The sequence below is a fragment of the Sceloporus occidentalis genome, unplaced genomic scaffold (assembly GCF_023333645.1).
Source record: "Sceloporus occidentalis isolate IW3139 unplaced genomic scaffold, rSceOcc1.0.p SCAF_28, whole genome shotgun sequence".
Taxonomy (NCBI): domain Eukaryota; kingdom Metazoa; phylum Chordata; class Lepidosauria; order Squamata; family Phrynosomatidae; genus Sceloporus; species Sceloporus occidentalis.
In genome coordinates, this window is record NW_028317008.1 from 4,380,749 (window position 1) to 4,452,837 (window position 72,089).

Below are 72,089 nucleotides of genomic sequence, written 5' to 3' on the forward strand. Positions count from 1 at the left end.
TTACTGGACACTTGATACAATAAAACGCTCTATTTAAGTGCTGTCATTAGAGCTGTCGGAAAAAATATATTATTGCATCAAGGCCTCATAGTTAGAAACAGTTGCATCTGCATTGTCTTACAATTTGTTCTCAAGGATTCCTGCTACCTAGCAACAGTAAGTGAGGGTTTGCAGGACACCCGGCGATTACACGGACTAACTCAGTTTGTCTCATGGGAGCGAGTATGCCTCCATCATGCATGTCACATGATGATACTTCACTACAGTGTGCACATATACACTCGATTATATTTTTCAACAATGGAAAACAGTAAAAATTCTCCATTTATTGGCTCTGACCCAAACCGCCCGAGCACTGCTCCTTAGGACAGTGTCCAGTGATATATTTACCTGTGGGACCAATCTAAGGGATCACCCGGAGTTGCCTCTGCAGTCGGTGTCTCTGGCACAATAAAAGGCGCTGTACACTTTTAGGAACTGAAGCGCATGCATATATCCCAGCGCCCCAAATCTTAAAGGCACGCAGCATCTTTTAATGAAGTATAGCAGAAATAGGCTGGTATGGGGAGATCAAAGATGTTCTTTCTATTCCTGAGAAAGACTTTGTCTGGATATCAGTTTTAAGCAACACATCTTTAACTGTGGATATGTTGGACCACATAGTCCTGCAAGCTGGAAGACTTAGCCTTGATGTTAGATAAAGCTGAGAGACAGGACAATCTGATTGATATTTTCTCAAAGCTTCCTTATTAGCTTTTAAATTGGTCCTTATCAAAACTATTAGAAGGTAGCAGGCTTATCACCCAAGTCCCAAATCAGGGTCTCACTGTTTTGTTACTGATTTTATTGCCAAGGTTAAGGCACATTACAAGACTATGTCTATGTCTATGTTGTTTTGGAGTAACGGTAAATCTTTATGACCTTATAGAGCCTCCTGAAATACTTACCAAACCTTATGGTTGAGCAGTCCCACCTGCCACACAGGTCCCTTAATAATGGTGTCCAGAGAAGGAGTTAAAATGCATTGCAGTCCCACTGATTCAGCTCCTTGGTAAGCCATGAAAAACTAGATAGGGCTCGACAAACTTGGGGTACTTTGATGTATGGGCTAAGCAATATATGGCCAATAATTATGCCGTAGAGAGATGTTATTTTGAATATTATTCACTGGGTATCCGCTGATTTATTTCTCTGGTTTTCATTATCTTCTGCCAGAGGCATGACCAGCAAACATCCTTTTGGTAAGCATTCCTTCTATACTATACTATACTATACTATACTATACTATTGTTCTATGTTGCACAGAATTGCACAGTGGTAGAATATCACCTCATACCAATGGGCCCTATAGGAAATAAGACTCTTTCTACACTGCTTCAAAATATTCTTTTTCAGCTCACATTCTTTGGGCATAGCAGAATGTACTGGGGTTGCAAACCTGTTAAAAATCTATCATGATTATAATTTCCCTGTTAGCAAATTGGATGGTTCTATTTATCCAGTATTAAATGTATAGGTCTTTCATCAGTCAAAGATTCACATGGAGGAGCTTCAACACCTTCCAACCATGTTTAGCTAGGGTTTTTGGATGGTCAAAACCTCAGGTATACCTTTTGTTCATTGATCTTTTTTTAAGAGACTCAGTTTATGACATAAATGTGGGTTTTCACACCTTCCCTGTCTATTCTTTCCATTCGCCCGTAGGATTTACTTATTCCTGGATTCTTCTCTTATTCCATGGTTCACAAAGGCCTAAAGTTTTTCCTCGGGATATATCTTTCCTGAGGCATGCAGTGGGAGTTAACTTGCTGTGAGCCTGAATTTCTCATTATTATGTACTTTTCTTTAGGCATGGACATGTATAATGATCTGATCATTATGATCGGAGAGCTGTTTGTTTTTGTTTGTTTTTTAGTCTCTTCTCTATGTCTAACCTTAGGGTGATTCATTTGTAACTGAACCTAATACTTATTTCTTATCTCTAAATTGCTCTGACAGTCCTAGGAAAGGGAGGTTCAAGTGTACAGTCTGATGTTCTTCCTTGGTTATTTGTTGCTACATTTTGCTAGCTTTTACATTTTTCCCTACTCTATGAGACAAAACAAAAATGGAGGAAGTAATGTAATAATAACGTGTAGATTTATCATGGTCGCCAGGTTGCCATGTTTGGCAGAGCATACACACACACTGCGAGAGGAACATCATCACTTGACAGGTACCCACTCTCATGAGACAAACTTAATTTTTCTCAGGATACCAAGACCGTTGCCTACTCCCACTATATGTTACTAGTTGGCAGTCATATTTCCTTAAAATAAATGAGGTAAGCAGATCATGGATTCCTACAAACTCTGTTCCTTATCAGTATTTGTACTGCTGTCATTGGTAAATGGTAATACATGTTATTGGTTGGCTACATCAATGATTACGGTTCCCTCTCAATCACCTGACCACAAGTAAAAGTGGAGAGTGCTGCCACCTAGTGTTCTGGTGTAGGAACTTCTATGTAGCCAACCAGAAGCCTTGAATTTATTCTTATCAAGCCTTTAACACAGGACCAAATAAGCTGTGTTTTGTTACATATAACTGCCCCCTCAATATATGTGTTTTTATATATATACAGATAACAGGCGCAGTAAATGACGTAATATAAGAAGTACATTAATATCCTGAGTTTATGATTGTTATATTCACGGAAGTACCCTTGACTGAGTTTCTTATTCTTATCTCCCCACCCCAGTCCAATACCTCTTTTATCGTCTTTACTTTACCTTCTTGTAAAACAATAGCAGACTGTGATAAACTCCAGTTACCTGTTTCCTGGTGCTGCATACAATAGGCTATAGTTCTTAAAATCTAAAAAGCAATCCTAGCAATCTAAACATGGAGGAATTGGCATGAACATTCCACTGGAATTTAAAAATGTATCCCAAAATGTATGTATAAACATGGCTCAGTAATGTGTTGTCTTACTGCTCTCCGTGTCTGCACTTTACAGACAGCTTTAAAACATACCACAAATACTACAACAGAATAAAAACTATTGTACTTTGCTCTATATTAAAAAAAAAAAAAGTCTGTTACTGTTTTCTATGAACCATTGCCCTTAAATATCTGGAGAATTACAGTCCTTCTGGAGCACTTTTTTATGCCTGTCAGTTTGCCATTCCCACCACAGTTCCATTGAATTCCATGAATCTGCAGTGTTCTCCTTCTGCATTTTTTTCCAGGTGAAAAAGAGTGAACAAGGTTGAGTGAAAGAGAAACAGCCTGTACAATTACCATGTGCATCCAGCTAAATATTTTCGCTGACCCGGAAAGTTTTCTGTAGGAAAATTGGGTTAACTGAGAAATAGAACATGATGGTGGCCCTCAGAGGTAGTTCGGGAATTTAGATGTTCTAGGCAAAATGTTATTTTCACTACCCCATTTCCCCCCCATTTTTAGGACAAGACGTTTGATATAAGACGTTACAACATTTATATAAAATGTTACATACGTTACTTTTTTTTTAACTATTGACATAATCATCCACCTTCTTTGGAAAAATTACAAGATGGGAAATTGGTACCAATATTTATAAATGGCTTTAATAATCCTACCAGTAAAACATCAGCTGGTGATTATGAAAACTGAAGCAGGTTGGCTCATTTTAAGCAAAGCTGGTCCTGATTCATTTCATTCAGAATGTGCTTTCACTTTGTTTCGATTTCAAACCACCGCCTTGTAAGTTTGCTAAATATTGTTATTACCTGCTGTGAGCAAGTCCTGTTAACTGACTTGATATGTGGTGAAAAATACTCTTTTTTTTAAACTGTAGTAAATATCCACTCCAATTCCTTTACTGAAAAATTATTATTGTTATTTCTCAAATTGATCCATAGTCATTGTGGCCTTCACATTGATTTCTTTCTGTTTGTTTCCATGGTAACATCACCACATAAATCAGCACAAAAGTGGCAACCCCTGTCTTCGTGAAGCTTTATTGTCTGTGTGGAAATACATGTTCTACGCAGATTTCTGTATGTTTGATGGCTCTTACAGCTCACATAACCGCTAGAAACAAATCTCATAAGAAAAGCTTCTCAATCTGTGGCTAATTACAGACTGTAGAAGGAAACATTCAAGGTGATACATTGTTGAAATGGACAGAGTAACAGCAAGAAGGTGTATGATTTGCAGACATTATGGTTCAAACCCATGTAAACCAACTATGTAGAACGTTCTGAAGCATGAATGGCTCACTCTCCTGAAGGCAAAGTGGCCAATGTGGTGCTGTCTTCATGAAACAAGTGTAACATCCCTGCTGATTGTTTCCCAATCTGTAGCAAGATTTTTTCCTATGCACAACGCAAGTACACATTCAACATACTGGGGTGATGTTATGGCGGATGTCAAAAATGACCATTCAATAGAATATATGCCTTGGATCAGGGTGCACAACTTCAGGGGGTGCAAAAAAGGCCACAAATTCTGTATATTCCTTTTCAGTTATGTGTTTTAAGAAAAGGACAACCAATGAAGAATGGATATTAAAGTTCTTTGTAGGCATTGTTTAACCTGTAGAGGGAAAAGTACTTACCATTAGGAGAAGTTGCAGTGCCCCTTCCATGGTCTTGTAAAATATACATTTGCTGAGACTACAATGCACACAATGACTTTTTTTGAACTCACCACCAAAACTGGGTGGGAATAGCATTTTTTCCTGCAAAGCTTTTTGCAGGGCAGAGATTGGCAATTTCAGACATTTTTAGCATATAGGTAAAAGTTTACTCCTTTACTCCCATTTCCAATCCAGCAGTTTCTTTTTGTTGTATTTAACTGTATTTAACGATAAACAAGATTTAAGTGGAAAAAAGCCACAAACATTTTGCCATTTAAGAAATTAAATCCTATTAAATCACACCAGAATGCACTTTAATGTACTTGATGGGAAACCAACAGAAATAATCCAGTAGCAAAGGAAACTGTGCTTGTATGCCTGTATGTATACTATGCTACATGCGAAATGTAAAATAATACATTTCACTTAATATATTCTTCTTGGTCATGGCTTGCTGTAAAATTATTTTACAATTTAGAAACAATTGCCAATCGTGTTAACAACTGTTGATTACAAGCCCAGTAGACTGTCAAATTGAAAAATAATAGGACCATGGGAACATTGCTCAGTACCGACTGGTATTGCAGGTATAATTTTGTGCTGCAGACCACTCAATAAACCTGTGTAGTAGTGATTACGGTCTTCCTACTTCTCCAAAACAATAACAGTGACTGGCAAACAAAAAGCAAAAGCTTTATATAGTAATATATATATTATATTACTATATATTAATATATATCTTAATGGATGGAAAGTAAAGGTTGGAGAAGTGAATGTGAAAAGAGGGCAAAGGTAAAGAAAGGGATAGGGGAGCTTAATAAACCCTGGTTTAACCACTGACACAAATGTGAACATCGCTCCACATCAATGTTTTATTACCCCACATAGCTTTTCATCTGTACATTTCATACCACAAGTGGACTGAGACTTCACAAAGGCCGCTGCCAAGTTCTTACAGGCTGTATGACATGCATGGGATCGATTCGCTTTTGGGAAAACAGCGTTGGTCCCAACGATAACATAATTTTCAACTCCTTATTGGTTGAGGATGCACTGGCCCAGTTTTAAAATTCAGGATGCAAAGAACAATTTGGATATTGCTTTTGTAACATTTTTATTGATTCAAAATATTCACATTTTCTTCAATAAAAAAAAAATAGTGCATAGGTAAGGATTCACATTTGATTTGATTCAGGCTGGTCAAGCAAATATTTTTGCCTCTCATACGAACGACTAACCTGCTTCTATGGAAACAGAGTATAATTGTATCAACAAAGGGCAAGCATAACGTCTTGTGCTTGCAAGGAAGATAATTCATGGCGTCGCTACTGAAAATTACCTTCAATCTGTGCTTTGTGTTGTATTTAGTCAGTATAAAGGCATTTTACACATAGTATTAGCATAAAAGAATTCACTGTTTCCGGCGCAAAGCAATAGAAGGTGAACTCACAATTCATTCACAGTACTGCCATCTGCCTAGAGATCTAGCACTGTATGGACAAACTGTACAGGAGGATTCATAATATATATGGACTTTATTTACCAAATCAGGAGGTTCTGGTGAGTTTACATTTCAACTCACCAGCTTTACTATGTATTATTAAGGGCCAAACCAGTGAGCTTCTCTGACAAGGAGCGCTTAGCTGGACTACAGTTCTTTCTGGAGGAGGTCACAGTGGTCAGTCCTTCATAATCCTCTTCAGTAAACTCCTACCATCATGCCTAAATAATCCAAAAATGTTTTCATTATTTAGGCCTAGTACTGGGAATGTATGACGGTGTACTACCCAAAATGTTCATCATAGTTTGCGATTTTGGAGATTGAAAATCTATGTACTGGTGATTTCACATTTAATGTAGTGCTCTTGATCCTGATTACTGATTGTTCAAGACAGAGGTAAAAAGATTAAACCATTCTGCATTAAAAAATGGAAGTGCGGGCAGTTAAGAGAAAATTGACTTGCTGTTTTTGAAATTTCAGCCAAATCAACATAAATTATTTATGAAAGCCTAAGTAGTCCATTTGAATGAAAATCAGATAGTGACTATTGCTCTGGGTTGCATGAATGCTGGTATGTGATGTGTATTGAGGGAATATTTTAGGATTGGATTCCATGTAATAATAACTAGATGAAAGTTCTTCCCGAATATGTTGACATAAAAAAGGTGGGCAAATGCTGTCTCACGTGACTAAACAAATATATCCGAATCTATATCTATCTATATATAGATAGATACACACACGCGCATACATACACTACTAGTTTGGGGTCACTTAGCTGTTTTTAGTGAAAATAAGGACATTTCTAGCTGTGCTAACATAATTGCAAAAGGTTTTACTGATCAATTATCATTTTAAACTTAAACTTGGACTAGAGAAAAGTAAGTGAAGATTAAACTACTGGGTAACGTCAGCTCTGTGAATATTCGGGGTTGACTAGAAATTAAATATGTTTGGGATCAGAGGTGGCATGCCAGGGAATATTCTGTGGATATTATTCATTAACTAAACATTTTTTTTTCCTGCTGTAAAATTGTCATCCACAGCCTTAAACTCATTCATTCATCAAATGTCCGGATCAAATCAGCAAAATCTCTTCAAGTCTCCTCACCCATTGAATTATATATTACATGGCTTCACCCTTCCTTTAGTGGATAAACCCTTTTGTGGGAAACACAATTACAAAGTGATATGTTAGACTCGCTTGTTTTACATTAATACCTTACCATACAAGTTCCAAAGTTTTGCTTTTTTGTAATCAGCGATGATAGCAGGCATGCTTCCCTAGAAAAGAAATACGGCTGCTCCCACAAATCTGATTTCAATGATACTTAAAGGAAAATATTGCAGTTGCCTAGATGAAGTGTAATTTTCTGGAAACCAGCTTGTTGAAGTATTTTACTATTTTTTATTTTTTTTTACCATATACAAAACATGCGTCTGTATTACACATGTAAGTATTGGTACATAAGGACAGCACCAGGTATAAAAATGGCTGCTATTTATGTTACATGCATACATTGTGTTCCCTTTTATCGCACTGCTATTTAAGATGCTGTATTTGGATTTTTGATTAGGAGAGACGTTCAATCATACTCTGCTCCACCTACCACGAAGTAGCAATTAAAAAACCCAGCATGCCGTATTTAAGAGCTGCTCGAAACGAGATCGGAGCAAGATCCCTGTAGGTTTACACACAGTTTGCTTCCTGTCATACACAGTAGATTATGAAAGAACCTAATGGCATGACATATTTAATGCACACTGCGTGTCATTGTCACTCTACCAGCTGAAGCACATACAGAATTCCAAGATTGTCGATGGTTACAAAAGTTCTAAAAGTAGAACACAAATGTATTGACTTGAGATTTGTCCCATTTGTGTAGAACGTCTGTTTGCAGGCTCCGGTGTCTACATCCCACCACTGCAAAAGAAAATCACATTAACCAAATATACATACACTATATACATGACATAAGCCAAACATCTAAAGAAGAACAACCGTTGCTATTTGTTCTTTGCATGCTACTACCTTGATAATGTAATTGCTCAACTGCTTTGAATAAACACAAGGCCCCAGTACTGGATTTTGGCCAAAGCACATAAGCTCACCTATCACATCAAGGCACCACATAGCGAGTCCTAACTCAAATACAATTCTAAAAGGAACAGTCTAATGACTCTACCCTACCGCATAATACATATTAAATGACTCCCAAGTCAAAAAATTAAAAGGATGTACTTACCTGACACAGAATGTGCAGCCAATCAGTGGCAAGAACGAGCTCCCATTTAAATCAATGGGAAGACTATACACATGCGCACTGGGGTCTCAAACAGACCCCTGCATGTAGCGTCCAACAGAGCCACTGCTGCAGCTGACCGGAAGCGAGTGCGTCATATGCAGAGAGATGCATTCGCCTGAATGAATCTACTGCAGGGCATGTAGCTGGGGAAATCCTCATGCATTTGCAAGACACAGCTATGGTATACATTAATGTGCATAAGTTGGCTAGAGTGTCCTTTTAATTAAAATGGCTGGGTTTCAACCATAGTGTCTATGAAAAGAATGCCTCACCAAGAGTATTAAAGCCTCGTGTTTACAATGTATATATTTAGATGTGCATGTTTAAAAGCTGATATTACAATACACAACACGCTGGTCACAATCCAAAATTGTTACAGAGATAAAAAAAACTATTTGTAAGTCTTCAAAGCTTTACTCGTCTAGTCATTTAGTTTATTAGAGGCAGTTCATCTGTAGTAAGATTAGGGAGGTGGAATGGATGTGAAATACTGAGCATAACCACTGTAGTTATAATGTTATTTGGCAGATCAAGCTTTAAATAGACAGGCAAGAAGTTTGCCATGTGATTTTCACATTTTGGGTGGTGAAGTCTACATTTGTTGACATGTGTGACTGCTACCATTCTAATACGGAAAGCTGTGGATCTAACCGGTGACCAGTCATTTGCATGGCTTATTTATACATGGCCCAAAACTGACCCACTGCAGTACTTTTGCACGTTCCATAATCACACTTCTGTGTACTAAAGTAGCAGTGACTCCAAAATTACGGGGGGTAAATTGCCCAACAGAACAAACACAAAGTTACCAGAATTTTTAGTTTACTTGGAAAAGGGAGAGACGTAGAAGATCTAAGGGGAAATGACTGCTGGGAAGGTGCCTTGTGTTTCTGGAGAATAAGTAAGTTTCCTTTTTCGGCAGTCGTTATAGAGCTTTCATACAATATATACAGAATTCTGTCGGCCATCCATGATGCCCCTGAGCAATGATACCCAGAGATTACTTACTTTGACGTATGCTCCAGTGGACACAATCAGTTTACAATCAGGAGAGAAGTGAATATCAGTCACCCATCCGTCATCATTTTGCATGGAGATTTCACAACACTGTCGGAGGAGCTCCCCACTTTGTACGCTCCAAATCTGTCAAATAGATGAAAACCAACGTGAGTACGTTACCATAGAAAGCAGTAAATTAAGGACATACTTGTTTCCACCAATCCAGTTTGTTGTGCTTAATAATATTTTCCACTAATATACTTATATACTTTGGTCTTCTACATCATTCAAGAGACGTGAGTTGTTCACAGACAATACCAGTTGATAGTCCCTCTCTAAATTACAGTCTATACACACACACACTACAAAGACACATTTTAATAAAAGAGCTCAATAACATTGCCATGATCAATAAATGGTTTACTACCGATCTGTTGGTGATTACTAAAATTTATTACAGTTATCTTCAATTTACAGAATATACTAAAATTGCTTTATTTCTCACAACAATTATGGGCTAGTAGATCATGGCATAACTTCAGCCTACCCTCACAAGCACAGTCATATAGGAATATATATTTGCAATACTTAAACATCATATAGGAAACAGTTTGCTAGGTGATTGGAGATTGCCGGTTTATGGCATTGTCTCGCAATTTACTGGGAATATTTAATAGCTGGAAATCGTACATATTTTTGGGGTTTTTGTAAGATGTGTCAACAGATCACACATACGAAATCAGAATACATTATATGTCATTCTGTTCCAGTAACACTCAAACGTGTATCTAACATAATTAGGACATGTTTATGGGGACCTTTAATTATTGCATGGAAATTTGATTTAATAGAAAGTGGGTTGCAAAAATGTAAGTCTTTAGATAAGGATAATATCTTTTATGTAGAACCACATAGGTTTAGGTACCATAAAATAGGTCTCTTCTGCAAGTAGAAGGAGAGGATCTCATCTGAAGAAGAGATCTTTAAGCTCTCAAAGAATTATGAGATGCTACATCTTCCGTGCTGCCCAAACAAAAGGTATCTGATGATGAATAGGAGGTATGTGATATTTCTAATGGGTGCAGGTGTGGTCTCCCCTGTTTTCAAACTGCATGTTGTTTAGGTTACAAGATCCACAATAATATCACAACATAAGCAAGAGGAAAATGATGTAATCATCTTATAGGACCTGGGTTCATGTATTTACTTATATACATAGAGTAGAGGTTGAAGCCGTATTAGTCCAGTGGTGTCAATATCAAATAACAGATGGAATAAGTATCTTGTGATAATACCTTTTTTATTGGACTAACAGAATTTTGGAATGACAAGCTTTCGGGAGCTCTCAAGTCTAAAACATTTCTGAGCAAAACGACACATAGAATTTAATGTTGTGTGGCGGGGAGGGGGGCTTACTACCCCTATACATATAGAGATGTGGGGGAGTTGAGTGAGCGCTTATTAATTCTAAAAAAAATAAAAATAATAATAATTCCTAGCATAATTTCATAGGACTGGTTAAAAAAAATAATATATATATATATATACTTTAAACTGTATTGTTAAGAAGTAATTAATTTGCAGGATGTTTTCGACATATGTCTTACATATTGATAATGCATGTAAAGCATTTTGTCCTCATACATAGTATTCATATACGGACACATGGACAGATAGCAACTATTAAAGTGAGCTCCCCGTTGTTCAATGAAGTTGACAATGCACTGTGCCTGCAGAAACAATGACCTTTTATAGTGCATATCTGCTATACCAAAGCCAGTGCTGTATATGGAGTAGGTAAATGGCCCCAACAATGACAACATTTATTTGGTAATTTCCTCTTTCTTAACACGTTTTACCCACGTATATGAGTTTAAGAAGAAATCATACCATAATTTCACCATGATCATCCCCAGTGGCTAAATATTTGTTATCCGGTGAGAAACTGCAGCATCTTACACAGGTTTTGTGTCCGTTCAGTACATGGAGAGGAGATGATTCGGTAAAACTCCATATCTAAAGAGACATGTATGGTTACGGTTCTTTGTGTGCATATACTGGCTAAAGAATACCTATAAGGTTAGCGTTAGATTTAGGTTTACTTCAATTACATATATATATATATATATATATACAATAAACTATTGTTGTTCGGTTTCTACTAACATACTTTTATCAAAAGGTATCAATTCTACTGCCAGTCTTACCTTCCTCTGGAGCTCAGATATTTCTGTATTTATTTAATTAAATATATATGAGACAGGTTTATTATCACTTGCAATTGTAATACAGTAATAAAGTCTAGAGCTCTGTAAGCATTGGTACCAAATGAACTGAATATTTTTTCTAAACCATGGTACTTGTGTTAGCTAGCATTCTGTCTGCTCACTAGATATATGTTAAACATTCTGAAACATAGACTTTATTTTTCGCCCAGTGTGTGATGAATGCCTAAACAAGTTCTACATGTTGTACCTTTGCATCGCTGTTGACAGATGTAGATGAAAACTTGGTATTGTCTGGAGAAATATCACAAGAGAGAATTGTCCCGGTGTGGCAATGAAAATCTTGCTCCTTGTGCCCAGTAGCCAGATCCCATATCTGAAACAGTAACGTGTTTTTTTTTAATTTTTAGTTAGAAATCCAAGTACATCCATCACTGTATGTACCAACTTGATATTTAAATATCGTGAAGATTTATATACGCAGACGCTTCTGTCATTGTTCTCTCTCCACTTTTGGGATTTTTTTGAAATTTTTTTAATTTTTTTTACTATTTCACACAGCAAAATAAATAAAAATAAATATCAGGTAACTCAGATAATTCTGAAAGTCTCTAAAAAGGTCTTGTTTACCTTCACTGTCCCATCAAAAGACCAGGAAAACAGCTTGGAATCCTTTAGAATTCTAAAACACTTCACAGCTTCTTTGTGTCCTTCTAAAAGAGCGCTGTGTCCTGACATCAGGTCCCAGACCTGCATCACAATAAAGTAATTTTATTAACGCAAACTGCAGGAGAGGATGACGTAAGCAATGCCATGAAAGTCGCACGGAAACTGTTTTCCATAGGGTGTTTTCTTTAGTGCCTCAAGAGATAGCTGGTTGGTAGCTGCAATCAAAGTAATTGACTTCTGTCTCATTTCATATGCCAAAAACCAAAGCTCAGTGCAGCACCCTTGTATTTTCCAGAAAGATCCTTGTAGAATATTTTAAAAAGGTGGTCTTATCACCATGGCAACCAAACAAGACACCCAAACCACCAAGAACAATCTATTGGTTGGACAACAACAGTGTATTTCAATACTTGTAGGACAGTTGCTGTTTAGACACAAACTGTATTGTGTCTACGTAACGAGAGCCAGGCACTGCCGTGAGGCCAGAGTAGTCAAGGTCTAGAATCTGACAGAATCGGTGGTCAGGCATTTATTAACTGAGGCTAGGGCCTTAATCCCCCTGCATTGGGGTAAGCCCCCGCCTCCTTCCTTTAGGGAAGGGGTCGCAAGGGTGGAGAACGTTCGGGTTCTTGAGGAGCTGGTGGCCAGAGCTAAGGGTCACGAGGCAAGATAAAGGGTCGTTTTCCAGAAGAAGACATACAAATAAAACAACTCTTGCTTTGCAATGTCACAAATCCATTAAAGAGAGAGGAAATTAAACAGTCACCCTGATAGTAGAATCATCTGAGCAAGAAACGAGGTGTTTTCCATCTACGGTGAACTGGCAGTGCTGTACGGTAAGACTGTGACCCTCAAGGTGGTGAAGGACTTTGCCACCGGACAATTCCAAAACCTATGTCAAGGAAGACATGAGAAAGACAATCCACTCAATGGCTTTAGTGCAGTATGTATAGAGTTGTCCCATATACGGGACGACTGCTAGTTGAAGAGAAACGTTACAGGCTGTATTTGTTCATAGGGCGTGTAGGGATACATAACCGAGCAAGAGAAACCACAGAATAAAAGGCACCTTTAAAGTTATATAGCTACGTGTATAAAAGCTGACGGATCATGGAGGTTAGCAGACTGGTGTATGTAAATGTAACAAGATAGCCCTGTTTGCATACATGATTATTATGACTTTTAGCAAAGAAGTTTTGAATCAGCGGGATGAGAATAAGGTGGCTACTGGATTACCTCTAACTCTTGCTGGGCTACAGCTACCATTTTCTACTGTGGAAACATATCTAGCAGGATAAGCATAATGGGAGTTGTAGTCCAGCAACTCCTGGAGTCCTGGTGGACACTTTATGCCCATTGCTTTTCTAGATTGTTTAAAAAATCACATTATTTTCCCTTTCTGGACTTACAAACATAAGTAGACATTCACTGCTAAATTGAAATCATTTATGGCTACATATTTCTGGCATCACAGGCAGGGATGGAGCAGTTACTAAGACTATTAAAACTATTAGAAAAAGAAAAGATTATACAAACAGACCTTCAAAAATCCATTTTCAATCACTATGTAACATGTCATAGTCTTCAACCGTGTTTTTCTGTTTCCTAGAAATAGCTTAGCTACCTGCTCCGGTAAAATTATCCTTTAAATACACATTCTTTTATTCAAGCAGAATGAGCAAATTTGTTATTGAAAATGAAAGATTACGGCAGGGCAAATGGTCCCCTGCTGGATCATAAAACCAGAGCTTTAAATGGAATTAAAATCCATTGCAAGAAAGGAACACTTATTCGCAAAGCGGGTGGCTATTGTCCTGTCTCGAGTTTCCATTCCACTGACATTATTCAAATTTTACCAGATGTTCAGAAATAAAATGAAGCCCTGTGACACTTTGACACCTGCTTGTTTGAAAGGGATTAATCCAGCAGAGGTCTTCTAAGTCTTTTAACTGGGATGATTTTAGAACGTATAACAGCTCAGCAGCAAACAAACCCTTTCTCTTGGCATGGGTTTAAAGGAGTGTCGTAAAGAAGTCCTTTCTCTTACTGTTAGAAGAGAGCTAGCTGTCAGTTAATTAGGTTCACATATCAAGATTCTACACTCAATATTTGTAGATACAGGCTGGAGAATTGGCAATTTAAAAATAATATATAAACATGTGGCACTGCCCACGTTTACACTGCCTTGCGGACAAAAGAACAGATGTTCTCTAAACTAGGTACTACGGATCATGATCCTAAAGGAGTTTTAGGAGTCCTCTAACCGTTGGGCTGTATTCATTAGATATAAAATACTAGGTAATCTGCAGCAAGATGAAAGCTATGCATTCTGCCAACTTTTTATTAAGAGGGACAGTTGTTTCTGCAGGCATAAGGTAAATTTGAATCTTGGCAAATTTGAATTGTGTCCCCCGCCCCGGACCTTTAAAAGGTCAACTACACCTGCTAAATTACATTTTTTTTGCAACTAAATCCAGCATTACAAACATCATTCCTAGTACTGCTGGATGCCCAAGCCCTCTTTAATAAAATTACCGTATTGGCTTGAATTTAGGCCGCACAAAGTCTTTAAAGTGGGGGTGCGGCTTATATTCGGGGACATGCAGTTCCGGGCGCCGGGCAGGCAGCGGGGATAGGATACAGATCCCCCGCAGCGGTGAAGGGGACCCGTATCCTACTCTCGGATGTGCTCAGACAGCCTCCCCTGCCGGCACTTTCAATGGGGGGAGTGCCGGCATGAGAGGTTGTCTAAGCGCATCGCGCAGATATTCACCGGCAAGCGGTGATGCGCGCAAACAGCCCCCTCATGGGGGGAGTCCCGGCAAGCATATCTCAGGGGGGGATAGAGTGGCAGCATATCTCGGGGGGGGGGGGCACATCTTGGGGGCAGAGTGGCAGCATGTAAGGGGAGGGCAGAGTGGCAGCATATCTCGCGGGGGAAGAGTGGCAGCATATCTGTTCCACTAAGTGTTTTTTTTTTTTTTTACTAAGAAATTTTTTTCTTTAAAGAAGCACCTAAATTTTAGGGTGCGGCCTATATCCGAGCCAATACGGTAGATGTTGCAGGGGGTCTTATCTGTCATATGATACAAAACCTGAAAATGCTATAGTTTCTGTTTTTTTGCTTGTGATTAAACTTTTAGAATAGAAAGGAAAGAATACACTGACAGATTAGCTAAGATGTATATATTAGCACACTAGATAGTGGAATTAATGTACCTTTCCTACTTAAAAGCAAGCTGTCCCCTGGGCAAATTGTTTAGGGGATCTAACCTTTGTTTCTGACTACTCCCCCCTATTTAGAGTGTGTAATACAAGTGGTGGGTACTATATACAGAAGGAGCTGAGTCATTTGACTATGCCACCAACTAGCGCCATTATTTCTATTGAATAATTTCCACGGCTCCATTAGTGCGATACAGATCTTCTGCTGTATTATAGTTAGCACATTTATGTACCTTCACGGCTCCATTAGTGTGATATAGATGTTCTCCTGTATTATAGTTGGCACATTTATGTACCTTCACGGCTCCATTAGTGTGATATAGATGTTCTCCTGTATTATAGTTGGCACATGTATGTCCCTTCACGGCTCCATTAGTGTGATAGAGATGTTCTCCTGTATTATAGTTGGCACATGTATGTACCTTCACGGCTCCATTAGTGTGATATAGATGTTCTCCTGTATTATAGTTAGCACATGTATGTACCTTCACGGCTCCATTAGTGTGATAGAGATGTTCTCCTGTATTATAGTTGGCACATGTATGTACCTTCACGGCTCCATTAGTGTGATATAGATGTTCTCCTGTATTATAGTTAGCACATGTATGTACCTTCACGGCTCCATTAGTGTGATATAGATGTTCTCCTGTATTATAGTTGGCACATGTATGTCCCTTCACGGCTCCATTAGTGTGATAGAGATGTTCTCCTGTATTATAGTTGGCACATGTATGTACCTTCACGGCTCCACTAGTGTGATATAGATGTTCTCCTGTATTATAGTTGGCACATGTATGTACCTTCACGGCTCCATTAGTGTGATAGAGATGTTCTCCTGTATTATAGTTGGCACATGTATGTACCTTCACGGCTCCATTAGTGTGATATAGATGTTCTCCTGTATTATAGTTAGCACATGTATGTACCTTCACGGCTCCATTAGTGTGATATAGATGTTCTCCTGTATTATAGTTGGCACATGTATGTACCTTCACGGCTCCATTAGTATGATATAGATGTTCTCCTGTATTATAGTTAGCACATGTACCTTCACGGCTCCATTTTCCTCTCCAAAGGCTGCCAACTGCTGGTCACTACTGAGGCAGCAGCACGTCACACACACCTCCGGGGCACTGCTCTCAAACACAACGTCTCCATTCTTCCCATTTATTAGCTGAGAAAACAATACAATGAAGATATTACTGAATAACAGACATTACCAAAAACAAGTGCATGATAATTCATGGCAATGCTTAAACAGGAATATTATTCAAATGTTATCATTTTTGACAGAACAGAGGCAGCCAAAGGGTTGTCCTACGTGCATATGATTTAAAAAAACAGAGAGATGTCATCTAGTCAACAAAACGCATGTATAGAAACGTATAGAAATTGGTTCACAGTGCACATACACAAGGATAATTAGACAAGCATACAAGAGTCATCTGTAATCAATGTAAAAGGAAACATGGGCAGCTTATTGCCCTGCTACATTCAGTTTGCCAGAGAGCTACTCACAAGTAATATCTGCTCTTTGTCAGGGGCAAGTACCAGGACATCCTGGCCAGTGAATGCCACATCGTATTCTTGCTGCAAGATTGTACTGGACGGCTTGCATACTTTATTTGTTTCCCAGAGCTGTTTACGATAAGATAAAGCAAAGAAACACAGTGACACTATTGAAAGGGAATGCTCGTAATATAGTTAGGCAACATGCTCACAGATCAAGAAAATGATAAAGAAGACTTACTGGAAAGCGAAACTACATAGTACTGCAGAATTGCGCAATTCTCACAAGGGTTTTAGGCAAGAAAATCTTAAAATTTGTTTAGATTAAATGTAGGAGAATACCGACGGTGGTCACTGCCACTTTAACCAAAAATAACCGAAGCTTGTGTGCTTTTAGGTCTGAGAGGGCCTGTAAACTCCTGTAAAAAGTCAGCCTTGGTGTAATAAACATATCTTCATTGTTTTGCATAGTTTTTGAATGCAGTAGTCACTTGGATTAATCATAATTGCTGCAGGACTTATTTAAAATGATTACGCATTACCCACTTGTCATTACTTGGAGAATAAACCAAACAGTATGCAAAAAAAGGAAAAGCTTGTATGTTATACTGTACCTTCACAATCTGGTCATCGGATGATGTCAGGAACGAGGATCCTTCTGGAGAAAAGGCCACACAATGCACCCAGCTGAAATGAGCATTGAAGTCAGCTAGTTTTGTATTGGAGTCTATATCCCATATCTAAGAAGAAAAAATCAGGAATCACTACTCACACACATGTTTTTTCCCAGTAGCTGCAGAACCCACAGAACTCCAATGATGCACCGGAAAGCCTGACATTAATTATAAAATAGTCAGAGCTAATGTATAGTACATTTTCCCCTTGGTTCTCCTAATTCCAGCCCCCATTCCTGCTAGTTCCCTCTCCCTTACTCCTTTTAGAGGATCAGATACCGTCCACTCACTGGAACAAATCTTTCTGCTGGAGTACAACCTGCTGCCACTTGCTTTCAAACGGCTGGCATCCCTCCAAGCTAATATTCCCTAGAGTCTCACAACACTAGTTTACACGGCTCTGTGCCGTTGTTTCACATAGAGCTGACGAAACTTTAAAGTCATTTGCCTACTGCAAGCATGGAAGGATTCACCCCGCATCTAGGAACGGATTTCACCGAACCTTCTGTGCCCCAGAGTGGTGAGCAATGCCTTGCCAACCAACACAATGCTCAAACTTTGGGTTCCCAAAGGGTTAAATTGTTGCTATTCTCATTCCTGGAATTAAAGAATACAAATATCTCCACATAGGCCCAATTGATATTTTGGCACTGTGCCAGCAGATAACACCAGGGACAACCGATAGCAACCTTCCCATTTATTTCAGTTTATAATAGGGATTGTACAGGTGAAGGGCTAGTTTGTAAAAGGGTGATTTATTTCCTTGCCTTAGACTACCATCTGGTGGTGGTTTTTTGATGTTACTACAGTAACACTGTTCGCTTTTGGTTATTCATGTTATAGGACCTTCCATAGTGCTTCATATAACATGAAAACACCTGTGAACATTTCCTTGTGTCTATAACCCAAGGGATAGATCAGCATATGCTATATCCTTCAGGATACACATGCTTCTGTTAAAAATAATCTAATTCCTAATTCTGGGAATGGTTGTACATTTCCAGCACAGCCATCCATGAAACAGTCTCTACATACAAAGCTTTACACAATTTAGGTTTTCTTTTGACCAAACACATATACTGGGTATAATTTGGATAGCAAAGAAACAAAGTCTTACCTGGATGACATAGTGTGATAAAGCTATTGCTACATATGGCTCTGTTTTAGAAAAGTCACAGTACAGGATTATGTTTTGATGATATGTTTCCACTTTAGACAGAAGGTCACTTGTGTCCACATTAAATATCTAAGACAGATAAACAACAATGGAGCATGGTTACACTGTGAACTGCAAGAACATAATAACGTAATGACATAATACATGGCTGGATAAAAATCATTAACTCTTTATGTGTTGTATGTGAATAGTTGATCTATGTACAATCAAACACAATTTGAAGGATAACTGAGCTGTTCTTTGAAATGACTAAATGCCTGATTGTTGTGTAATGAGCAACCTAAATTGTCTATTTGGAATTCCATCGCTGATTTCTCCTCAACTCCCACAGCTCCCTCATTTCTCCCCACTTTATACCTGCCCTGCTTCCTTTATTCCTCCTCACTCGTGTCATTGTTCATTTCAGCCCTCCTCTGTCCTTAAACTCCACCAGCAACAACCCAAACTGTCCAATTGCTTTCACTGCAAAGGCTGCTGCAGGTGAAGTGTGGCTGTGGGCATTATATATATATATATATATATATACATATACATACACACACACACACACACATACATTTATATATATATGCATGAGTATTTGTATACATGTGTGTATATGTATGTGTGGGTTGGAGCAGACAAGATAGGAGAAAAAAAGATAGTAGAACAAAGTGAGGTAAATATATCAGCAAGTGAGGTGGAAAAAAAGAGATAGGGCAAAAGGGAATTGCCAAAGAGAGGGAAAAAATAGAACTGAAGGAAAAAAAACCCCACAAGAGGCAGAAAGCAGACAAAAAAATGGGAAAAAGAGCTTGCTAAAGGCATGAAATCCAGAGAATGGAGCCTTCCCGTTTAATTGCTTCAGGGCCCACAGCTCATTAATCTGCCATGATAAGGTGCATATGATGGTTAGAGTGTCCCTGTGAGGAAGTTTACAATGACCAACTGTCTGATCTGAGCTGAACCAGCAGTGCCTGGACAGTTGTAATATTGCAATTATACAGTTTATCTGTTAGCGGTTTTACTGAACAGTAAGTAAAAAGACGTCAAATGAATGACTAGCATAAAGTAAATAACGCTGCACTCAACACAGGCCCTCTCAGGAAGACTGTAGTTAGGAAACAACCATAGACAAACCTTTTTATGTCATTGGTAGGTAGGATAAGTCTTAATAAATACATATTTTGTGTTTATTGTTTGAGTGCTCGCTTAAATCAATTACACTCCTGTATTAGATCTCCTTAACGCCAGGCACAAAGGCGACTTTAAAAAAGGTCTGCCATTTCCCCTGACGGCTCAATTGTTTAACATATAAAGTGGTTTGTGGAGTCATTACTGTTCATTCTGAAGATAGAAGAATCTGGCTGAGTTATTATTGGAATTGGCGCTAAAAGGAGCCTGCTGTGATTTCTGCCGTGTTAACCATTGTAATCTCAATTCTTTTCATATAATAGCTAATGTAAAAGCCGAACAGGAACTTTTGTCACAGCAGATGTATTCTAAGCCGCAGCTGTACATTTGCCTCTGAATATTTTATTTAAAAACAAAAAGAAAATCAATACTTACATACAGAAAATTTCGAACAGTCACCAAAACTTTCCTGCAATCATTCGACCAACAGCAACATTGGAGCAGCAACTGCGATTCATCATTAGTATGGTGATATGTTTTAACATCGATGGTCTGGTGCTCGTTAGCAGAGGATACATCCCAAATCTGGGGAGGTATTCATAAAAAGTTAGAATTATGATTTCCTTTCTTTCCTTGAGCATTATCTATATATATTATTTCACAATGCCACATTCTAGTTATACAAGAAAAATATGTGATAAAATAAACACAAATAAGTGAAACAAGCAGTAAAAAGGTGTTTTCTGAAGTTTCACAAGAGATTTTTTTGGCAGTATCAACAAACATCATTAAAAAACAGCAAATACCCACGCAAGTGGAAGAAGTGAGAGATGAATGTAATTTTAAACACAGACGATTCCAAAGAGCAGTCAAATGTAGACAAAGCGGTTTTCTCAGACAAAGCAGTTATCTGCTGTATTTTTAAAGCTCAAGCATAGTGTACATACAGAAATGAGGTGAGGTATTTGAGAAACATAATAAAATTTCGCCCATTTACCTTTAGGGTGCCATCCATTGAGCAACTGGCCAAAAACTGATCATCAGGGGAAAATCTGCAATGGTTGACGTAACCCGAATGACCAAAGAGTGTGTTCTGGCAATATATCTTATTAAAATCCCAAAGCTGCATTTCAAAATAGACACATTATGGTTAGATTGGCAGATAAAACATCTAAACTTCTACTTCCTATCATGGACTTTGAGCCTTTTTCGGCCCAGGTAGATGACTACATACTATAATAATATTAATAAATTATGAAAAAGGGCAATTTAAAAAACCCTTATCCATTAGTTCCAAAACACTCAATTAGAACAAGGCGTTTCAGGTTACATTGCTGACAGCAGGCCCGGACTGGGACAAAAAATAGGCCCGGGCATTTAAGCCTGAGCAGCCCATATTTATTTATTTATTTATTGTTAAAGCCCACCCTTCATGTACCATCTTTGCATTTAATCATTCACACAAATCATTAACACATTCATTAATGCAGTCTCACAAATCATTCAAGCAATTCATCCACACATGAATTCATTAATTGTCATACGCATTCACACAATTAATCCACACATTTATTCATTCATTCTCATACGCATTCACACTACCCCCTCTCATCATCTTATCTGCCCCTTCTCACTATGTTCCCCCTTTTCACTATGTAACCCCCTTCCCCACTTCTCAATATGTACCGCCTCTATCTATCCCCTCTCCCCCTTTCTCACTACCTAACCCCCCTCTGCCCCTTCTCACTGCAGCCCCTTCCCTCACCCTATTTACCTTGTTGCCAGAGCAAGCAGCAACTGCGACCGCGCCTGTGGCAGGGCAGGATTGACTTAGGGGCTGATGGAGCTGCAGCTCCAGGCTCCTACCTTAAAATAGGCCCAGTCAGGACCGGACTGACTGGGCCTATATGGCCGCATTAAGGCAGAGCCCCTTAAGCCCGCCGCAACTGCAACCGGGTCCGCCACTCTAAGGCAGAGCCGGCCTTAGGTGTTCTGGCGCCCTGTGCGGACTACTCCTCTGGTGCCCCCCCATCCCAAAAAAAAGAAAGGAATAAAAACTTGTAACAAAACTCCCCTTTCTCACTATCTATCCCCCTGTATCACTATCTACCACCTCTGCCTCTTCTCACTGTTATCATTATATACTGAGGCAGACATTGACGGTGGTACAGCATAATACTTATCACTATATACCAAGGCAGAAATTGACGGTGGTACAGCATAACACCTACCACTATATACTGAGGCAGACAATGACGGTGGTACAGCATAACACCTATCACTATATACTGAGGCACACATTGACAGTGGTACAGCGTAATCCCTATCACTATACATTGAGCCAGACATTGACAATAGTGCAGCATAACCCCAATCACTATATACTACGCCAAACATTGTTGTGGTGTAGGCCTACCACTTCATTGTCTGGCTTAGTAGTAGGGATGCACCGAAACGAATTCTGGACTGAAACCGAAAATGCAGCATTTACCTGTCCGAAACCGAATATGACACCATAAAAAAACCCCTTTTATTTAAAGTAAGTAACACACCAAAATAGGACAAAACAATTAAAAAACAATATTATATGTATATATATATGATTGTTAACAGCAATCACATTCCTATCATGCCCAGGCATACCCAGATTCCAGGATGTACTCGCAGACTTGGCATGATAGGAGTATGATTGCTCTATCTACCCCTTCTCACTCCCTTCTGCCCCATCTACCCCTTCGCACTCCCTTCTCCCCTATCTACCCCCTTTCCCCCTATCTACCCCCTTTCCCCCGTCTCACGCCCTTCTCCCTATCTACCCCCTCCTAACTATCTACCCTCTCCCTCTTTGAAGTTCACTTACCTTTCAGGAGTCCTGCGGTGAGGGTGCAAGGCCTCTGCCTCCCAGCTCTGCCACTGTATGGAACAGTATAGAGTGATGGGAGTTATGATGTACTTTTAGAGCATAATTAGATCATGAAAAAGACATTGGAAATGGTACAGCATAACACCCATCACTCTCACACACTTACCAATCCACACATATATACCAATCCACACGTATATACCAATCCACACGTATATACCAATCCACACGTATATACCAATCCACACATATATACCAATCCACACGTATATACTAATCCACTCTCACTGAATATTTTCCTACCTTTCCTCTTTTCTCCTTACAGCTCCTTTTCCTCCTCTTCGCTCCTCTTCTTCAGTTCTTCTGTCTTCTCTGTCTTCTTCCGGTTCAGAGGGCACGGACAGCGGTGGGCGCGGCTTCAGTGTTGTGCGCCGGGATCTAACAACAAACCCCGGCGCACAGCAGCTGTTGCCGCGCGGATCACAAGGGAGCGGTATCGGAGGTCTTTAGCAGACCTCCGGCTCCCTTGAGTGATTTTAAGCCGGGTTCAACCGCTCCCTTGCGAGCCTGCTCCTCCAGCGGCGGACATTACTGTCCGTCTCTGGAGGGGTGCCGGGTGCCGCAAGTTGGCACCCCCTGATGAGCGGCACCCGGTGCGGACCGCCCCCTAGAGTGTGACGCCCTGTGCGGTCGCACACCCCAAAGGCCGGTCCTGCTCTAAGGGGCCGGGAAGCCCCCACCAGGGCCGGCCTTAGGGGTTTGCGGCCGCACAGGGTTTAAATGAAAACATCGGGGGTTTTTTTCAACTTTATTTAACATCCTCCATGTTAAATAAAGTTAAAAAAAACTTTATTTAACATGGAGGATGTTAAATAAAGTTAAAAAAACCCCGATGTTTTAATTTAAACCCTGTGCGGCCGCAGACCCGTAAGGTCGGCCTTGGTGGGAACTTCCCGGCCCCTTAGAGTGGCGGACCCGGTCGCAGTTGCGGCGGGCTTAAGGGGCAGGTGCCCCTTATGCCCTGCGTTAATGCGGCCGTAGGTAGGGTAGGGGCCTGGAGCTGCAGCTCCATCAGCCCCTAAGTCAATGCGGCCCTGCCGTGGCCCGGCCCACCGGGCAAACGCCCGGTGTGCCCGATGGCCAGTCCGGGCCTGGCTGACAGTATTTAGTGATAAAAACATCACATCCAAGATCCTTGCCTAAGATACAAAAATTAGATTGCCTTGACTTGTATGTTTACACATATGTACATTACATAGTTAACAAGGTACCACAATAGACCTATGACACATACACATCCACGTCCTAAGGCAAAAAAGAATGAACTGTGCTTAACAACTAAGCTAGAGACTCGAGATTTGTGGTTGCGAGCAGAGGCAACAGAGACAAGGTTATGAAACACAAACTACACAATCAAGTCTAATATGTTGGACAGGACAAAAAGGCCAACAAAAAGTGTAGGGAAACAAAGATGCATTTCAAAACTCAAAATTGTCATACCTTGACTAAACTGTCGTGAGAACAGGTAGCCAGGAGACATGGTGACATCCCGTTTGTGAACTGGCAACAGCTGACCCGTTCTGTATGTTCCTCATATTGCTGTATGAGTTGACCTGTCCGCGAGTTCCATATCTACATCAGCAATGACATAACACAAACAGCGAGTTTCTGGAAACAGCTTCCACAATTCTACCAGCATGCCTCATAATTCCCACATTAACAGGCAATATGAACTGCCAGATGTAGTGCGCAGGAATCCATAGTCACACCAAGCATCCATATGAACAGAATTACTGTTACGGCATCGTTAATCTACGTAGGATAAGACGCAGAGCTCACCTTTACTCTCTTGTCTGCCGAGCAGGTGGCAATAAACATATCATTAGCAGAGAATGCACAGCACAGTACTTCATCGTCATGGGCTTTAACTTGAAGAAGTTTCTCCCCTGTCTCTTTTTTAAAAACCTGGTGTGATAGGGAACAATAATATACTTGGATTAGCTATCCTGCCACCACGCCAGCTAGATCACAAGACATTATGATCTGGTGATAAAATATTGATAAAAGTATGATTAAAATGTTATCTATATAACTATTCGTGTCTCCTAAGTGGAGTCATCTAGGAGACAGAAATATTAGTAAATTTGAGCAGCACTGTATTTTCAGAATTATTATTCTATTTTATGCATAGGGAACATGTTTATATCATACTATTACAAAGGAGTAATAACAATGGGCAGTCATTAATAGTAATGTATTAGTATATGAAAGTCTGTTTGATATGCATATTTTGTAGTGCATTTACTTTCTACAATCCTACAGAATTTGGATTTGTTTGTAAAGTTACCTGTAATGTTTTGTCAGCTCCACAACAGGCTATTCTCTGTCCATCAGGGGAAAAGCATGCATGATAAACAGCTTCTGTATGTGGACGGACTGTCAAAGTAGGAAGATTTTTCATGCTTGCTTTGTTTCTAAAGAGAAAAATAAAACATAAATACACGGGCATGGCTGTTAAATGTGCCTATGCATTAAACTGTCCATACTAATTTGCTCAATCTCACAATGCTCCAGAAAGGGCTAAAATAAAAAAGAATAAAAAGAGTACAGGAACAGAAGAAGTAGGAGACCCACACACACTTAGTAAGCTTCCAAGCCCCCACACAAGTTAGTTCTGAGTGCTGGCATAAGTGAGTAATGGCAGGGTAATTTCACATCTAGACCTAGGAAAGAATAGGTTTGTTTTAGATGGGTTTTGTGGGTCAAACAGCATGCAGTACAGAAAGAGGTACAATCCACCGCTGATTTTAATATATGGGTTCCCCCTCTGCCCAATGGTATCAAAAAATCTAAATGTAGGTCATTAAGTTTGTCCAAGAAATCTGTAGCATTCTGTTTTACATTAAAGGAGGAAGACCAAGAACTCTTACACCCAGTTGACATAGAAAGCTCCATATCTGAGATCCTCTTTGGCTTGCTGGAGTGACTGTCTGAAGACTTCAGAGTCTTGCGGCTGACACAAACCCAACTGAACAACATTTACAGTTGGATTTTTTCCTAGGAGGTGGCCATTTGCAGACAGAAATTCATGGAAATGTTCACGAGCTTTGCTGTCCTGTTGATGGTAAATTTGAGAGAATGGTGAAATGCAGAAGTAAACAGAAATTTCTTATACAGTGATTATGTGTGAATTTAAAATAAAACCAGTTATTATTCGAATGAAGATCATTTCTGCTGCGTATAATATCTTCTTTTAAACAAGGGAAGAACTCTGAGGTCCTGGTAGCTTGTGAATCTACATATTTTCTATGTAAGCTCAATAAAAGGTACCGCCTTTGACTGAAAACCCATCCTGTCCGGGGCCAATACAGGTAAAACTTTTTTCTTTACTTTCTGTAAATATATCAAATATGAGCTTGCAATCTGATCTACACAGCATTCAACAACTCCTGATAAAATATAAATATTCACTTCACTGGATACAATATGTAGTACTAATGTATTTTAATAAATTATAGTCATAATCTTTACCCATAGTTTTTAGTTCTAAACTTTAAGGGGCTAAATTAAGTTATCAAAGATGCATTTTTCTCCACAACAATTAACGTAAAAATGTTGATTTTAAATATATGGTTTATATATGCTGCTAAAACGTGAACTACTGCACAGCCATTTAGAAGTCTATCCCTAGCAGTTTATAACCAAATCACCACCCACATATATTCTTTGTACATGAAGATCTAAGCTTTCCATATTTCACCAATACACCTACGCTTCCAGAACATATTGTGCATCACATTTTGTACCATTAGCAATGATCCGGCACCAGGTGTGGTTTCACATGCACAGCACATACCTGCGTATCTAAAATGTCCCTGTAATTGACAAGCTCATGAATGAGATGAGCTGGGCCAAATAATGTTGTTTTGGCTTTCAACCAATTCAGAGAAAATAAGAGCGAAGTGAGATCCTGAAAAAGAAAAGCATCTTTATTTACTTTACTGTTGTCACATACATATGTTAATTAGTTTAAGTAGGTGTGACATGAAATGGCATAATTATTGTAGTTATTATCACCTTAAGTATATTAACAAGTACTATGAGAGCACATAGAGGGTAAGTCCTTTATCGATGTCTCCAAAAACAAGTTTATCCGTTTTTTTTAAAAAAAAACAAAAAAAAACAAACCAATAAAATAAAAGAGGAAACGACCATGCCAAAAAGTCTTGATACTTTACAGTTCGCAAAGGAAATAGGGGGGTAATCAACAAAAGTATGTAGTTATGTACCTACCTGACGCATGTTAGCCTGTGCCATGTGAAAGGCCAGGTAGTGGTACCAATAGGTACAATCCTCTTGATCCAAAGAGGGCATAATATTTGGATAATGTTTCTTATACTGGCCAACAAGTTTCAAATGCAGTTCCTGGAAATAAACGGAGGAGGAGAACAATGATCATATACCATTACGGATAATAACAGAAGATAGCTTCACAACAGTAGAAAGTAAGCACGATAAATAGTATAAACAACGGGTTCCTACAGGAAGCTGGTCTCTGTTTCTTTCTGTAAGGAAATCCAACTGAAGGTCGTGTAAATAGTATAAGAAGGATTTTCCATTACGATCACAGTACAATAAGGACTTGTTGACAAACTCCTGTAGTATATCTTCTACATCTTCTCTCTCCATGTCCCACAGTATACACAGCACCTGAAAAAAAGAAGAGCTCTGTCTAGTAGATATGTCCAGACATGTGGGACAGAATAGAGAACAATTTATTGATGGAGTGCATTTCCTGCAATCGTCTGCCAAGTCAAGATCTGTAAAAAATCACGTATGGAACGTCTCTATTAAAAATGTTTCTCTCCTTATATTTTTGTGGTTTGAAAGGTGCTGTCCCACCTATTCGGCTGAACTTAACTTTCATAAATAAATGCAGTCATTAGTGATGAATACTCAAACTTTTCCCAGAAAAAAAAAAATCTTTAGCCATGCAAGATATTGCTTCATTAATATTTTTTGCCAAGAACAATGAATTGTCATATGTTTTTATGTGAATAAATAATCAGAGTTAATAATTAAAATGACAGATCTCCTACGGCTTATTTTCTTAACACACTAAAAAGTGCAATCATCGTTTTGTCAAAAAAAACCCCAAAACTTGTTATAAGAACTTGCGCCGAGAACATGTGTTTAAGGTCTATATCTATCTAGCATCAGTCAGAGAGCTGAGCTCTGTAGTCAGAGTTGATTGTCTGCTTTACCTGAGTGGGCACTTTCACATCCTTTCCTATAATGGAGAAGTCTTTGTAGTAGTCTTTGAGGTTTTCTTTCAGCATGTCCACACTTATAGACATTGCCTCGTCAAGAGCCTCGTAATCATACGAGGAGGATTTCCTGATTCTTTTAAATTGCTTTCGCTGGAGTTGTTTGAGGTAGAAGGCCCAGCGGTTAGGAAATTCTCTCAAAAGTGCTCCTATCAATGATACTACAAGAGGTGACCCTGTGAAAATAGAAATGAAACAATATAAAAGACATGGCACTGCACCATCTTAATCACAAGAAGATTAATGTCGTTATTTTGGTGTGAATTTGCCCGAACTGTATCAGTACCAGATTAGCAAGAAACCGAACAAAAATACAAGTGAAAACGGAAAGTGAAATTTTCTAATAATCCTTTTTTTTTTTCTTTTTCCACATGCAATGTAATCACTGGTAAAAACGCTGGTAATCACAGCGACCTGAAGACTAGTGGATATAGTCTAATGGATTGCCATTTTCCCAGAAAATTACTGCCAAATCTAGTACCGAAATTCACAATTTAAGCTTTTGCATGTTTTACACATCTCTACCATTACTTAGGCAGTAATGCCTATTAAATAAAAAACAATTCACTGACAATGAAGAGTAAACAAATGCCCATCATCTTTTATAAACCCATTTCAAAAAATCATTTTATGTATATCTGATATTATTTGGATGGCAATTACAAAATAGCTTTGGTTAGTGTACACAGTTGCTTGGTGAAAGTAATCACCTTACAAGTGCATTTTATTTAAATGAGGTGCAATGCATCTCTTTAATAATGTTGTATGATACTCAGTAGCACTCATGAATATCACAGGTAGAACTCCATATTGTCGTCCAACTGGATGCCTAATGGCAATGTCCCTGAAAAGCAATCTGATGGTCCACAGGTCTGTCTGTGTTATACAGCCCATACAATCACCTAATTGGTGTAAAAACATTCCTACCAATTAATGAGTTACCCTAAGAAAATATCAAGACCATCTAACGAAGCAGAAGACTACAGCTTTTACACGCTAGTAACAAAGGCTGTATGTGAACGTGAATCCACATTACTTCTAACCCACCTAAAGACTGGCCAAACATATAACCAGTCTTGCAAAACTCTTCATTGTTTCATTTGTTACCTTTGGACTCCTTAATAATACTATGGGCTTCTTGTGGGAGCATGTCCACAGGAGCATCTACAAACAGAGACAGAATTTCCAGCCCTTTGGTGTTCTCCAGTTCACTGCTCACTGGTACAAAGTATTTGTTTCCTTAATGAAAAAAGACAGTTATACAGTCATTATAATAAATTTGAGTACTTCACTGGAAACCTTGATAACTGTCTATGTACATTTAACAGGGAAGCCAGTTAGATATTTTAATCCAGGATAGCTCTAGTCATAATTTATATAAGCATTTGCCTGATATATAAAACTGTTAAAGCCCATAGTCTGAAAATATATCTATACAGTTCTAGTAAATGCTCTAATTCGCACATTTTAAATTCATTCATAGATTGTTCAATGTTCTACTGACTACTAAATAAAAGAAAATTCTAAAAAGTATAGCACTTTTTTTAAATGTATCACCCCATAAGGTTTAAGAATTACCAGAAACGGCCTCAGTCACACTGCGGTCTCTGCTTGTGATGAGAATTCGGCACTGAATATCAAATGCTTTGAGTACCCAGGAATCCCAAATATCATCGAGGATTAAAAGGCACCTAGAATAAAAGCACACACTCCACAGTTGTGATGCAGTCTATGTTACCTTTAAGAATCATTCCTGCTAATATGGTTTCTGGCTTTTATCATATATCCCACTGACAAAAGTACACCTGATGATGCCCAATGTTCGAACCTTTAACTTTATATTTAAGGTTGTAAAAAGGAAGGCATGATTGACAACCAACTGTATGCCAATGAAGTGAAATGGTGTTATGATGCAGAGATCCAATGGGCAAAGCCTCTCTATACAAGACCTTAAAATGGTCTCAAACATTAATGGAGATTCTTCTCTGCAGAGCACATGGCAAATCAGTTAGGACATTTGGTCACCTTCCACTCCCTCCCCCAGTGCAATGTCCTTTCCCTTTTCTATCACCTTGGTCTCTAAGGGTCACTGGAGAAGATAGGTTACCAGGGGAGTGTCCAGCAGAAGGAGGACTTATTGTGTTTATAAAGTCCTGCCAACTCTCTCTCTCTCTCTCTGAGTCTGCGTGGAGATGATCACAAGGGAGTGGTAATTGTATCACGTGTTTACAGGCTTATCCTGCTGTTTCTTTGTTATTTCCATTCAATCAATGAATAGATAGTTTGGTAACAGCATATACTAATTTATAGTAATTTGTATGTGTATTGTTAATTTGTTTAGCCTCTCTTAATAAATATTGTTAATTGCAGAAAACAAGGAGTGTGGACTCTGACTTTACACTCAATAGTTAGTGGTTATTGATAGCATAACAGTGTATATATATATATATATTCATACATTAAATGTTATTCAGTAATCACAGTAAGATACAGACACGTTTTTATATTTATAACAAAGGTAAAGTAATTAGGTAATTTAAAACTACGGCGCTGTGTCAATCTATAGCAGGGGCGTCCAACCTGTGGCCCTCCAGCAGCTGCAGGACTACATCTCCTATAATGCTCTTTCAGCTAAGGGGCTGGCTGAGGAGGATGGGAGATGTAGTCCTGCAGCAGTTGGAGGGCCACAGGTTGGATGCCCCTGATCTATAGTTTATTATCGTCAGTAAGAGAAAGAAAAAAAAGTAGTCTATCAGTCCTACTCTTAAAGAGAGGGGTATAGGAACATAGTTATGTTTTAACCTACTAGGTCAGGGGCGTCCAACATGCGGCCCGCGTGACCTCGAGATGCGGCCCGCGTGAGATTGGCAGCCAGGATCACTTCATCACAAGCCCTGCCGCTTACTTGTGGGAGGGTCTATTCTCTGCTCCAGTCCTGCCTCCTCTGTGGGGAGAACAAGGGAGGCCGCGCCCCCTGCTGAAGTCTGTGAGCGGCATCGAGAGCTGTAGTAGGTAAGGGGGTGGGTGTTTGAATGAGTATGCCTGTGAGGGAATGAATGTGTGAATGAATGAGTATATGAATGAATGTGTGTGTGTGATAGCATGGATGTGTAAGTGCTGGAACCTAGGCATGATGGGACTGTGATTGCTGTTAGCAATCACACTCCTATCATGCTAAGTCAGCCAGTACATGCTGAAACCTGGCTAGCTGCCCCCTTGTGTATTGATGCTGCCAGCAGTATGGGGTCTGCACTTACAACCACCCTGTACTAGCATGTACTGGCTGACTTGGCATGATAGGAGTGTGATTGCTAACAGCAATCTGCTAACAGCAATCACAGTCCCATTATGCCTAGGTTCCAGCATTTACTGGTTGCCTGGGTATAAAAAGAGTGTGTTTGCTGTTAGCAATCACACTCCTATCATGCCAAGTCAGCCAGTACATGCTGAAACCTGGCTAGCTGCCCCCCTTGTGTATTGATGCTGTCAGCAGTATGGGGTCTGCACTTACAGCCACCCTGTACCAGCGTGTACTGGCTGACATTGCTTGATAGGAGTGTGATTGCTAACAGCAATCTGCTAACAGCAATCACAGTCCCATCATGCCTAGGTTCCAGCATTTACTGGTTGCCTGGGTATGAAAGGAGTGTGTTTGCTGTTAGCCAATCATGCCAAGTCATATTGTTGATTTTTTTTGTCCAATTGTGGTGTGTTACTTTTAATAAAAGTGTGGTTACACACTAAAATTGGACAAAAATTACTGGTACAATGCCCAGCCAACCAGTACATACTGAAATCTGGGTATGCCTGAGATTGCTGTTAACAATCATAATATATAGTTTTTTTGTACAATTTTGGTGTGCAACTTACTTTTATTAAAAGTATGTGGGGGGGTCATTTTCAGTTTTGGCTAAGTGAACCCTGAATTTTCGGTTTTGGTCCAGAATTTTCATTTTGGTGCATCCCTAGGATAAATAGAACTATTTTATTTTAACTTATCCAGAATCCTGAATTTGTAGTCACAAAACTTTCTAGGCCCAGAAATCAGTGAGAGGAAAAGTAAAGGTTTTGTGTCATTTACTTTATTTTAATCTGCATATCTTATTAAAGGCCATATTTTCACAGTGAAAAATGAGTGCGGCCCGCGCACGTATACAATTCTGATGAAGTGGCCCACTGCAGAAAAAACTTGGACACCCCTGTACTAGGTATTCCTGTACTCCTCTCTTTAAGGTGATGTATTATCATCAGTATTTTATTGCAGGACAGTAGTTATTTCCAATAGCTAGGAAAGAAAGTCTGATATGAAGAATGCATCAAAAAAGCAAAGGAATGTAGGCTATGAGGCTACCTGGGATATATTTGCATAACTAGCACCCGAAGCCTGTCTCTGGCCTCCTCGATGTTTAGTGGGGGTCTCTGCAAATACTTCAAATCCTGATCCAAACGTGTGCATAGATTCTGAAGCTTCATCAGAAGTCCTGCTTTGTCTTGTTTACCAATAGCGATCCAGTGAACACCTCCAGGAAAACAGTCTAGGAAAGAAAACTGTCACAACCATATGCACATTTATATGACAGAAACCTAGCACCAAGAACTCCTGCTCTCCATGACACAAGTAAAAGGAGCCAAAAGTTAGATGGGTTAGGCTAAACTACAGTAGCAGAAAGGTTTAAGATCACATAAAATAATGTGTTGTTTTTAAGGCGAAAAATGGACACATTACTCAAAAACATCAATCGTCCAGCTGTACATTGATTAAAGATAGCGCTCAGCAAAGTGCACACTGTAATAAGCACAAGGCAGAAGAAGATTAAAGAAGATAAAACAGTTCTATTCCATGTTATCTGGGCCACTGTTACCTTTCAAGATGGAATGATCCCTGAGTGCTTCCGCTGCCAACACAGACTTTCCACAGCCGGCCATCCCAAAGACAGTCACCCAGCCAGGTTCATTCTTCACGTTGTACAAACTTCGTTGGATGTCATTAACCAGTTCCGGACGAGAGACAAACACAAGAGGTCTCTGGGGCACGCCACCTTCACAAAGCTTGGTTTTAACTACAACGATAATCACAACAATGCGTAACATAAACAATATCTGCAGTGTTGTCCTTCCATTTCAGAAATACATACAAGGAAGCTGCATAGTCTTTACTTCATTTCTTGACCATTGTGTTACTTTCTTCCACCTTATTGTGACAGTTATCTATATGCTGTAATATTTCCCCTACCATGTCAGCCTCATTTTTATCTTTAGTTCAGTTTTACAAAAAAAAAAATGTGGTCCCCCCTTCATCACTTCTCCGCAACATGCCATTTCCCATCAAGCCTGGGTGCCTATTCCATTCATCTGCACCATATTCTTGTCTCATCTACCTCCTACCTTACCACTCCGGTGTCAATTTAAATGGATCCTATACCATTTGGTGGTGGACTGGCTTTTTTTCGCTGGGGTTCCTATACTGTCCGAGATGTTGCTAATAGTGTGAAATAGGACCAATTTAACAGATGTTATGTTGTTACAGAGCCAATAATATGTGTGGAATTCCTACCAATTATGAACCTTTCAATTCAGTTTAGTTGTGCCTTCCTTTCGGTTACCCCAAGACGGGTCAAAAGGCAAATACTGCTTTGATTTCTGGCCCATAACTTTTTACAAAAACATAGGTATTTTAGGGCAGCTCACCATATGAAGTGATGCCATTAGTAGATTTCTTCCCATCGTCAGAACACTCAATGCTGGTGGCGTCTTTCAGACGGGCGGCAAGGTCTCTGTATCCTTCATGAAGTAGGGCATTGAAAAATGAAACGTAGGCACGATTGTCTTTGTTAAGGATTAGATTAATAAGATGATTTGCACGATCCACTGCAGTGGCCTATCAAAAGGGAAGAAAAATATATGTGAGGCTACAGTACTTGTGCATGACCTGCTCTGTCAGGGATAGATGGTCCACATGGCTTAAGCAAGTGAATGAACATGGACAAAATGATAAATAGGAATTATTCACTTGAATAATACCATTTTATCACTCCTGTTTGATATGTCGCCCTGAACATAATCTTCCTGTATGAGCCCATCCAATGCATCTGTCGCTGAGCATGAGTTTAAATCAAACAACAATTGGGCTGTTTAATAATAATAAAAAAGCAATTCAGTGGTAAAGTGCTAAATGCGGAGAAGTTTGCATAGTAACCACCAGAATTTCCCCCCAATATCCTTTAGAAATAAATCCACTGTAGTTATCACAGCGAGATTATGATGTAACCAATACTTACCTGTGCCTTTACTTTGGCCTCCTCTTGCACAGTTAGGACACCATCGTTTATCATGTGGTCCATGATGTATGGTGTTCGTATGTCTTTTACCAGCGCTGCCCTATTTTGAAGCAGCAAACTCCGAGGCTTTTCATCCATTTTGAGATTTATTTTCCATGCACCGTAAGACAACCTGGCGGGAAAACAACAATTCTACTCTGTTACTACTCTTACAACTCCCAGTAAACAAACCCCTGACCAGTTAACATAGAAGACAATGAAATTCTTCTCGACGGACATGTATTTTTTGTAGTTTTGCTTTGATGTGACCTAATGAGCCTTTCTTCTGAAAGCAGTATTGGGAATACCGGGGATCACATGTTTGGCATTGATGGAAGACACAGAAGCGATGGACATTTTGGAATCTTGAAGAGGTGCTGAAGTTACACATGACTCCATTCCTAAGATCAAATGATTCCTGGGAAACATCACTGACAGTAAATCATTCCAAATCACCACCAGAGACAAACAGTTAACTGTTGATCTATAAGCTTTAAGCGAAGTTATCCCTAAAATTGGTAACTAAAGTTGAAGATTTTTTTCTTTTTAAAGAAGGATCACTTATTGCCAAAACTAACTCTACAAGAGTACGGGTGGTACTGTAGAGCTTTGACGCTAATGGAACCAGGTGGGCTTGCTTGTTGCCTCTCATATACACATCAACGCTCATGCCATTGCTGGAGCCTAAAGGGGTAACTAAAAGTATATGCTTTGCATATTTTATATTATCATTGATTTAAACGTAGATAAGGCGCTGTTCATTTAGTGTAAAAAGAAAGGAAGCTTGCTTTGACATAGATACGTGGGCTCTTTAGCCAGGCCATGTTCATTATGTCTCATGCTTTAGTCATTTTTATTGCCTATTTCCAATATTTAGTGAAAGCCAGCTGACAAACCTAAAACACGGAAAGCCATACTTTTTGATACAGACATATTGTAATGCTTTATGCAGACCCCACTCAGTACCAAAGGGGCTGAGGTGCAACCTACTGCCCTACTCTGCTACTCATAAAACTGATAACTATGTCAACATGAAAGACATTCTGACAGCTGTATCCTCTCCCAAAACACCCCATTACACTCAGTGTGTGAAGCCTCACCCAAACCAGCCCTCCTTACCTGCACACCTCCTCATACAAATACCCAGCAAGGCTACGCCATCACAGACTACAAGTCCCGACACGCCCTGCGCGCAGTGACGCCGTCTTTCCTGTAACTCTCGCAGCGCCAGAGAGCCGGAAACGTCTGGTAAGGCGCTGTTCAGTGCCTAGCTAGCGCTTCGGATCTGAACGGGTTAACCCGTCCCTTCAACCAATACAGGTGACATTAAGTTAAGGCCAAGCAGGAAGCTGTGATCCTGTCTGGCACATCGTTACAATGACTTGGTAACGGCAGATGTAAAGTATATAAGAGGGTAGCGACTTCCTGGGCGCTGACAGCCAACTCGGTCTCTTCCTTTCTGCTGTGAAGGGGTTAATGTTTTGTCACGTCAGTGATCCTTACTGGTGATCATAAAAAGGTTAATCCTGACATAGGTCTACTCACCTTTCTCAAACCCGTGTGGCGGTAGGGGCAGGGCCCGGGAAGTGTGAGGGAAGGAGGAAGAGAAGTACAGTTACTTGCACATCCACCATGAGGTCATAAGTCCTGGCTGGGTTCCAGCAGCACCGTATACAAACAACTGAGGCATGATTCCCCCCTCCCCAACACGCAAACATACATCATGCTTAGCATGGGACTGTAATGATATCCCAGCCTTTTTGTCATATAGTGTGCATAATATATACATATACATACACATATACACATATATATACACAGTGTGAATACATAGAATGCCGTTATCCGATTAGTATCCCACCCTGTATGTGTTTGTGTGTCTACTTTAAACAAAAATGAATAAATAATCTTTATGAGCAGAGCCGCCTAACTGTACAGTGCTGCAGACTATGGTGGAGCTATATAAGTCCGTCAATAAATTGTATCCCTTTCAACAAGCGTCTCAGGTTTTGTTTACCACTTTGTTGAGGTCTCATGTAGATATGTCCCAATCCAGACACTCACTCACCTCAGCTGACCTTAGCCGGTGGATAAACACAAGGCTTTGCTGTTTTCTTATGGGACGTAGAATTATGAGATAACGAAATAGTATAATTTCTAGAGCATCTTGTCGGTTGCTTGTTCCACATATATATAAGTGTAATATACATTGAGTACAGCAAGAAGCCAATTAGTTTATGCAAGTGTGCTTCACTATCAGGATGGACTGATCAACACAGAGCCCTGAGCTCAACCTCATCACACACTTTTGGGATGAACTGGAATGGAGATTAATCGGTGCCTGACCTCACAAATGCTCTACTGGATGAATGAGCAAAAATTCCTACAAAACACTTGTGGAAAGCCTTCCCAGAATAGTGGAAGCTGTTACAGCTGCAAAGGGGGCACCACCTACACATTAATGTCTATGTATTTAGAATGCAATTTTATAAAAGTCCCTGTTGGTATAATGGTCAGGTGTCCCAATACTTTCGTCCATATGGTGTAGGTTAACTGATAGTTTTTAAAGGGCACAGGGAATGGTTGCAGGACTTTGGAGCAGAGGCAGATGTAGCAACTGTTAGTCCCATTGCAACCCCCCCCCCCCCCCGGCCCACTAAATCTAAACAAAACTGCAATACACAAGGGTGAGGGGGCATTAGGGTGACCACTTAAGTCATGTTTTCCAGGACACGTATAGCTTTTACATATTGCTGACCAGCCCAGATAAAACGCTGTAGCTTAGCCTGTCCTGGTGTGTGTGTGTTCGGGTGTCGGTGTGGTAGAGCCTGTCCTGGTGTGTGTTTGGGTGTCAGTGTGGCAGAACCTGTCCTGGTGTGTATTTGGTCATCTGTTTCCTGGAAAAGTAAAGGTTTTGTGTTATTTACTCTATTTCAATCTCCATATGTTTTTAAAAAGGATTAGGGGCACTAAATTTTGACTTCAGGCATCCTGTTTATGATATTTTTTTTCTTTGTATTGTACCCTCAATCCCATCATATTACATCAACATGCGTTAGAAAATCAGGAAAGCATGGGCATGGATGGTGGGATGATTTGGTGGCGCAATGGGCCACTTGACTAGACTCGCCCCACAGGCCTTAGGCTGCCAGCCCTCTCCTGGTTAGTCCTTATATCTGCTATGCTCAGGAATCACTTAAAGGAGCAGTTTGGGCTAATTTTCATGTTAAACACTAGAATTAGTAGAATTGTATGTCGTAGTTGTTTGTAGAATTGGGAATGTATATAAGAGGAAAGGGGCAGGGTAGCATGCATGGGCTTCATCTGGCCCCAGTCATTTATATTAGAAAGAGCCTGTAAAACACTGCGCAATGTTGCTCATATTACTAATAATAAATACAATATTTAATGATAATTAGTAGTCCATTCCCTGTGCAATTTGATACATTTGGGTACACTCATTATAAAGCAGCAATAATAACTTAAATAAGTTAACTGAGATATGATAGAATCGATACATTTTATTGATTTCTATTTTAATCAAAAATATAATTTTATATGTACAGGTTTAATCCTAATAAGGGAAATGTATATAACCATGTTATCTCAAGAGAAAAAGGAGTCATTAGTTGAAGTTGATAGCTTTCATTGAGCCAATAGGGGTAAAAGATGTACAGTCATACATTTTTGGAAGAATAAGCCTTGAAAGCCTATGTGATTTTACATCTTAATCATAAAATGACATTTGCATTTATCCAGTTTGGCCCAGTATGTTGAGACATCTGGTACATTCAGGAAGAGTATCACGATTAGGAGAAACAAGGTCTCGTTCACCATCTCACGTTCTTTGAAGTCCAGTATTTGGTAGGAAATACCAAATATCCAGCTGGTTTCTATAATGCTATATAACTTTCCTGAGAATTTAAGGGTACAATTACAAATATTTTTGTACAATAGATCCCCTTTATTCTTCTTAACTCAATGGTTCCAGTTTTAACATGGCATTTTCTTTTTTAAAATGTCTTTCCATTAAATTTTTACGACGATCCTGTTGCAGCCAGTAAAGCATTTCTACTTTGTCTCGTTGCATTTTTTCAGCATATGGTCGGCCCTTAAAAAAAAATTATGAAAAGGTATCGGTTATTGAGCTTTTGATGTTCAGGTAAAAGTACAGAAATAGCTAATGTGGACTTACTTTAAATGTGACAGTGTCATTAAATTTCTTCTTTATAACTTGTAACACTTTTGGTATTTCCTGCTCAATCTTTGTTAACTGTGTGTGAAACTTTCTTCTTATTGTAGACTCATTTATTCTTGCAATTGATGTCCCATCATGACCTAGAACATATCAAAGTTCAAGAAAAGTACTCCAAAAAGCAAAATGTTGTTACTTGGTCTAGTGTAAGACAAGACCAACCTTCCTCCTGGTCTAATTTTCAGTTTGGCAATAACCAATGTGGGGACAAACTTGTGGATAATGGGGATCTGAGATAACCCCCAAAATGTAGAGCTTCCCTTTGATAAGGAATATGGTTTATTTTTTTCTCAATTACATTGCTTATAGTGTCGATATAGATTTAAGTGCCCACATACTAATATTTGGCAATCCCCAGAATATGCCTTGGTGCTCAGTAATTTCAACGTCACCACTCTCTGATAAATGTCACCACTCACAGCTTAGCCCTAGGCATCAAAACTTCAAAATATGCCCTAAAATCATGTTTACAATGGACAAACAGCCCTCTGTTTGAAGTAGAGTAAATGTTGGTGGAATGATTTCATCCAATTCAATAGAAAATGGTAATGGTACCTAAGGGCACAGCTGAACAAATAATACACATATCTAGGTGCTGTCAGTGACATATTCTGTAATAGGCTGCTTGGCCTAGGGTGGCAGAACTTGGGGATGGCAAGGATCAGAGAGCTTCTTTGCAACAAGCCCTGTTGTACTTTATAAGTCTGTGCTGTAGCATAGGTTCCACATTATCTAATGCTTCGATATGATTATCTGCCCAAGAAGACATCAGTGGAGAAGGAGGTCCTCCTTGGTAGTTTTGGGAGGTGGCCACTGGTCAGTCCTAGAGCAGCAACTCTCATAAATGTGCCACTGAATGCTCTGTTCATAATGCCATATGTTTAGCAATTTTATTGGAACCTAGCATTATCCATGTAATTTAATTAACATGCTGTGGTCGAGAGACTCACAGCACAGCTCACTGAATAAATCCCTCGACTGACAACAGTCTGGTTGTCAGATCATTCTACTTCTAGCAGGCTTACCTCTTTGAAAGAATCTGTTTGGATCAGAAGCTGTTCTCTCAAACAGCTCAAGTTTTGCTAAAATTTGTTCTCTCTTTTGGATATGTTTTACTGCTTGTTCCCACATTTCAATTGCCTAAAATAACAATAACACAGAGCAGTTTTAATTCATTTTGCAACTCAAAGATATTTCTTTTTATAAATGCACGATAATAAAATAACAGACAAAGCACAAAACTATTATGGGGGTTTCTAGCTTAAAATAAAATGTGGAACTTATTTAATATACGTTCCAGACGAGTGCAGTCCAGAAGAGTTCCAAAAAGCAAAAGGGAGGCTAATTCTACTCCATTTAAAGTGCATAGCGTTCAATTTTGTTTATAAATATTTTTTGAGTGTGGGGGTGGATCATGATCGTCATACCTGGTAACTTCTTACGACAAATCTGAGCCTTTAGTTATTTTCTTCTAACATTTAGCCCCCTTCAAACAAATTTCCCTCCTGTGCTTTGTTAAATCCCTTTAAGTATTTGTATGTTTCTATCACATCTCTTTTGCCTACTCCAAGCTACATATTCAGATACTGTAATATTTCTTGATAATTGTAAATCTGCAAACCATTTCAGAAGCCATTCTCTGAACTCTCTTTAATATCCTTCTACGGATGGAGTATTCAGAACTGTACATAATACTCTAGATGCAGCAGCTGGCAGGACAGGCTTACTGACAGTGGCGTAACTACAGGGGTGCGACCCCTGCGACACCTTGTTCCTGTCTCCTCATACCAGTTCAAAATTGCTTAGAAAGGGCCCTTCTGACCTGGAGCGCACCGGCACACAACGGAACTATTTTGAAATGGCGCGGGGAGTGAGCGAGCAGTCAGACAGCAAGCTGCAGGAGTGGTGAGGTAAGCGGGGGCAGGGGGTAAGTATATATGTTTGTATATACATATTTATATATGCGAATATGGATGTGTAATTGTGCGTGGCCATGGATGTGTAATCGTGTGTGTGTGAGCATGGATATTATTATTATATTTTATTTATATAGTGCCAACAATTTACGCAGCACTTAATACAATACATGTAATTCTGTGTGTGTGTGAGCATAGATCTGTAAGTGTGTGAGCATGAATGTATGTGTGTGAGCATGGATGTGTAATTTTGTGTGTGAGCATGGATATTATTATCTTTTATTTATATAGCGCCAACAATTTACGCTGCACTTAATACAATACATGATATTCTGTGTGTGAGCATGGATCTGTAAGTGTGTGTGAGCATGAATGTATGTGTGTGAGCATGAATGTATGTGTGTGAGCATGGATGTGTAATTTTGTGTGTGAGCATGGATATTATTTTTATCTTTTATTTATATACCACCAACAATTTACGCAGCGCTTAATTCAATACATGATATTCTGTGTGTGTGAGCATGGATCTGTAAGTGTGTGTGAGCATGAATGTATGTGTGAGCATGGATGTGTAATTGTGTGTGTGAGTACGGATGTGTAATTGTGTGTGAGCGTTAGAATGAATGTGTACGTGTGTGTTAGTAAGTATGAGTAAGTGTGTGTAATTTGTGTGTCTGCCAGAGTGTATATGGGAAGGGGGCAAGGGGCAAATAAGGCACAGACAAGTTAGGGGCAATGATGGCACAGACCAGCTGTTGAAGTCGGGGGCCCAGCAATTTTCGCACTAGGGCCCTGTGGTTTCAAGTTACGCCCCTGCTTATCTTTTACCATATACTCATCCCCACAGCACAGATGTCTTATCTGCTTCAGTTATACCTCAGACAGAAGATCTTGGTACTCAGTGGAACTGTATTTAATTGCCATGTCCAGTCTCATTCCTTCTGGAACATGAAGTGTATTCCACACAGCATTTATTCTTTTCTGCAGCAGCTCCTGACTCACGCTTGTTGTCTTCTATATAGAAAAAAACCACACAACATAGATATGCAGGAAAAATTTAAATCTAAATGTTAAAGGTCTAATACATGCTTTTATGTAGACTTTACAATATTAGATTTCTTATATTATGCAGGGGTAACAGGAACAATCACATTTTAATAGCAGACAGGTGTATTCTTAGTTCTTGATTTGCTTCTTACTCTTAAAGCCATTCTGAAAATGGCAGAATATCTGGGGAGATAAACTTAAAACTAAAATTAAAACTGCTTTCTAAAATGTCAGTTTGAAAAGCTTCATCTGTAAACTACCAGTTGATATAGTGTCAATACCTGGGACCTAAACAGGCTGATGAAAGGGTTTCTTGTGCCGTAGGTGAACTATGTCTAACATAGGAAAGAACTGCCCTGCTTTAGGGCGTTTAAACTGCCAAGTGAAATTGAACAAAGCCTACTGATTTTAGTTTAGCCATCAAAATGGTAGACTGTGTCCGCACGTATATGCAAGTGTGTCACGACTGTGTTATATAACTTTGCTTACATTTAAAATAAGATGATGATTATATATATATATATATATATATATATATATTCCATTTGCAGCCATAAAGGTAAGATGCCTTTTTTATAACTACCATTTACAACAGAGCGAGACAAATTTTGCTTCCTTTTGCCGTATGTCAGTTTACATATCTAGCAAAGTTTTGAAGTACCTGAAATTCCAATGTCTCTTTGATATCATGTTCAGTATCTGAAAAAGGTGGAGTAGCTGGGTTAGCCACGTAGTAGTACATACCAAAAGCGTTATATAGAACCCACAGGCAAATCAATCAATAATATATTAACAAGTACAGAACTGTATGAACCGTTTATGAATACATGAACTACATGAACTATTATTGACTGTTTTTTGTTTGTGGCATGGTTATAATTGGAATGTAAATGAGTAGTAATGAAATCAGTTAAATTCATAAATATATACATATTGACAAGACAGAAAGTATCTTGATCCATCATATATTTAACTGAATTATAACTATCTTTTGCAGCTGAAATGATAAATATTTTTTCTTGGAAAAAACCCCCAATAATAACTATGTTATAAATTTCATCTCATTGACCTTATTACCAGTGATTTAGACCCAGTCACTCATTAAAACACTATGAGCAGCGGGACGGAGCAAACACTGTTTTCCCCCCACAAATGTTTAACTTAAACATTATATAACCTTGTCCAAACGCCTGTTTCAATATGATATCTTAAAGTGGAATCAACCAAAAATAAAGTGTTCCTCCACTTTTAAAGAAACCAACATTATTTTTCATCTAGACACATCATTTATTGTGAGAAACCAAGTTGTTCTTTGAAAGTTCAAGGCTGCTTTCTTCGTCAGACTAACATTGTTTGTTGATACTGCGTGTTGGTGACACTCGCTGCTCCAGTAGTAAGACACTTGCTTTGACCAGACACAGCACGTAACGCCAGACGCATTCACGCACATTCAAGGACTTCAGGAATGGACTAGCAAGGCAACGTGGCCGGATAGACACCACAGACACGTCAAAGTGTGGCACATAAGCTGATGCCACAGGTGGCCAGAAGTAGAAGACCCAGAAACAGGATTTAAAGCCATGACAAATACAGACAGTTTCTGTCTTCTTTTTTGTACAGACATGGCAGAAAAAGAAAGTACCATTCCTAATCGTATCCAAACATTTGATATCTCTCAAAGTTCAAGCTATATTATATTTTTTGGATTTTATCATAATAGGCACACGTATGTTTTGGATTACTTTGCCACCCATCTAGTTAGGAAGCACTGTAGCCTACAGAAGCCTTGAGAGAATAAATATATTGTCTAGAACTAAGATAACTGATTACCTGGTAAGTCAGGATCTATTCCGAGACCCCCAAGCATGACACTGTTAATATTCCACATGCCAGGTGTGTAATTTTGCTTTTCCGCTCTAAACTCAGCAATCTTTTTGTCTCTTTCCCTGTTAAAAAAAAAACAAAAAAACTCCAAAAACTGATGATTTGCACACAATTATTTTACAGTGAAAAAATAAATATAGTCCCCTGCTGAACTGGGCTAATTTATCCAAGGAAGGAAATGCAGAACAGAAAGCAAAAAGGGCTACAATCTAAAAGCTCTCCTTAGTGCCATGGAGGGGGTGGGGGTTAATTAGCAATTTACAGAATGTACAAATGTTCTTTACAGTTACAATCCTGTGGATATATATAAACACATACACACATGATCCAGTTTCTACTCTTAAAGTGTTCCTATTTGATTAGTAAAGAAAGACTGGTATAAATAATATTGCTCTGAGAGGATAACTCAAGCAGCTTTTAAAGTCATCCATCAAAACCCTGAGAAGCCAACAATGACCCGAAAGAAAATCTGGATAAAGTGGGCTGAATGTACTGTTATCACAAACAGAAGGAAAAAAAGATACGTAGGAAAGGAAGCCATCATTAATAACGTATCGAATCACTTATTATGCTGAACATATACTTTTATACCGTTTATCTAAAGTGTCTCTGTGCTGTTGCCCCAAGTATCTACAGCTATTGTTACGATAGGAAGAATAACCAGCCGGCAATTTATGAGCAATCAGTTTACCGTTGGCTAGCCATTGACTAATTGCTTGCAACATATTAGCTGAATCAGTCGAGTGCAGCGTGCCGATATGCCCACAGCGGTGGCCATCATGAACCTAGACATGCTAGTCACTGAGATGTATGTCACAGAAAAAACACATTTATCAAAATAATTCAAACTACAAAAATGAGAGGGGCTGGTATAACAGCAGGGGGATGTAAAAGTACAGAAAATGAAAAATAATGTGTGATTTGTTTTTATTTGTTTTCTTTGTAATCTGTTTATGAATGTTACAGTTTAATCAATTTTAATAAAATAGTTAAAAATTATTTTTTATTGGCATTTACATACTAAAACCCTATACTCATATTTCTGTACATATAGGACATTCCTAGCATTTTGTTCGGTGTGATAAACCAGACCTACTGAATTATAAAAAGCAAATAGATTAATTTACACAAACCTCAGAGAACGAATAAAATAATTTTTCGGGGTAGGGATTGATGTCAAATACAGACCTTTTCCTCTCTTCTTTCTTTTTCCTCAGAGCAGCGTTCATTGCCTCTTCGTCCTCGGAATCACTACTGTATAAGTGGTATATCACCTTCAAGAAGTCGAGGTCCTAGAAAGAGTCAGGTGGTATGACTTGACTGAGCATGTCACCCCAAATGCAATATTCTATAGAATAAATGTATTGCGTTGTCCATATAGCTGTTGTTCATGCAAAATGGATACAATTCCACATTTTTATCTGTTATGTATGTTAGTAATTTCACTAAGCAGTTCCAAAAATAATCAAAATTGTCATTTAGCTACAGGGGCTGTGATTCCAAAGAACTTCCAAGTGGTGCTTGCAAAAACAAAAACAAAAAAGTCATTCTCATGTAATCAGAAAGATGATTCCACTCCATCCAATTTAGAACAATTTAAACACAAGATAATAGAATGAATAATGCTATTGAGTAGAAGAGTACATTTAGGTACACAAAACTAAAAATATCATAGCTTAGCTCCAGAGCATACCCTGGCCCTGAAGCGAATATAAAAATATATCTGCAAGTCTGACATGGAAAATGATGATGACATTAAATGAGCCCGACGGACTATAAAATCTCCTGCATCCATACATTTATCTGCAAGGAAGTTTGTTTAAATGAGAGCTCACCGTACTGTGCAGTTTTGGTAAAATAAGGAGAGATGGTATAACTGGGAGCTTTGTGAACATTTCAAACATTAACCCTTTAATAGCTCATCACAAATATTCAGTTGTAGTGGTTCACACTACATATCTGGGAAATCTCTGGGTTTGAGCGGAGTCTCCGGGTGAAGCACTGTTTCTCTAGGTCATCTTCCTGTTTATTTGGACAGGGATCAATGTGTTCTCGATGTTCAGAGGATCCACATACTTTTGCACCTTTTGCAGGTTATTCAAAAATCTTTATAATAGCTAGATTATTAAATAAATAAGTAGGTATACAGGTTTGGACTACAAAATGAACCTTGTTACAAATGTATCTAAAGCAAACTGTAATAAAAAAAGAGACAGGTAGCACTAGTGTCTTAAAACTATTGCTACAGCCACAATGCCATACCTGTGTGGATAGGTAATCCATGTAGTCATCTGAATTTGCTATGGATTTCCAGTGAAGCCAAGACTTGCATATCCTGGAAGTTTCCTTATCAAAAGGCACTGGTTGTTCTCTACAACATTTGGAATAAAAAAAGAGACCTAGTATAAATATTCAGTATAATTGTTTGACCTTTGCTTTCATCTGCTTGTATTTGTGCAGTACATTTTTAACATATGTGACATATATATGTAAAAAAGAAACACATTTTAAGAAATCATGTGACCATTTTTCAGCTGTAAACATATACAATCATAGTATAAAACAAAGATTACCAGGGCACAATCAAGCTCATATTCTTATTTAGATTAAACTGAACGGATAACTAGCAGTACCAAAAAACATCAATGTTAGTAAAGCTGTAATTACTTTCTGCTAATTAAAGGTACATATAATTTTCCATACCACAATAAAAACAGCTATTGCTTAAAATGGTAAATAAAGAATAAAACAAGCATGTGAAAAGGCATATTTATATATAACGAGTACCAAAGTGTTTTCTTTGTTTAATAATAGGATGCGGATGTAAAGTATTCAGTACATAATAACTAAAACATTGCCCTGGGTTAGATTAATTCCACACTGATTACATCCATGTTATTTTCACAAATAACAAAATAAAATATTGTTACCTGCTGTCAAGCTTGTCACTTAATGCCAGTGAATCCAACTCTTTGTTGATAACACGCTGATTTTTTCTCCTGATCAGTGTTGATGACGAAATACATTTAGAAAAATCAACTTTAGTAGCATAAGGCTCAATGACCGCATCCTAAAAAAGAAAGCTATATGGTTTACATGTAATGTGGTTATGAGATCCTAAAGTTTTAGATATGAATTATATATATATATATATATATTTATATATATATATATATATATATATATATATATATATATATATATATATATATATATGAATTCATTCACAAGGACAATTACACTGTATAAAACAAAATCTCATTCATTCATGAGGATTAGCTAGCAATGAATAATTTGATCAGGACATTATAGTGTTGGGAATAATATAAATGCCTCCTACCTGGTCAAACTTAAGGTGATCACTTGGAATATTCCTCGTAAGCTCTTTATAAACCTCTTGGAGCTCCTGTCCGGTGTACAGATTTGTATCCATTCTGATCACTGAAGCAGCTTCAACCTTCAAAGAAATCACATAGAAATTTCCTAACGTAATTTAGCTATTTGCTTAATTGGCCTGCCTCTTTAATGATTTTGATTAAGTCCAATGATCTAGTGTAAAGAAGACACAATGTGCAAGGTGGTACTCTGCTTTGGGAAGATTATGAGATGATACCTTTACCTCTTTCGTAATACTCATATCCTAAGGTTTAAGAACTTTAACTCCTAACTTTGTTCCACTAACCCTTTAAGGGTGGCATTTTATTAATTGTTTGTTTCTAACCATTAAGTTTACTTTGTTTGCAGTGCCTTCACAAACAAGTACTTTGTATAGTGTTAAATAATACTGGTACTGAGGTGTCCTACATGTTTAGCTCATTTAGAAACAAGACTTGGGCTAGGTTTCCACTTGGTTTTTTGTTGCTAAAAACGCCCATAAAAATGCCAATTCAGCCACACAGCGTTTTTTTTGTGAAAAAACGCTGCAGCGAGATGTTAGCTGTTCTTCAATAGGAAATCGCACAATGCCATATTTCTGTTTGGCGTTTTTCTGTTTGGCGTTTTTTCAGTCCTCTTTTTCTGCTTTTTTGGGCTCTGTGGCAGTTTTTCTAAATCGCAGCATGTTGACACTCTGGCGTTTTTTGCAAGGAAATCTTGGCGTTTTTCTCCAATAGAAGTCTATGGGAGAGAAAAAACGCCATGAAAACGCCATGTGGGTTTTATGCCTTGGCGTTTTTTTATGGCTTTTTTTCCACAGTTACAATGCAGAGGATGGACCCAGTATCTGTGTGTCCTACGAGAAATAGGCTGGAAACAAACAGTTTCACACAAACAAAGTTCATATTGAATTTTACACCATTTGGAACAAACATGCCATTACAAACAAACCCAACTGGATCCTGCGTGCCAAACCATTTGCACCATCATTTGGGGCCAATCTTCCTAGAGGAGCAGACATTCGGAATAAAGCATTCCTTACAAACCACAGAAAAGAGACAAAAGGGTCTGCCGGGGCGTTTAAGTAGAACTCTACCAAGGAAATGACATCAGGAGGGGGCAGATACTTGCCATTTATCCTAATCCCTTTTAGCTGGGTGAAACTTCTAACGTGTAAAGGCTGGAAGGTCAAAAAAGCAATTTCCACAGAAAGGCTAAAACGCCAGAAAAAAACTCCAGAAAAAACGCCAAAACGCAGGTAAATGCAGTGGCAGTTTTCTTGGCGTTTTTCATCAAGAAAAAAAACGCAGGACAAAAACCCAAGTGGAAACCTAGCCTTATATAGGTTGGATATGGCAAACATTGTTAAGAATTCCTAAAGGGAAGAATTGTGTTCCCGGTGTAGTGGATAAGTACTGAGCTGAATTCTCCAGAGATGCAGGCAGTACATTATCCCCAGGCTATTCCACTCATGGGATTTTTTCTGTAAGTAGAACAAATCAATTAAGTTACCAATGTATTTCACCAGTTGGTTTATACTTTTTATATAAAGTGTTAATCCAGAAAATGTAAAGTGCTTTAGTGGGTATTCTTTGGCATTAACATGTGAGTCACACCACTAACTGTTAAGTAATTACAGCATATAAACAAAAACAGTCAACAATTTATATTGTAGCTTGTGTTTTGCATATTCAATGGTTTCTTCATCAACATTGCCATCTACAGGAATTTTCGGAAACTATAGGGGATTTTCTTGTTAAGGTTGCGTGGTTTTATTCATTGGACACTTATTTATTAAAGTCAATGAGACTACTGCCATTTAGTTGACCAGATAAGGAGTCTAAATAATAAAAAAAAAATGTAGTTGACAAATCTGCTTTCACCCATCGACTTCACATACCAATTCAATGGGAAAAATATACATAATAAAAGTTATGGTGGGGTTGTGATACTGGCTTAATACGTGAGGCATATGGGAAATATATAACAGTGAATATGTAAAGAAAATATTGACATGATAACTTATTTTCATAATTTGAAGGTGATTACTACTAGTTGAAAATGATTTGATAATTAGAAGGATACTTTTTTACAATAACCATTCCATGCAAAGCTAACCCCCAGTCTGCAGTGTATATTTACTGTGAACATTAATGTGTTATATACTGCCCCACATCCACCTAAACGCCAGCTTTTACCATCCCTTTCAATATTCAAGAACAACCTCAAAACATAGTTCTTCAGAGAAGCATATAGTCTTTGCAGCTAGAACTTATCTGCCACCAATACAACTCCTACATCCATCTATGGCAACTCTTCCCTTTCTCCATACCTTATGTTTCTCTACACCCCATTCCCTCTAGATTGTATCGGTTGTCTTAGTCTGTCAATTCTATTTTTGCCACACCTTGAGAATGTATGTATTGCAAGAAGCACTGTGTCATTTGTTGATGCTATAGAAATAAAAGATAATAATATCAGGCTCATCATATCTGCTGGTTACCTCATTTGAGAAGTCATTGTACACAGGGGCATACATTGGCATTTCGGTGAAGTCTGTGTAAATCCTGTCGGAGGTCTGAACATCAGCTCTCCTCATTAATGGCTTCTTTGGGATTTTGGCGTCCAGAAAATATGCCTGTGGGAGAAGATCTGCTTCTGTCTTCTGGGTTTGTACATGCTGCTCATTTGGATCGGGGTCCTGCAAATATAAACACTCACAGCTCAATACAAGTAGCGTCCTCATTGGATATAAATATTAACATGTAAATATTGCTGGTTATGTATAAAATAGGCTGGCGCTAAGTTAGAAACTTGGTCTTCTCTGCTATAGAAAACAATGGAATGGTCCTTCGAAAAATAAGTTATGATGGCTATAAAAAGCTACTTGACCCATCCAGTCTACCATTATAGAAAAGACTGCTCACGCTTTACCTGTGTTGAAATTGAATAAAACATAAAACAAACAAGCAAACAAAAGAATACATTTAAAGTAATTATAAATATGTTGATGCTCAGCAGGTAAGCTTATGTACAAAATTAGACTTGTGCATTCGTATTCGGGAGAACATAAAAACAAACATGAACGTTGCGTTTTCGTTGTTCAAACCAAATACCGAATAAACTAATGTGACGGATAAACGTACACGAAGACGAAGAAGCACAATACGAAGAATCTTTGTTTCTTCGTCTTCATCTCCCCCCCCCCATACAAGTCACTGCCTCTAGCCTATCTTAAGTCTTCGTAGCTGCCGTTCATTTGTTGATGCCAGAGTAGCCCCCTGCCGGCGGCCAATAGAGTGGCTCTTACAGACCTTTGCAATTTAAATACTGGCGTCAAAGCCATTGGTCTCCCCCGGCCAAGTTGCTCTGAGGTGTACCTTGCCCTGCTCTTTGCCAGGGGAATTGAAATCCCCATTCCTCCCAGCCCAAGTGGTTCAGAGAAGTTGTCTGAGTCTGAAAGGAGCCCCCTGCAGGCGACCAATAGAGTCGCTCTTACGGACCTTTAAAATCCGGGTGCCAAAGCTGCTGCTAAGTGTTACAGCGTTAACCCCGTATTAACCCCTGCTAGAAAACCAGAAAAAAGGAAAAAATAATGAATACCAAAAACATGGAATGGAAACGGGTTAATTATTTCGTAGAATACAAAGATTTTTTTTCCCACGAAGACGACCACAAAAACTTCTCCGGCACCCAAGTCTAGCCAAAATACATTACTTAAATCTCATTATACAATAATGCAGAATATTTGCAGGCTTGGATTAAAGTGCAGCATATTTATCTTTAAATATGGATACATTTCATGTAAGTGCTTCTGCCCATTAAGTTGGGATTTACCACAGACCCTATGCATTACATAGCTCTAAACTTGGAAAAATATGATAATATCATAGAAAGAAAATAATAAAATCATACTAGACAGCTTTGCAATAACAAACATATGAATACCGGTTCATACCTGTAGTAAAGCTTCCATTGTGTGACGTCTGGACTTATCCGCTACCCCATGAGTTATGGCACTTATTAAAGGTGGAATCTCTTCTTCATAGCTATAGTCGGTTTCTTGGTATGATTTCTGCAAACTAGAATCTTTTACCAACCTTTAAAATATATGTTAAGATTGGTGTTGGATTCTTGGTTATGTTGTACTAATAAACATGAATTAATGTAGAAAATAAAGTACAAATAACAGCAACTAAGATTAAAACAAATGTGACCAAAAAGGCGTTCACATGCATTTTGAAAGAATCTACATATCTTTCCTTTAAACTTCAGTCAAATACTGTATCTAAAATATTTACAAATTATTGCATTTTTGCTAATTCAATGAACGCAGCATAAAAGTGTTACTACAGATAATTACCTTCTGATCTCACATGCTATTAACATATCTAGGAACCTCCTAGATAAGGCTACCCAGAGCTTTCCCTTCTTCTGGGAGTGACTTTGAGAGGGCAGGCGCTTGCCACACAGGGGCAGGACTGGCCCCAGACAGCCTGACGTGGACAGGGTGTGGGAGGGGTAGTGGGTGGCCAGTGGACAAATAGCAGAGATTGACCAGAGACGCAGGGCTTCAGCCGGTGACTCTGGGGCAAGCCCTGGGAGTTCCTATGTACGGTTGAGTGCAGTGATAATATAGAAAGTACAAGGGAAGGAGTCCAGAGCTTTAGGCATTGAACCAAAAGCTAAGCACAGCCCAGCATCTGCTATTTTGGTATTACACTATTATTATACACTATTATTCAGATGTTCCCATAAGTATGTGAAAATTACCATACCACACCATACCACACCTCTTTAGATCCTCCGATATAATATCTCCTTCACTTCTATGTGTTTCCACTCTATGTTGTATGTCTGGACACTCGGAGGCATATATTTGGAAGGTAATATGTAATTCATCAGCCAGGAGTTCACCGATTCGCAAATCAGGGCTTGATGCACTTTTCTGTTTTCAATGAAAGCCAATTAATAGATGTTTTTATTAGGTTACTACTGTGTTATACAAATCTAACAATAACTATCTATTCTCATACAGCATTCAAAATATGAGTTAGCAGGAATTGGTAGTTGACCTAATGGCAAAAAAAAGACAAGTTTAGAATACTTTACTTGGGAGCTTTGTACACTAGAGTTCCTAGTAACTTCAGCAAACTAATTTCCCTGTCTTGCAGGCAACTGTTCGCTAACGTAAGGTCCACCACCTCAGCGTACTAGGCAATGCCCTGGTTTAGGGCTGATCTGCAATACTTATATATGACAACAGAAAATCACACGTAAAACAATCGCTACAAGTTTGAACAGTGCAGTGTAAATGTAGTCCTTTAGAATGTTTACAATCGGCCGAGAATTACTTATTTCAATTCTTAGTTTGTGAATTGGAAAACAAACCTTCAAAACTGTTTGTTTGTTACCAGTGCTTCTCTCCTCCGGTTTCTGGTCCTCTGTGGCAGAACAAGTGGTAGTCACAGCTTCATCTGTAACTGAACAATATATATATAAATATAATATATATATATTATATTATATGTATTACTAAACAAAGTAAACAGAGCTCAGCTATACATTCTTATCATAACTGGGCATTTCTCTATAATTTGGTTACTTAATAAGAAACTGTCTTAGATTTCCTAGCAATTCTAATTTCATTTTGGAAAAAGGAACTATAATTTAGCTTTTTTGTCTCTCAAGAAGTATCTAAAGATTAGTCCATAATGCTTTTGTGACCCCACATTTTTTTGGACCAATAAAAGTAATCATGGAATAAAGACCCAATATTTCATTATCTGCAAACTCATAACAACCCTTGCTTGCTCAATTATTGGTAAAAATGAAATAACTTTCTACTGTGAAATAAAAAGACCATAATTCACTATTATCCCCATGCATTAAAAAGATTGAATTTCGATTCCCCGCAGAGAGAAAGACCACAGTGGACTGTGATATTGAGGCAAAAATAAACTAGTGGTACAAGTCTCCTGCAATGCTAATTGACCTTATTAAGTCTATTTTTCACACTTGTTTCCAACACCTATGTAAATGGAATGCAATTTGACATGGTATAATTTGTATTATTTTATGTTGTATCACTTATTCTTGTTACAGTGTTTTGGAATCAAACCCACTGAATGTTTATATTGTCAACGAGCATTAGAACACGATGATCTGGAGACCAAAGACTATTGCAGAGGTCTGAACACACAGACGCCATTTCAAGTAACAGGAATACATTTTTGTATACTCACAATGTATATTTTTTGTGATTTTGCTTTCAATTGCTTTTGTTGGAATCAGCATCTGCGCTTTCTTTAAATCCAGTTGTTGTATGTTTCCAATCTACAAATATTGTATAGTAGCAGTTTACTTAAATGAGTATTATTTTTCTTAGTACATACATAAACTACATGTACACACACATATATATATATATATATATACACATATATACAGTATATATATATACACTACACATGTACACACACATATATATATATATCCATATATATAGTATATATATATATATATACACAGTTTATATATATATATATATATACACACACAGTATATATATATATATATATATATATATATATATATATACACAGTATATATATATATATATACACAGTATATATATATATATATACACAGTATATATATATATATATACACAGTATATATATATATATATACACAGTATATATATATATATATACACAGTATATATATATATATATATATATATATATATATGTACACATATATATATATATATATATATACACACACACAGTATATATATATATATATACACACACAGTATATATATATATATATACACACACAGTATATATATATATATATACACACACAGTATATATATATATATATACACACACAGTATATATATATATATATATATATATATGTACACATATATATATATATATATATATATATATATATATATATACACACACACAGTATATATATATGTATATATATGCAAGAATCAGTTCCCTGTTCCAAAATAAAACAAGATCAGTTATTTAGAACAATAGCAAACTACAAACGAATGCTCTCTTTGATTAAAATCTTCCCAGATTCAGACCTGTTCTGTTTAACAATCCCTTACCTTACATATCTACTGCAGGTTTTTCTTCAGCCAAAACGTGCACGGTGTAAACCCTTAGAATGGAGTTTATTCCCTGATCCATGAGGTTACAGGTGAGTTAAATCATTTCCGCCAAAATACTTAACTATGCATTATGAATGACAAACCCTGGCAAGTTTCTCTTCAAGAAGGGCTGAGTTGCTTGTGTACAGGGGCGTAACTAGACGCCTCAGGGCCCGGGTGCGAGAATCTGTTAAGGGCCCCCCCACCCCCTCACCCCCTCACCCCCCCCAAAAAAACATGATTTTTACCCAACAATTTTTTTTCAACAAATTCAATTTACATATTGAATCATATCTGTAAAAAAATCAAAGAAAAACGGGCGCATGTACAAAGGGCATAATCCAGGGGTGTCCAAGTTTTTTCTGCAGTGGGCCACTTCATCAGAATTGTATACGTGCGCGGGCCGCACTCATTTTTCACTGTGACAAAAAATATGGCCTTTAATAAAATATGCAGATTAAAATAAAGTAAAATGTCACAAAACCTTTACTCTTCCTCTCACTGATTTCTGGGCCTTGAAAGTTTTGTGACTACAAATTCAGGATTCCCTAGATTTATTCTAGGGATGAACTAAAATGAAAATTCTGGACCAAAACATTCAGGGTTCACTTAGCCAAAACCGAAAATGACCCCCACCTTTAAAAATAATAATAAAAACTCACATGTTTAATAAAAGTAGGTAACACACAATTGGACAAAATTAGCAATATGACTTGGCATGATAGGAGTGTGATTGCTAACAGCAATCACACGCCTATCATACCCAGGCAACCGGAAAAAAGATTTCGGGCGGCCCCTTGGCTTGGGCCCCCCTGCCGCCGGGGCCCGGTAGCAGCCGCAACCCCTGCGACCCCGGTAGTTCCACCACTGCTTGTGTATAAGGCATGGCTAATATGATTTTTTAAACAGATTCAATTCCGCAAGATGCAAGGCCTACTTATTCTTTCTTGCAGGAGAAACTCCACATGCTGCCCCTTCATGACGCATAGTAAGGTCGGTAAGTTGAGATGCTTTAATTCACTGCAATTCAACTGCAAAACTCTGCTTTAATGAATAAATGTCCCATATTAACACTCAGTGGCAGTGTGATGTAATAACTAGGAGGGCCAGAGAATGTTAACTTATCTAATGACTGTATATAAAGTAGGTAACTTGCAGTTATTTGTCATGTCTGCCCAATATGTAAACTACACTGTGCTAAACATAAATCACAGCTAAAGACAAAAAACAGGATAGATCTTATTGCAATGAAACACTGAATCACCAACTACACTTGCTGACTAGTCCATAGTATTAACAATGTTAAATAGGTACTTAGGTGGTAACAAACATGCCTGTGGTTTCAGAAGGGTCCTGTACTCTAAAGCAATGGCCTAAATCAAAATAATACTGAACATTTTAATAGATTAGAAACATCACTTTAATGTCTGATCAATATTATATAGGGATATATATAGTGAATATATTTATTCATATGCATGCAGAGATGTAATTTGTATTGATACCGAAAAAGACAAAGAAATGCATATACCTGTAGTAAGTCTATATCACGTTGACATTTAGGGATGGCAAGTTTGGGTCTACCAAGTTTTATAAAATATCCCATGGTAAAATGTGAACTTTGGCTCCCTGTAGAAGTGCTTTTCCTATATGCATGGCCAGGAATCTCGAAGGTCCTGTCCTCTAATAAATCTTCACTTTCACTATGTGTCAGTTCTTTGCCTTTCATTCCTTTTATCTCCGCAATCAAGCAATGTCTGACTGAAAAGACATTGAAGCTGAAAGACAAAACAGTCCATTGCTACATAATAAAGACCACAGAGACTTTATAGCTTGTCCAGTTGCTTTTGGGTTGCAAGTTGTTGTTGGGTTGCAAGTTAGAAAGCTAGTGTATGAAGTTTTGCAGAACTACAGCCATCAACAATTGTATTATCCTGAGTTAAGGTATGAAGGAAGCCTGAGAATATGGCCAGGTTAATGGTTCCTAAGATCAAAGGGGACTCTATGAGTCCAGCCCATAGGTGAAGACACAGAGTAATGCGGGGCTCAGCCTCCAATAAATCTAGAAGGCAATTTGAAGGTGCTGGTTTTTTTCAGTGAGTTTGGTTTCCCCACACTGAGGAAAAATGTGAAAGATGCACAAGGAGAAAGAACCCATAAAACTTACAATCTTGAGCAATCAAGTAAGAGCTGTGCTTTGAAACGTGTAATATTGGCTTCTTCAGAGAAAACAGATTGTGCCTTATTCCGTTCTATTTTCTCCAAATAGAAGACAAAGAGCTGTTCTGAAACAATAAGAATGTGGCTGATCAAGCGACGGTGTAGCTGCTGTTTTTCAGACGTGTTTAACAGTGAGCTGGACAAAACTTGTGGGATGCTTTCACTGATAACCTTCACTTCACTAAGAATGATGTCCTCCTGTGGGTAGTCAAAAAGGCACAACATGTTACAATGCAGTGGATTTTAATTCCAAAAACAAAGAACTACACAAAGACGTTTTATTCCAGTTACATTGTACAAAGAAATTATAAAATGTGTCCATAAGACGAAGTCAATCAGGAGACCCAAACTAAGAACACTTTTCACTGTTGGCTGGGTTCAGCTGAGCCTTATATTCTTTTTAAACTTTTTTTCTAGGCCAGTGTTTGTGTTCACTGAAAAAGATATATAACAGAACTTAACAGAAAACTGTACTGGTACATACAAATATCTTCTGTACTGCAGTAGAACCAATATTCAATGCAGATCTTTTATCCAGCTTCTTCTTAACAAGCTCACATAGAGGAGTTGTTAACATTTCTTCTATGAGTGATGAAAAAGAGCCAATGTTAGTTTCATCTGGAAAAACATAACAAGCATAGAACAATTTCCACTTTACACACGCTGCTGCTGCTGCTTCTAAATAAAGTGCTTAACACCATAGGAAATCCTGTTGGGTGACCAAGAACCTGTTCTTCAACAGTTTATGGTAAGTAGGAAAGGATCCGATGAAAAGGAAGATTGCGTGATAGAACTGTAAGCCCTATCATAGCTTTTTTTTTTTACTGCTAATCATTTTACTAAAAACCTCTTTCCATTGAACTGGTCAATTTTGACAAAGTGTGCTTGGGTATAAACCTTTGTGATTTGAGCCGGTCATCCAACTCCAAACAGAAGTTTCATAAAGTACTTCTTTATGACTATAAACACGTCTTTATAGTCATTGCCTGGGCAGTCACATTTACCTTATGACTATGAGAGTACCGATGCCCCAATGCAATTAGTATACTATTTCACACAGACTACAATCAGAAAAATTGTATGGATCTAAGGATCAAAATTGGACTCCCTGCAATGCTAATGATGAATACATTTTTAATCTTAATGATTTGGGAATTCAGAATCTGTACTTCAGTTCTCCTAGAGTGAGCTTTTCATGAACATAATCACAACTTCTACAAACCCAAAAAAACTTGCAATAAGCCGATGGAACATTGATGAAAAAAGGTCAGAATCAATAAAGGGAAGCCAGACAAGAAGCCATGACCAGGGCAAGTTACTGAATGGTCGATGCTAGCTTACTTAAGTAGAAACCAAGTAGGACAGCCTGTTAGTAGGCATCATTCTAAATGCATTTACCCTTATAAAAGTCTTCCTTCGTGGCATGTATTTTTGGGGCAGGTGTTCTGGCATGATCTAGAAAAGGAAGGTTAAAAATAATGTTACATAATCTGCTGGCACTCTATATATGTAACACAGTCACACAACAAATATCTCCTGATTGGGAAGCGTAAAAAATGTAAACAGATAAAGACTACCATATTTACAAATGAGAAATTAGGGAAATAACAGTTGGAGAGAAAAATAGCAAAAAACAATCTATTAAGAGAGGTAAAATGGACAATTTTACTCATATTTCTGTTTCTTCATTGTCTTGAAATACAAACCTTTCTTGTGATCTGCAGAATGAACTGTAGCAGGAAATAAAGTGAGAGGTTGGAGCATCTCATTGTACAGCTGGCTCAGCTTCTTGGTATCCATTCTGATATCTGGCATGAAATATCTATACTTTTTATTTGTCCACAGAGAACTAGTAATTTATATTGTTTTTATGATGTTCATATGAATATCAAGAATAAAAAGTGTACAGAAAAAATAACTTAATACAATTACTTTGGGCAATGAGGAATAATAAGCTGTGGCACTAGGTGTACATTATATACAGATGAAGTGGATAACACTGATACTCTTGTTATAATGGCACATTTCAGTGGATGGGATATATATTGGACATTTCACTAATTTCACAAAGTTGTGAAAAATGGGCAAGCGTACGGATCTGAGAGACTTTGACAAGGGCCAAATTGTGATGAGTCAGAACATCTCTAAATCTGCAGCTCTTGTGGCGTGTCCCTGGTCTGCAGTGGTCAGTACCTCTCAAAAGTGGTCCAAGAAAGGAAAACCGGTGAATTGACGACAGGGTTTCTGGTGGCCAAGGCTCATTGATGCATGCGGGAGGGGGAAGCTGGCCTGTAGCCCCAAATCCAACAGGTGAGCTACTGTAGCTCAAATTGCTAAAAACGTTAATGATGGTACTGATAAAAAAGTGTCAGAACACACAATGCATGTCCATACTAACCCCTGTCCGCTGCCGAGAGTGCCTACCATGGGCAAGTGAGCATAAGAAGTGGACCATAAAGCAATGGAAGAAGGTGGCCTGATCTGATGAATCATGTTTTCTTTTACATCACGTGAATGGCCGGGTGCGTGTGCATCGCTTTTCTGGAGAACACATTGCACCAGGATGCACTACAAGAATAAGACAAGCAGGCGGGGGCAGTGTGATACTTTGGGCAATGTTCTGCTGGGAAACCTTGGGTCCTGCCATTCATGTGGATGTTACTTTGACATGTACCACCTACCCAAGCACTGCTGCATACCATGTACAACGTACAACATGGTATTCCTTGATGGCATTGGCCTCTTTCAGCAGGAGAATGTGCCCTGCCACAAAGCAAAAATGGTCCAGAAATGGTTTGAGGAACAACAAGATGTTGTTCAAGGTGTTGACTTGCCCTCCAAATTCCCCAGATCGCAATCTAATCAAGCATCTGTGGGATGTGCTGAAGAGACAAGTTTCCACCTTGCAACTAACAGGACCTAAAGGATCTGCTGCTAACATCTTGGTGCCAGATATCACAGCACACCTTCAGAGATCTAGTGGAGTCCATGCCTCGACAGGTCAGGGCTGTTTTGTGTAGGGGACCTACACAATATTAGGTAGGTGGCCATAATGTTATGGCTGATTGGTGTATATATATTTATATTTATATATATTCCTGTGTATTAGTGCATTATTTTATTATAGTTAATTTACCAGATAATACTAGTATCACTATCGTGTACCAGTTTAAAAATTGTGCTACGAGATTCCTGAAAATGAGGTAAAGGAAATACATTCAGTTATATAGACTAGCATTATTACTGTTGTGTTTTCCTAGCAAAATGATTTTATTGCATGCAACGAGTCAACAAGTCACTCTACAGATGCTGTGAAGCAACAACTACCATAATCCTCAGCTAGCTATAATGACCCCCACCATGCCCTTATTTTAGGGGGTTTCCTATACCCAAAGCACATATGATACATAAGGGTCTAGATCGTATTGGAGATAATAAAACGTTAAAAAAAACAAGGATAAAATTGATCAGGTGTCATTTGACGTGGATTAACCTGTTACACCGCACAATAACTATTCTAATACTCTGAAAACAGGACAGATAGCAGATAAGCTGGTAGCATTTTTGAATACTAATTAAAATAATAATAATAATAACCTTTATCTGGCAATAAACACTTCATATTGATTGATGAAACACAAACACTACAACAAAAATACAACTGCAGTTCCACTTGACATCTGCTTTTACAGTATGTAATGCAGGGACATTCCAAATGCAGGCACTGAATTAATTAGATTAAAGCATAACTGATGAATAAACCAATAATATTGCTCAGTAACTAAATCAGTAATACATTTGCTTTCCTATAATAACTTCGTTAGATGCATTGAAGCAATCGGAGTTGAAGCTGGATATTAACTATGTCCGCGGATGAAGGGGGTGACAGATTGGGAGGAGAGGGGTGGACACACACCGGTGCTGTGGCTGTGATGTCCGACAAGGAAGATATAAAGTAATAGTTACGTTACCGGTAGCCGGTGCGCCTGTTCGTCACCCGACTGTATCTACGGGCTGCGGCCCAGCCTCCCCAGCACACAGGCGAACTTCTGTCGCTAGGCAACGCCTAACAAATTGGGGAGGCTGGGCTCTCGGCGTAGAAGCATTAAAAGTTTCCAGACTTGGGGGGGGGGGGGGGGGGGGGAGATGACTGAAGCTTATTGTGCACGAAAAAGTTAACATTTTATTAGAGCAACGGATGTGTTGTTTTCCTATGTTTGTCGTGTAATTGAATTCTGGCTGACAAGAAACTTTCGTTTTGTTGTAAGAAATCAAGGGCTCACTACCGGAAAACGATTGGATAGTTGTACATGTCAGATTATTAATAGTTTTCAAACTTTAGTAAAGTTTCGTTTCCCTCTAAATCCGCAATAAGGAGTGATTGAAATTACACTACATACAATTACTGTATATATGATTTATATTTTATTATATATATATATATATATATATATATATATATATATATATATACACACACACACACACACAAAGTATAAATGTACTCCCTTGCTATTACAGAGCAGCAATGTCATAAGGTGATCATACAGTGATGTCACCACTGGTAACTGCTGCAACATTCTGTTTATCCCTAGATGCGCCTGAGTCTCCGGCACAGCTTCACCTACACCCTGAGATCTGATACCCATCTACGCGGCATGAACGTCCTCGGATACCTGGAAGTATCTGAGAATTTTGCTGTCGACTGGTGATTCTGTAAAAGGTATAACGATTCTAAGGGCTAACTAAGGAGATTCTAATTAGTTAGAACAGCAACTCATGTATCATTTGGCGGAGACTGGTGCCTCTGCCTCCGATATCAAGATCATTTTCATTGCTGCTGACGTTTAGAATCGGGGTTCTAGCTAAGGGGTTCTAACTAACTGGAGCAGCAATTTGTTGCGAACTTGTGCTTCTGCAAAAGGTATCAAGATGCTTTTCATTCCTATTTGTGTTGTGCAACCAAGTTGTTGCTGGATGTAGAGATCAAACACCAAACTTTCGTTTTCTCATAAGAAATCAAGGGCTCAGGATTGCAAATGCAATACAAGTAATCCACTGCTCTCAGTATTTACTCCTTCCCTGCGTTCTCCATTCCTCTGCTTTCGCCCACCTTTGACCTCCTCTGTTCTGTAAATTATCTTTTTTCTGCTATTCTGTTTCACTAGCTTTATTCATTCACTTCATTAATTTCACTAGAACTCCTTTTAACTTTGTGTTTTGCATAGGTGTTTCAAAAGAGCAACAGAGGTTGGCACCCAAAGCAGAGTCCAAAACTCTGTTTATAGATGGGTCAGTTTGGTAATAGTTGTAAAAATTCTTTTTTACAGTTTAGTACAGTTATGATTTGCCTGATTTTGTTTCCCTTTCAATCCACAAGAAGGAAATTACAGTACATAAAAGTATAGTATATATGATTTACATTTTATTATTTACACATATATATATATATATATATATAAAGTATAAAGATAAAATATAAATATATTCCCTTACTACTACAGAACAGGGACCAGCAATGTCATAAAGTGATCATAACTGCTGCAACATTCTGTTTATCCCTAGATGCGCCTGAGTCGCCGGCAAAGCTTCACCTACACCTTGAGATTTGATCCCCATCTACATGGTATGAAAACCCTTGGATACCGTGTAGTATTTGAGGAGTGCGTTGACTGGTGATTCCGTAAAAGGTGCAAAGATCCTTTCCAGTCTTGCTGAACTTGAGATTAGAAGGGGCTGACTAAGGAGATTCTAATGAATTGGAGCAGCAACACATGTATCATTTGGTGGACACCTGTGCCTCTGCAAAGGGTAACAAGATCATTTCCATAGCTAATAATGTACAGATTTGGGGTTTTAGCGGAGGGAGTTCTAACTGTTTAGAGCAGCAAGTGATGTACTGTTTGCTGCTGACCTTTAGATTTAGGGTTCTCACTAAGGAATATAGAATTGATTAGATGAGCGACTTACATATCATTTAATGGAGACTGGTGCCTCCACAAAAGTTACAAAGATCCTTCCTTTTACTGATGAAAATAAGATTTGGGAGTTCTAGCTAGGCAGGTCCTAACTGATTAGAACTGCAACTCATAACCATTTGTTGGAGACTAGTGCCTCTGCATAGGATATCAAGATCCTTTCCATTGCTGCCGACCTTTAGAATTGGGGTTTTAGCTAAGGGGTTCTAACTAATTGGAGTAGCAACTTGTGTACCATTTGCTGGAAACTGTTGTCTCCGCAAAAGGTATCAAAATCCTTTCCGTTTTGTTGACCTTTAAACTTGGGCTCTAGCCAAAGTGGCTCAAACTAATTTGAGCAGCAATTTGTATAGCATTTCTTGTAGACGAGTGCCTCTGCAAAGTGATTTAAGACCCTTTTCATTGCTGCTGACCTTATGATTTGGGGTTCTAGCTTAGGAGGTTCTGATTAGAGCAGCAGCTCATGTACGATTTCAAGGATACTGGTGCCAGCTCAGTTGGTGTCAAGTTCTATTTCATCGCTGCTGAAATTCAGATTAAGGTGGTTCTTGCTAAGCAGACTCTAAATGATTAGAGCAGCAACTTGTTAATCATTTGTTTGATACTAAAGCATACGGAAAGGGTATTAAGAACCTATCCATCACTGTAGAGCTTGAGATTTGTGGTTGTAGCTAAGATTGTTCAAAACTAGGGCTGAAACAACGAATCGATAAAATCGATAATAATCGATAACGGAAATCGTTGACGATTTCCGTTATCGATTAATCGAGTGATCGATTAGTTGTTGGAGCACTCGGCTCCTTTTACTTACCTCCGCGAGCGTTCCCCGCTTCCGCTACACGCGCCTTCTTTTAGTTGCGGTTCGCTCTGTGCGAGTGGCTCCGTTCGCACAGAGCGGTTCGCTCTGTGCGAGTGGCTCCGTTCGCACAGAGCGGTTCGCTCTGTGCGAGTGGCTCCGTTCGCACAGAGCGGTTCGCTCTGTGCGAGTGGCTCCGTTCGCACAGAGCGATTCGCTCTGTGCGAGTGGCTCCGTTCGCACAGAGCGATTCGCGGGGGTGGGGCTTCAGGGGATGCAGGGCAGAGTGGGGGGGGGCAGGCCAGGGTAGGAGACTGAGTGCAGGGCAGGGTGGGGGTGGGGATGCAGGGCAGGGTGTGAGTGTGGGGGCAGGGCAGGAGACTGGGTGCAGGGCAGAGTGGGGGTGGGGGTGCAGGGCAGAGTTGGAGACTGGGTGCAGGGCAGAGTGTGAGTGTGGGTGCAGAGCAGAGTGGGTGCAGGGTGTGAGTGTGGGGGCAGGGCAGAATGTGGGGGCAGGGCTGGGTGCAGGGCAGAGTTGGAGACTGGGTGCAGGGGCACAGTGCAAAGTGCCAGGGCTGGGTGCAAAGTGCCAGGGCTGGGTGCAAAGTGCCAGGGCTGGGTGCAAAGTTCTGGGTGCAAAGTGCTGGGTGCAAAGTGCTGGGTGCAAAGTGCCAGGGCTGGGTGCAAAGTGCCGGGTGCAAAGTGCCAGGGCTGGGTGCAAAGTGCCAGGGCTGGGTGCAAAGTGCCAGGGCTGGGTGCAAAGTGCTGGGTGCAAAGTGCCAGGGCTGGGTGCAAAGTGCCAGGGCTGGGTGCAAAGTGCCAGGGCTGGGTGCAAAGTGCCAGGGCTGGGTGCAAAGTTCTGGGTGCAAAGTGCCAGGGCTGGGTGCAAAGTTCTGGGTGCAAAGTGCCAGGGCTGGGGCAAAGTGCCGGGTGCAAAGTGCCAGGGGTGGGGCAAAGTGCTGGGTGCAAAGTGCCAGGGCTGGGTGCAAAGTGCCGGGTGCAAAGTTTCTTGAACAGTAATAGTCCACCTCTTTTCAGAATGTTTGGGGTTATTTTGTTTCATAAATATTGTGTTTGGGTTTTTGTACTTTGAAAATAGTTTTTTTATTACATCATAACAAAATAAGAATGTTAATGTAAATTTTAAGTTGTTTTTTAACATCCAGTTCATTAAATTATTTTAAATAAACAAAAAATTTGCATATTGTTTTTTTTTATCCGATTAATCGATTAATCGAAAAAATAATCGGCCAACTAATCGATTATTAAAATAATCGTTAGTTGCAGCCCTATTCAAAACCATAGGGTTGTAAACTAAGGAACCAGCGTGTAACTCTGCTATTTTTCTCCTTGTTTTGACTCATCCAAGTTAGTGGTGCGTGATCGGTCACTAGCTTAAACCTTCTGCCCAACAAATAGTATTTCAGAGTTTCAACAGCCCAAGTTGAAGTTTCCTACTTAGGTACAAGATTGGGTGCTCTTCATCTTGAGTTACCTGGGAAAGCACTGCTCCCAATCCTACATCAGATGCATCTGTTTGTAGGATGAATTCCTTTGAGAAATTCGGTGTGACCAGTACAGGTTGAATGCAAATAGCTTCCTTGAGACTTTGAAATGCTTGTTCAGCTTCAGGGGACCACTTCACCATGACAGGGGCTGTAACGGCCAGGGATGGTCAGGATCAGTAGCCGAGGATCCACAGAGCAGAACCCGTGCACGAACCAGAGGCAGGCAAAATGGTACCGGAGAAGTCCGGATAAACGTGAGACAAAGCCGAAGTCAAGGGTTGGAGAAGTCAGGATAGCCGAGAGACGAAGCCGAAGTCAAGGGTTGGAGAAGTCAGGATAACCGTGATACGAAGCCGAAGTCAGAACTTGTAGCAAACACAAAACCGCAACTGAGCCCAGAGAAACAAAGCATGAAACTCTTTGACAGGCAGTGAGTGGACAGCTAAGGAGCCCTCAAATAGCCCCCAGGCAGATAACCCCGCCTCAAACTATAGCATAAATACACAGAGAAAATGTCCGGCTATCTTAGGAGTGGCGTGCGCATGCGTGAGAGTCTGCGGGAGGCTGCTACGGCTGTAGCAGCTGCAGGTAAGTTGTTAGCTGTTACATCATCCCCCGCCACAAGGGCGCGCTCCGAGCGCCCAGGACCAGGCTTGGAGGGCCAGCGTAAATGAAAGTCACGAATCCTGGCCGGGGCGTGGATATTGGAGACGGGTTCCCAGGATCTCTCCTCTGGACCATAACCTTACCAATCAATAAGATATTGTAACTGACCCCTCCGAATGCGAGAATCAAGGATCCGACGAACCGCATACTCCTCCTGGCTCTGAATCACCACGGCCTTGGGAATACAAAACTGATCCGAGAATCTATTAGTAACTGCTGGCTTAAGCTGGGAGATATGAAAAGAATCAGATATCTTCATGGACACAGGTAGGTCCAGTTTGTACGATACTGCATTGATCCTAGAGCGAACCGTGTAGGGACCTACGTATTTGGGACCTAGAGTTCTGGAATTCTGGTGTAAATGTAAATTCTTGGTAGAAAGCCATACTTTATCCCCAGGCTGGAGAGGCATGAAGCAGGAGAGCGATGCAGATTAGCCGCCTTCTGTCTGCCATCTAGTGACAATGTCTCGTGCCAAAGCGTCTGCTTCAGGTAAATCGGACGGTGTCTGAGCAGAGGGCCACATGGAATGGTTAAATCCATATGTGACAAAGAACGGAGAATTCTGTAGGGATTCATGAACCAATTGGAGTGATCTTCGGAGACATAGGAACGAAGGTAGTGTTTGAGCACCTGGTTGGTTCTTTCAGTTTGACCATTGGATTGAGGATGATACGCAGCGGAGAGGTGCATAGCTATGCCAAGATGAGTGCTTAAGCTCCTCCAGAAACGAGATATAAATTGAGGACCACGGTCAGAAAAAATTCTTTGCGGCACGCCGTGGAGTTGAACAATATCCCGCAGAAAAACGTTGGAGAGTTCCCTGGCGGAGGGTAACTTGGGCAATGCGGTAAAGTGAGACATTTTGGAAAAGAAATAGACTACCACTAAAATTGCAGCATTGCCCTGGGATTTAGGTAAGTCTGTAATAAAGTCCATAGCTATGTGGCTCCACGGTCTGTCAGGAATAGGCAGGGGGCACAACAACCCAGACTTCTTGGAACGTGGCGAGCACATACGGAGCAAGCCCGGATGAAGTCTTTGATGTCTTGGCGCATGTTGGGCCACCAATAAGTCAGTCGAAGAAGGGACAGGGTGTTGCGAATTCCACGATCACCTGCCACGGGAGAAGCATGGAACCGGGCAAGCAATGGTTTAATAAATCAAGGCTGGATGAACAGACGTTGGCTAGGAACTTGGAGAGAAATGGGTCGTGGATATTGAGAGCCGGCCATCAGTTGGGTAAGATCGGTGCTGATGGTGCCAATAACGAGATTCCCGGGGATGATGGGATCATAGGTGGTCTCTGCATCTGAGTCCTCAAATTGTCGAGAAAGGGCATCGGCCTTTATATTTTTTGACCCAGGACGGTACGTGATTCGGAAGTTAAATCGAGCGAAGAATAATGCCCACCGAGCTTGTCTAGGATTAAGACGTTTGGCGTTCTCGAGATAAGTGAGTTCTTATGATCAGCGTAGACCAGGATCGGAGTTTCGGAGCCTTCCAAGAGGTGACGCCATTCTTCGAATGCCAATTTGATGGCTAACAGTTCCCTGTTGCCGATGTCGTAATTGCGTTCTGCAGGAGTGGAACGTCTGGAGAAAAAGGCACAGAGGTGGATCTTATTGGAAGATCGGTGTCTCTGAGAAAGCACAGCCTCAACACCTAGTTCAGAAGCGTCCACTTCTATGATAAACGGTTTAGTAGGATCCGGACGTTTCAGGATAGGAGCAGACGCAAATGCGGCTTTGAGGCGGTGGAAAGCTGCAAGGGCTTCTGGAGACCTTTCTTAGTAAGGGCGGTGATGGGCGCAACGATTTGGGAGAAGTTCCTGATAAATTGCCGGTAGTAGTTGGAGAACCCAATGAATCTCTGTATCCCTTTAAGATCAGCAGGAAGAGGCCATTGAGTAACTGGGGCCAGCTTATTGGGGTCCATCTCCAGATGACCTTCAGAAATGACATAACCCAAAAAGGTGGTGCGAGATTTTTTCAAATTCACACTTCTCTGCTTTGGCAAATAAGTTGTTCTCCAGGAGCACTGACCGGACATGAGCACGATCCTGTAAAGTCTGAGAGTAAATCAATACGTCGTCAAGATAGACTATAACATGAGACAACAGCATATCACAAAATATATTGTTAATTAAGCTCTGGAATACAGCGGGAGCGTTAGATAGCCCAAACGGCATCACAAGGTATTCATAGTGGCCGTAACGGGTATTAAACGCAGTCATCCATTCGTCTCCCTGGCGAATGCGGATTAAATTGTAGGCCCCACGGAGGTCTAATTTGGAGAATATGGTGGAGTCTTTGAGTTGATCATATAATTCAGAAATAAGAGGTGTAGGGTATTTATTCTTTATTGTGATATTATTCACGCCTCTGTAGTCAATGCATGGTGGAGGGAATCGTCCTTTTTAACCAAAAAAAATCCTGCACCAGCTGGGGAACTAGACGCCCGAATAAATCCCTTGTGGAGGTTCTCCTTGATATACTGAGAGAGGGCGCAATTTTCAGGTTTTGAGAGAGGATAAGTTCTTCCAGAAGGCAGTGCCGTTCCCGGGAGTAGTTGAATGGTGCAGTCATAAGGACTGTGGGGAGGAAGTTTCTCTGCCCTCTGTTTAGAGAAGACATCTAGAAACTCATGATACTGTGGAGGGACAAGAGCACGAGGGTCCTCTACAGGATGTCCGAGTACTGCGTGAATTGTAGGTTTATTCTGCAGACAGGAGACTTGGCAAGAGGCACCCCAAGCTGAAATCTGTCTTGCTTCCCAATCAATAGTGGGGTTATGAAGAGATAGCCAAGGTAATCCTAAAATCAATGGTATGTGGGGACTGTGAAGGACATCGAGGGAAATGGACTCCACATGAAGAACTCCTATGGTCATCTGGATGTGTATAGTGGAGTGAGACAAAACTCCAGTTCCGAGAGGAGAGCCATCCAGTGCAGAAATAGCTTTAGAGTGGGTATAGAGAATAAGCGGAATACCCATGCTCTTAGCCCAGGCGGAGTCAATAAACCGCAACTGAGCCCAGAGAAACAAAGCATGAAACTCTTTGACGGGCAGTGAGTGGACAGCTAGGGAGCCCTCAAATAGCCCCCAGGCAGATAACCCCGCCTCAAACTATAGCATAAATACACAGAGAAAATGTCCGGCTATCTTAGGAGTGACGTGCGCATGCGTGAGGGTCTCGTCCGGCAGTGTCTGCAGGAGGCTGCTACGGCCGTAGCAGCTGCAGGTAAGTTGTTAGCTGTTACAGGGGCTTTAGCTTTTGTGAGATCAGTTAAGGGACCAGCTATAGTTGCAAAGTTCTAAATAAATCTCCTGTAATAGCCAATAAGACCAAGGAATGTTCTGACCTGTTTCTTACTCAATGGCAGTGGCCAATTCCGTATGGCTTCAATTTTAGCAAGGTGTGGCTTGACTAACCCTCTCCCAATGGAATACCCTAGATACTTAGCCTCCTCTAGGCCAATAGTACACTTACTAGGGTTTGCTGTCAGGCCAACATTTCGTATGGAATTAAGGACGGCCTGCACTTTTGGTAAGTGAGACTCCCAATCACTGTGTATAACCACATCATCCAAGTAAGCCGCTGCGTAAAGGGTATGTGGTTTTAGGATTCGGTCCATCATTCTTTGAAATGTTGCTGGAGCCCCATGTAAACCAAAAGGTAACACTTTATATTGAAAAAGTCCATCTGGAGTAGAAAAAGCAGTTATTTCCTTTGCCCGGTCTGTGAGGGGCACTTGCCAATAGCCTTTGGCTAGATCCAGTGTGGTGAGATACCGGGCTTTCCCAAATCTTTCCACAAGTTCGTCAACCCTCGGCATGGGATATGCGTCAAACTTGGATATTGTGTTAAGTTTCCGGTAATCATTGCAAAATCTGATTGTACCATCAGGCTTTGGTACAAGCATAATTGGGCTACACCAGTCACTTTGGGATTCTTCGATCACCCCAAGGTCCAACATTTTCTTCACTTCTGCTATGATTGCTTCTCTATGAGCTTCTGGTATTCTATACGGCTTAAGATGGATCCTTTTCCCTGGTTCAGTGACAATATCATGCTTTATTACAGCAGTTCTCCCTGGAACTGTGGAGAAAACATCTTTATTTTATCTAATAAAGTATTTTACCTCCCTCTTCTGATGTACAGTCAGGGTTTAGGATATAATGACAGCAGGGTCATTATCCTTTGGAGGGAGGTTTGATGCTTCTATGGTCACAAGCACTTCTCTTTCTTTCTATGGCTTAAGTAGATTCACGTGGTAAATTTGTACCTCCTTTCGTCTTCCAGGCTGTCTTACTTTATATTTCACTACTCCCACTTTCTCAAACTTCATAAGGTCCATGCCACGTTGCTAGGAATTTGTTCTCTACAGTAGGAACCAAAACAAGCACTCTATCTCCTGGTTTAAACGTGCGGACCCTGGCATTTTTATTGTAGCTATTCTGCCGACGTTGAGCATTCGCCATGTGTTCTCTAACAATGGGCATAATGGCTGTCATCCGTTCCTGCATCTGATTTACATGTTCTATGATGCTCTTGTGTGGTTGTAGACTCATGTTCCCAAGTCTCTTTGGCTATATCTAGCAGTCCTCTAGGGTGTCTACCATACAAGAGTTCAAAAGGAGAACACCCAGTAGAGGCTTGAGGGACTTATCTAATAGCAAACATTAAATAAGGCAAAAAGCAGTCCCAGTTTTTCCCATCTTTATCAATGGCCTTTCTAAGCATAGACTTATTGAATCTTTCCACCAAACCATCCATTTGTGGGTGATATACTGAGGTTTTCAATTGCTTTATACGAAGGAGATTATATAATTCTTTTGTAACTCGGGACATGAATGGAGTTCCCTGGTCTGTCAGTATTTCCTTGGGAATCCCAACCCGGCTGAACATTGACATTAGTTCCTTAGCAATAGCTTTTGCTGAAGTTGTATGCATAGGTATTGCTTCAGGGTAATGCGTAGCATAGTCTACTATTACCAATATGTACTGGTGTCCTCTGGCAGATTTTACAAGAGGGCCGACAAAGTCCATACCAATGCGTTCAAATGGAACCTCTATAATAGGCAAGGGCACTTGGTATGCTGGACTACGGTATGCTGTAAGAGGGGCAGTTAACTGGCAATCAGGACAGGAGGAACAATAATTTGTAATTGACGCCATTACACCTGGCCAATAAAATCTCCTGATAATTCTCTCTTTTGTTTTTTCGACCCCTAGGAGCACTCCCAGAATATGGCTGTGTGCCAGATTTAATACTGTATGTCGGTATGCTTGGGGTACCAATAGTTGTTTAACTGACTAATTTATCAACTCTATCCAGTAAATCATTTTCTCCCTCAAAATATGGATAAGTCAGGGTTTTTTCAGAATTAACAGGGGTCCCATTCCTCATAGCGATCTGGTTTCTAGCCCCAGATAAAGTGGGGTCCTCCCACTGTGCAGCTCTGAAGTTACCCAGGTTACCTTTTAGGTCAGTCAATTCTACATCAGGCTCCGTGATATTAGAAGGACCTGCCTCACTCTGCTCAGTGTTACTCCCCACTATGGTTTCCATAGGGGCTGAATGCTTGTTCCTAGCAGCAGCTTCTCTGTCCAAGTCATCCCCCAATAAATCTGAAAAGGGAAAGTCACTAACAGCGCCCTCTACTGGTACTGCATTAACCCTTTCAGCAGTCATCCATAAAGTAAAAAAATAGGGAAAATCCCTGCCAACTATCATTTCATGGACTAATCCGTTCACTAGACCAACTCTATGATTTACAGTACCACTTTGCGTTTCAATAATCACCTCAGCAGTGGGGTACTGGTGTATGTCCCCATGTATACAAGCAACCTCTAGATTCTGGGAGTCATCTATTAAAGTGACCCTGGTCTAGAAGTGTAACCATACTCCCTGAATCTAGTAAAGCATTTACTTATTTTCCCTCTACCTTTAAAGTACACCAGGGATGGCCCTTCAGACACTCATTTTGTGTGACAGAATATATGGAGCGAGAGAAAAGTAATAAGCACCCCACTGATCACCAACATTACATTCCATTGCAACAACATTCTCGGGACAGTCTTTTGCAATATGTCCATATTCTTTGCACTGAAAACACTTAACTGTATAATTAGGCATTATTCTTGAGGATGGTGTGGTCTCTTCCAGCCTCACAAAGTTCCTGCGTTTTGCTGTAGTGTCCTTTGGGTTGTAAAACCCCATCTGCTCCTCCCGAGACACCCTTTTCCCTGGATCAGTCTTACCCAATTTACTGGGACTCTGGATCTTCGGGGTCCTAAGTCTCTCCTGGCTAGGGAGTTGCAAAAATTCTCCAGCTGTCACATACCGTTCCACCAAGGCAACTAGTTCATCAGCAGTTTTAGGATCGCTCTGGCTGATCCACGGCCTTAGGGAAACAGGCAATCCTCTCAGGAACCGGTTCATCACAAGCTGTTCCACAATGTGGCTAGATGAGTTAACCTCTGGCTGTAACCATTTCATGGCCAGATGTATTAAATCAAAAATTTGTGACCGTACCGCTTTATCTTGATTATAAGTCCAGGAGTGAAATCTCTGGGCCCTAACCGCTATCGTGACTCCCAGACGGGCCAAAATTTCTGCTTTCAGTTTACCGTAGTCACAGGCTTCTCCAGGCTCCAAATCATAATATGCCTTTTGAGGCTCCACTCAGGAATGGTGCTAAAAGGCTTGCCCATTCAGATTCAGGCCAACGTTCTCTTTCAGCTGTCCTTTC

General features: G+C 39.6%; 1 protein-coding gene across 1 annotated transcript; it reads right to left on the reverse strand.

Moving 5' to 3' along the window:
• Positions 1–7,881: 7,881 nt before the first annotated feature.
• Positions 7,882–34,607, reverse strand: LOC149299696 (apoptotic protease-activating factor 1-like). Its single transcript, XM_089486143.1, has 26 exons — positions 34,470–34,607; positions 33,880–34,069; positions 33,054–33,251; positions 32,543–32,726; positions 29,770–29,882; positions 29,299–29,430; positions 28,129–28,367; positions 27,407–27,574; positions 27,158–27,289; positions 26,721–26,834; positions 25,795–25,979; positions 25,212–25,338; positions 24,704–24,829; positions 24,365–24,496; positions 20,999–21,124; positions 20,437–20,586; positions 18,829–18,957; positions 17,652–17,777; positions 17,047–17,166; positions 16,577–16,702; positions 13,070–13,195; positions 12,265–12,384; positions 11,885–12,010; positions 11,300–11,425; positions 9,419–9,553; positions 7,882–8,028 (listed from the first exon to the last, which is right to left on the reverse strand). The coding sequence occupies exons 1-26, from the start codon at positions 34,605–34,607 to the stop codon at positions 7,882–7,884; spliced, it is 3,735 nt and encodes a 1,244-aa protein (XP_089342269.1).
• Between the last annotated feature and the right edge of the window lie 37,482 nt (positions 34,608–72,089).

What these genes read in the sequence shown, in the direction of transcription:
- LOC149299696 (XM_089486143.1), bottom strand. Translation starts at nt 34,607, where the DNA reads ATGGATGAAAAGCCTCGGAGTTTGCTGCTTCAAAATAGGGCAGCGCTG. An exon ending in CTGTTCGAAATTTTCTGTAT is followed by an intron (nt 18,958 to 20,436) that starts GTAAGTATTGAT and finishes TATCTGTCTTAG; the next exon opens with ATATTTAATGTGGACACAAG. An exon ending in CAGATGATTCTACTATCAGG is followed by an intron (nt 12,385 to 13,069) that starts GTGACTGTTTAA and finishes ATTGTGATGCAG; the next exon opens with GTCTGGGACCTGATGTCAGG.